The sequence below is a fragment of the Solanum dulcamara genome, chromosome 8 (assembly GCF_947179165.1).
Source record: "Solanum dulcamara chromosome 8, daSolDulc1.2, whole genome shotgun sequence".
In the NCBI taxonomy this organism is placed as follows: Eukaryota; Viridiplantae; Streptophyta; class Magnoliopsida; order Solanales; family Solanaceae; genus Solanum; species Solanum dulcamara.
In genome coordinates this window covers 27,730,002-27,802,090 of record NC_077244.1, presented here as the reverse complement: position 1 = coordinate 27,802,090, position 72,089 = coordinate 27,730,002, and the positions used below count along the sequence as shown (strand labels likewise).

General features: G+C 37.4%; 1 protein-coding gene across 2 annotated transcripts; it reads left to right on the top strand.

Moving 5' to 3' along the window:
- Positions 1-20,803: 20,803 nt before the first annotated feature.
- LOC129899206 (probable magnesium transporter NIPA9) lies at positions 20,804-49,164 on the top strand. 2 transcript variants are annotated; one of them, XM_055974075.1, is made up of 9 exons: positions 20,806-21,143; positions 27,063-27,161; positions 27,327-27,456; positions 35,784-35,872; positions 44,044-44,100; positions 44,181-44,239; positions 45,324-45,444; positions 45,710-45,858; positions 48,789-49,164. In XM_055974075.1, the coding sequence occupies exons 1-9, from the start codon at positions 21,033-21,035 to the stop codon at positions 49,006-49,008; spliced, it is 1,035 nt and encodes a 344-aa protein (XP_055830050.1). In that variant the 5' UTR covers positions 20,806-21,032; the 3' UTR covers positions 49,009-49,164. The 2 variants fall into 2 exon arrangements, with proteins under 2 accessions (XP_055830051.1, XP_055830050.1); XM_055974076.1 differs by lacking the exon at positions 44,181-44,239 and having other exon boundaries at positions 20,804-21,143; positions 27,327-27,461.
- Positions 49,165-72,089: the final 22,925 nt, after the last annotated feature.

Here is a 72,089-nt window from a genome sequence, read left to right as displayed (position 1 = left end):
ACCACATCCGAAATAATGGATAACAGCATACCATGCAACCTCACCAACTCCAAAATATACAACTTCTCATAGTCTTAAGCACTATAGGAAATCTTAATCGGTAGGAAGTAAGCCGACTTAGTCATTCTATCAATAATTAACCAAATTAAATCATGACGCTTTCGGATATGAGGCAAACCCACTACAAAATCCATATTCATATCTTTCCACTTTCAAGTAGGGATTTCAATGTCTTGGGCTAGGCTACTCGGCCTTTGATGTTCGGCCTTCACCTGTTGGCAATTTGGACATTCGGACACGAACCTTTCTATGTCCTTCTTTATGCCACCCCACCAATAGAACTCTTTTAAGTCTCGCTACATTTTTGTCGAACCGAGATAAATGGAGTATATAGAATTATGAGCCTCTATCAAGATCAAACTCCTTAGGCCATCAACATTCGGAATACATAGCCGACCTTGGTAGTATAGCACCCCATCTCCCCCTTGGGAAAAGACCTTTATATTCTTTTCTTTCACCAACTTCTTTACTTGATAAACGTCGGTTCAAGATCTTGCTTTGATTTAACATCCACCACCAAAGAGGATTCGGACCTATTTTGAACAACCATACCACCATCGTCAGTACCACACAGCTTCACCCCTAATCTAGCCAACCAGTGAACATGTTTCACCAACTCCCTCTTCCCTTCAACCATATGGTCCACACTCCTCATAGACACTCTACTAAGTACATCGGCAACCACATTGGCTTTACCCGGATGATAGTGCACGCTCATGTCATAGTCCTTAAGGAGTTCTAGTCACCTCATTTGCCTTAGATTAAGTTCCTTTTGAGTGAACACATATTGAAGACTTTTATGATCGATATACACATCCAAATACACCCCACAAAGGTAATGCCTCCAAATATTCAAAGCAAAAACAATGGCTGTCAATTCAAGGTCATGGGTAGTGTAGTTATGCTCATGCACCTTAATTGTCTAGAAGCATAGGCTATGACCTTGCCGTTTTGCATTAAGACACAACATAAACCAATCTTTGAAGCATCATAATAAACTACAAACCCTTTTAATCCTTATGATAGATTCAAAATAGGAGCGGAGGTAAGTCGATCTTTCAAGGTCTGGAAACTCTTCTCACACTTATCCGTCCATATGAATTTGCCTTTCTTTTGGTTCAATTTTATCATAGGAGATGAGATGGAAGAAAACCCTTCGACAAACCTTCTATAGTACCCATCTAGACCCAAGAAGCTCCTAATGTCTGAAGAAGACTATGATCTAGGCCAATTCTTGATTGCCCCCATTTTCATAGGATCAACCTTGATCCTATCACCGGACACTATGTGACCAAGAAATGCCACCTCCTTCAACCAAAATTTACACTTACTAAATTTTGCAAACAATTTTCTAACCCTCAACATTTAAAGCACAACTCTCAAGTGATTTTTATGTTCTTCCTCACCCCGAGAGTAAATCAAAACATCATCAATGAATACCACCACAAAAGTATCAAGGTAATGTTTGAAAACCCTATTCATCAAGTCCATGAACACCGCTGGAGCATTCATCAACCAAAAACTCATCACCACAAACTCAAAGTGACCATACCTTATTCGGAAAGCCATTTAGGGAATGTCACACTCCCTCACCCTTAGTTGGTGGTAGCCGGACCGAAGGTCGATCTTGGAGAAATGACTTTCCCCTTGCAATTGATCAAAAAGGTCATCTATTCTAGAGAGTGGGTACTTGTTCATAATGGTCTTCTTATTTAATTACAGGTAGTCTATGCATACTCAAAGCGACCTATCCTTCTTTCTCACAAATAACACGGGAGCACCCCATGGAGAAATACTTGGTCTTATGAACTTCTTTTCTAACAAATCCTTTAATTGTTCCTTCAACTCTTTCAATTCTGTCAGGGCCATCTAATAAGGAGGAATAGAGATAGGTTGGATATCAGAGAGGAGATAAATACCAAAATCAATATCTTTTTTGGGAAGGACACTGGGAAGGTCATTAGGAAAGACATGAGGGAACTCATTGACTATGGGAACCGACTCAAGAGGAGGACTTTCGGAGTCGACATCCCTAACCCTCACAATGTGGTAAATACAACCCTTAGAAATCATTTTTCAAGCCTTAAGATAAGAAATGAACTTACCCTTTACCACTGAATCACGACCCTCTCATTCAATAATGGACTCATTTGGAAATTGGTACTTGACTCGATGAGTCCTATAATCTATAGAAGCATAAGATGCATGTAACTAATTCATCCCAAGAATGACATTAAAATCTACTATGTCAAGCTCAATGATATTACAAGGAATAACTTTATGTAAGATACACACGGAACAACCCCTATAGACCTTTCTACCAATAACAGACTCACCAATGGGGGTAAACATCAAATAGGGCTCTAATAACATTTTAGGTGACACATCAAACTTATTAGAAAAGAATAGAGTAACAAACAATAAATTTACACCCGGATCTAATAGTGCATACACATCAAAAGAAAAGACCTTTTGAAATTGGGTGCATCCTTAACCTCTCATCTCCCATGCAAGGCATAAAAGTGGTTGGTGTGTTGGACACCTCCTTGGGATTGTTGACCATGAGTAATTTGTCCTTGAGGCCTACCATCACCATCTCTACAATCCCCAGCATGGTAGCCCACCTTGCCACGCTTAAAGCATGTATTGGAGCCGGCTAAGCATTTCCCTTTATGAGTCCTTCCACACTTCTTGCAAGCGAGGAAAGTTTGAGCAGCAACATTCTCTCTTGGAACCATTAGTTTAGCACCCTTATTCTTGTTGAACCTTGGAGAATGAGTATTGGTGGAACCTTGTCCCAAAAATCATTGCCCACCTTAGTCTTTGCCATTGTTACCATAACCGGACCTTTGAGGGTTAAACCCTCCAACATCCACTCTAGCCCTTTTGAACCCCCTTGATAGACTCTTAGCTTCTCTTCTTCAATTTGTTCTACATAAGTCATTAACCGAGAGATGTCCATCTCCAACATGGCCGTTTTGCACTCCTTGGACACCAAGCTTGAGACACTAGAAATAAACTTGCTCATCCTAGCTCTTGGGTCGAGACCATGAAGGGAGCATACTTTGACAACTTAGTAAATTTGAGAGCATACTCCCTCACGCTCATACTCTCTTAACGGAGGTTGATGAACTCTTAGATTTTGGCCTCCCTTAGCTCTAATGGGAAGAAGCGATCTAGGAAGGCACCTTTGAACTCTTACCATCCTATCGGCCCTATTTTTTCATCCCTCTCAACAACCCATTGTTCGTACCATACTCAAGCCATACCTTTGAGTTGATAGGTAACTAGCTCGACCTTCTCATTTGCACACCCATGATAGCCATAATTCGTTACACCTTATTAATGAACTCCATAAGGTCCTTATCTAGTTTAGAACCATCAAACTCGGGCAGATTCATCCTTTAGAAATCCCGAATCCTAGAGGCTGAATTTTTTATTTGGGGAGGAGGAACACCTAGATGCCCTTGGTTGTCTATGACTTGAGCTAATAAAGTAATAACACTGCGAAACTCGACATGGGTTACCCCATCCTCACGATGTGAGGCATTGGGAACCGGAAGAGTTTGGTCCTCATCGTCCATCCTTGCTCTTCGAGGTGCTCTTTCATGAGTCATTATCTAGAGAACATGAAATGGGTCGTTAGTTAAAGGAAAGCTTAGGATACTCTAAGGTACGATATGAATTTGAAAGAAGTGAAAATTTTCCTAAATGCCTCATAGTCTCCTATTCATAATTGTAGTACGCTTTACAACCATGAACAAGACCCTATTCGACATGGTATGTTGGACTCCAAGGACTATTCAAAACCTCAGATTCTGATACCAAGTTTGTCACGACCCAAGCCTAGGGTCTAGACGTGACATGACGAATGAGAAACCCAAAAGTACCTCAAACAAGCCTCTTAGCATTCTTTTAGCCTTTCATAGGTAATGATGATAAATAAACAAGCGGAAATCATAATTGTAAATCTTCAACTTACATATGTCTAACAATACCTTTAACTTTTAGATTTAACGGGGCTAAGACAAGTCCCTAGCTCACCCTTAATTATAATAGAAGAAATGTCATAGTAAAATATCTCAACATATCATAAGCTAGAAAGATAAAGGAGTATTGTTCCCAGAACATGGGAACTCACCAAAAGTAGTCTTCAATGGAATCTCAACTAGCCATGTGGAGAAGAACGAGGAGGAGCACTGGTCCCTACATGGTGATATCATGTAGGCAAAACAATATGCGTTAGTAATTTGAATGTACTAAGTATGTAAGCATGCATGGACATTGAGGAAACATTAAAACATTTATATAATATGAAACATAACGCAATTCATACATAATCAATCATATATATATCATTTAAAATATTCATTTTGTAGGAAAATGAAAATAACCGACATTTAAGACCATGCGAGCTATTACATGGAATCCAACATAACCTCCTAAGTTGGCCGTGGAGACTACTTGTCAGGTAGAACTCCATCAACTTCATTCATTTCTTTAACTTTAACTTTAAGGGCTATTTATGGATCCATTAGCCTAAGCCTACAAGGGCTCCTATGTTGGCACATAGTTAATGAGACAAGGGGTTTCTACTAGGATTCCTTTACCGAATCCCACCTCAATGGCCCATTCAGTGCTAAGTCAATCCCACGGAATAGTTTAATACTTCAAAATAGTCATAGCATATAGCTTGAGAATTCAAAACATCATATTCGGTAGAATAGCTCATTAAAACATTTGGTAATTCAAATATGCAAGAATTGTCCTTATTGCATAAAGAATACATTATTCATATCATTTCATCATTCTTTTTTTTCGTAAGACTCCCTTTTGATTATAGACATTGCTTTCATAAATATTTATTTGGAGCCAAAGCTTTTAAGTCAAACTTTATTGAAAATATCGTAAAACTAGGTGGGTTCAAATCACTTCAACTTGCAAACATGTATGTAAATAAATATGCATAAATAAATTGAAATCCATTAATTAAAAATTATGCTTTAACCAACCCACCATGAATTTCAAGAACCTTTAAACAGATAAATAGATAAATTACTTGCAATCCATCAATTCATACATATGATCCCATAAGAAAATATTACTTGAAATCAAGAGATTTAATTGAAAGATTTTTTAGACTACATGGGTGGAAGAACCCACGGATGAACACCCATATAACTTAGAGTAAAGCTTAAAAAATATAAACATAATTTATCATATAATCAAAATACTTTAGGTATGAGAGAGGTAGGAATACTCTCATTGAAGGCTTACATACCTGGAATCCAAAGTGTTAATCAAAATCGAAGAACTTAATAAACACTCTTGAATCCTAGCATTTTCTCCTTGCCAGAGCATTTTGTATACTACTCGAAGTATATGAATCACCAGAATAGTATTTCTACACTACTAAGAACTAAAACTATATTTTGAGAATGAGTAAAAGAGTATATAGAGAGAAGAGTTGCTTGAAAAAGCTTGATGAACAAAATGATGAAATAAGATGGGTATTTATAGGTGTGAAGGAGGGACCTAACAATTATTAAAATAATTATAAAGAAAAATATAAAAATTTAATAAAAGATTGTGATGTCATGAGTGATGTCAAATGGAGGACTATTGATGTCATGGGTGATATCAAATAGATCTAGTTCTTTCCATGGTTGGTGAGATGAATATTCTTTTAACAGAATACCCTTTTACGGAGTTGCGTTTGAAAAAAGATAACTTCCTCATTAGAATTTGGTATCTGAATATGAATTGTTTCTCTAGAAGTCTGCTTTCATATCATTTAAGAATCAACCGATTTGGAGCATCCTACAGTGAGATATAAGTTTTCTTCTACAAATATTTTATTTTATCACAACGCCATATCTTGCAATAATTAATTTATTTGACCTACTTAACCTCCAAAACTTAAAACATGGTCTTTATAAAAGTTGTAGGTAATGATGTTTGGGTTATTCATAAATTTGAATTACCTAATTTAGACCAACCTATTAAAATTTATGCTCAAAATACAGAAGAGATATCATTTTCATCGAGAATCGGAACATCATATACAATATTTTTAGGGGGTGTTACACTAGGACTCTTCTAACCTTGTGCTCTGATATCTAGAGCCTAGTCATAACACGGTGATCGGGATGTGAGGGACCCCAACCATAAGCCATCTTAGCCTTCATTTCACACATAAGGTAAGAATAACATAAAGATAAGCAAAAGAAAGCATTAAGTGGGAAAGAGGCTAATGGGAGTCAACTTTATAAACATCCAAATCGAACTACACCATAACATCGTCTAAACATACCTCTAGTTTAACTTTTGATGGGGGCTTAGGACAAGCTCCTAGCTCACCCTAGAAATAGAATAAATGTCTAATCAAAAGAAATATGAAATAAAGTTTTGTCCTCGGTAGAATGAGGACTCACCAACTCTTAGAACTCTAAAGCAAACTCTAGCCACAAGCGGGGTAATCACTAGTATCGTCTGTCCCAACATTATGAGACAATGTAGGCAAAATATACGTTAATACGTTTGAATGTACTAAGTATGTGAGAAATACATGAACAAATGAAATGGCATATCAATATGTCATAAGATGCATGACCAAATCATAATAAAACATGAGCATGGCTCCAAAGCAATTTTAAAACATTAGAAACTCTTAGTCAATGCATATCATAAAACTTCATCATGAACTCATAACTTGATATCTTGAAACTTAACTTCAACTTGTATGGGATAAGACCATTAACCGACAACTAAGACCATATGAGCTACTACATGGAATCCAATGACTCCTGCATTGAGATAGGCTGATGAATCTTACATCAAAACAGGGAAGGCTACCTTGCCAGAGCATACTCCAAATATAACTCAACTAAACTCAACTGGCTATGTGGATCCACTAGCTAGGCCATGAAGGCAATCCTACGTGGACAATGTAGTTTGGGACTTTAGGTTGCTACTAGGATTTTCTTGGAAAACCAACTGCATTATCTGACTGAACTTCACCTAGAAGTCCTCTCAGTGCTTAGTTAATATCCCAAAGGAAACTCATAAAACATAATCATAACATAGTAAGGAAAGATAGTAACAGCATATCAATCCATCTTTAAAATATTTAAAAATAGATCATCTAACTTGTTGATTCATGAGAATCCATATCTTTGGTGAGAATTGTCCTTTCACCATCTTTAAAAGTCTGATGATCTTAACTCTGATCATTATCTCAATTTTAACTTCAAAATCATAATCTCAGTTGTAACTCTTGAAAACCATCTTTATAAATCATTTAACTCATGATTAACTCACAAATTCATCTTTAACTTTGATCATCATTACAACTTTAATCCTAAGATTATAATTTCAACTTTAAACCATGAAAATTGTACTTGTAGATCATTGAACTCATAATCTATTTATGAAAATTATCTTTAACTTCATAATCTTAATTTGGAAATAGCTTCATGTATGGAAATTTATAATTCAACTTAAAATCATGCAATTCATATGAAAATATGCATATAATGATCATTGATAACATCTAAAAATAGAATTAAATTAGCCCAATGTAATTCATCAAAACTAGGGTTCATAATCAATTGAAAATAAAAGAAACTTTGAGAAAACCTTGACACTTCATGGGTGAAAGGAACCCATAAATCAATCCCCACTTACCTTTATTAAAATCACTTAGAATTTGAGAAAAAACCTTGGGGAAAATTTGGAAACCCTAGCTTGGCTTGAAGTCCTTTGGAGAGCTTGAGAAGAGAGAATTTGAGTGTCTTGAGTTTAGGTGTGAAGAATGAGGTCTTGAAAGAATTAAGGGTCTTTAGATAAGAGAATTTAGTCCTCAAAATGACACCATTTTGATTTAAAACATAGGAAAAGACTAAATTTCCCCTTTAAAAATCTAGCCAGAAGAGACTTCATGGGGACCCTTCACGGTCTATGGTACTCACCACGACCCGTAGTGGGATCCCGTGGTGTTTGACTTGGGAAAACATTTTGGAAAACTTGCAGGGTAGTCTCTAAAGTTTTTTCACGGATGCCTTGACGGTCTGTGAAACTCAGCACGGCTTGTGAAATGCGACCGAGGTGCAGGTCCTGCAAAAATCCTACAGAGGTAGCCACTGCGGACCACTACACGGTCCGTGAAAGTCTCCACAACCCATGGTGGTCGGACCCTGCCTTGGGAAAAATTCCTGAGGGTCTTGGGAAGGCTCAGCATAGAGAAATTCACGGCCCGTGGTGCTCACCACGGTTCCTGGTCCTCTATCATGGTTCATCCCCTGTAGTATGAGCCTGAATCTCTACAACGGTTGCTCACCACGGTCCATGATGATACCACAGCCCGTGAAGGCTTTCGTGGCCAACTCCTGGTGCAAGTTTTCAGCACTTTCTGAAAATTCAGCCTTTGGTTCTTGGTTTAGGACCTTTCACATTTTGGGGGTCTTACAGCTTCAGTCCATTTCCCTAAATAAAATCATATAAGATATTCACATTTATCATGGGGATTAACTTGTTTAAGTATTCCTCCATAACCGATATTAGAAGCATTAGCTTCAATAATGTTTTTCCACGCATGGTTAGCTAGCATTAAACACAGGAAATATTTAACACATTTTATAACAGACTTGACTAATTCAGCCTTACTATCAGTCCAAGGAGATTTGTGATTCCTTTGTAATCTTTCATATAATGGGGATAAATCTCTAGACAAATTTTTATGAAAAGGAGAAATATAATTTATAACTTTTCAAAAATATTTGAAGCATAGTCCTATCTGTTATAATATCAAGAAATTTTGAAGCAAAATCAATAGATCTTTGAACGGGAGTAATTTTCCCTTGCCAAATATTTTGCCCTAGAAAGCGGACATCAGTTTGAAAAAAACTCATTTTTGTTTTAGATATAATCAAACTATTTTTTATAAAAATCTTTTTTGAAAATATCAACATGATTGATATGGGTTTCAAAAGTTTTTGAGTATACTAAAATGCTATCGATATAAATAATGATAAAATCTAAATATGGATTAAAAATATCATTCATAATTTTCTGAAATTCAGAATGGGCATGTTTTAAACCAAAAGGCATAACATTACATTCATATTGCTCAAAAGGACCATTAAAAGCAGTTATATAAGTATGCTCTTTGAAAATCTAAATTTGCCTATAACCTGATTTAAATCAAATTTTGAAAATATAGTCCAAGAGAAAGAAAGATTCCATCCCGTCTTTAAAGCAATGGTCTGCGACTCCGCGGCTTTGGCATCATAAAGTCTTGATAATAAATCTCTTTTATTTGGAATAGGATACCTAATCCATTTTAAAATTTTATTTAAAGGTTTATAATTAATAACCAATCTAGGAATGCCACGCTCCTTCTCTGTTGCATTATTGACAAAAAAAATTGTGCATGACCAAGGAGACTTGGACGACTTTATTAAACCTTTTTTAGAAGAGATTATCAATCTCCTTTTTGCAAAATTCCACTAACTCTGCATTCATTGACAGGGACGTGACTTAGTGGAATGTCATCTTCACAAAAGTTATCTTTATAAGGAAGAGTCACAATATATTTTTTTCTATTCCAAAAAGCACTTGGATGATCAGAACAAACATCAATGGCCAGTTGTTCAGAAATCAATTTGATTTTTTCCGGTACCTTAGCAGGATGCAAAAGTATAAAAAATGCTCATACTGTAAATTTCAAGTTGTAGAGAATCAACATGCCTTTGTTTCATATTGATTAAAGCATTAATATCTCTAGTAACTTCTTCGATTATAAAAGTAAAAGATATATATTTATCTTTCTAACTAGTAGTAAATCCTTTTGAATTAATTTTTGAGAAAGGATAAATGGCATTAACGAAAGGAGTTTCAAGTAGAATTGGAGGATGCATCTGATCTTTTGCTAATAAAAAGAAATGAGAAATGCAGACTTTAATTTGACAAATAGGAGTTTTAGATAATTTTTACTTTATATCTAAAGTATGTCCAGATGTAGGTTTAACGACATGAGTAGTTTTTTCAAAAAATGTAGAGGGTATCAACCCCTCTTGTATACAACTAACATCCGCTTCGATATCAATCATCGCAGTGTTAGTGAAATCGAATTCATTATTGATTAAAATAGTACATTTAATCTACCATCTATGACCAGTTACAATTTCCAGCATTCCTAAAAAGGAATTTTGTTTAGAACTATCAATAAGTTCTTTAACTTTATCGTCAACCTTACCTTTCCCTTTATCAATAGGAGGTGTTGACGCAGAATCATCCTTCTCATCATTCTCTAATTGAGAAATTCTTTGATCATGAATCATTTGATTCTGTTTGAGAGTTTTTAATCTCATTTTTTAGTTTTTCAACTTCAATTTTTAAATCATTAAAAGAAGTGTTTCTTACTACAGTATCAGCCTTTTTGTCAAGATGAGCAAGATTTCTTTTATCAAATAAGGTTTTGAATCAAAATCATTTTTTGATTTAGAAGATTTAAAAGATTTAGAAGATTGGGAACTAAATGCCATATTAATGATCTTACTCCTTATATTTTCATCAAAAATTTCTTTCAGTAATTCAATCACATTTTCAAAAGTAATTGTATTAACATGTAAATCTTCAAATTGTGATTGGAGCTTATAAAATTAATCAGTTTTGCACGGACAATTATCACCTATACAATTAGTACCACAATTAGCAGGCATGATATTATCATTATCAGAAAAATCAAGAAGCTCAACTTTACTTTCAGATCTGGATTCTGACTCTGAGTAATAATTGGATTCTGAACTAAAGTGTATAACAAACTGAACTTGGGTACATTTATATGCCCAATAGCAAATAAAACCCATAAATCGTTAGTCAAAATGAGAGAAAATGCCTAGATTTTAGTTCATACTTTTTATATTTTTTATTGTAATAACCAATCAATATAATTAGACACTTTCAGGGTTAATTGAGTGAAGATGGAAATTCAAAGAATGATTAGACAGAAAAAGATGCTCAAAGGAGAGGTTGGGAGCAAAAGATGAAGAAAATAAACTACAACAAAGCATGTTCGCGTTGCGTACTTGGACCCTAAGATTTAATTCCAAGTTTTGGAGTTGATTCGTCGAGACAGTAAGGTTCGCGTTGTAGACCTGGTTCTGTATAGAGAAATTTTCAATCGACACACGAAATAAAAAAATTACACTGAACTGAAGCAATTCCACATCGTGAACTTCAGTGCATCTACTTTAATTTCATATTTTTTGGTGCTATAAATAACACCTTTACATAGTTTATTGAAAAATTAATCAGATTATCGGGAGAAAAATTGAAGAAGACGAAGAAAGAGCTATTTTTGGTGATATTGTTTTCTTTCCTTCTATTTTGAATTCAAGTTTGATGTTATTAATTATTTATGTAACATGTTATACACTATGAGTGGCTAAATTCCCTTGTTCTTGGGTTGTAGCCACAAGATAAAAGTTTAAATCTTGCTTGCTTTGGTTGAAAATGAGTTTTTGTATATGATTATTCTTATTTTCTTGTCTTGATTGTTTTAATGCTTGATCACCATTAGAAAAAATTTATTGTCCACCCGGAACTCGGAAGACGGAAAGGGGATAGAACACTAGAATATAAGGAGCATGTTTGTCCTAGAATTGCCTAGAATAATTCGTGTATAAAATGACCGTGACACATATCTATACACCATATTTAGTTACTAGACAGGATGATAAGGTTAATGCATTTTTGTTTGCTCATGTTTATCTCCGCTCAATGATGTAGTTAAGCTGTCAACAAAAGTAGGCAATTAGAGATCGGAAGATTATTGTAAAATCAACCCTGTAAATCAGTAATCGAAAAATCTATTGGATACAAAAGTAAAGAATTTTAGATTGGAAATCTATGAGTGCTACAACCCAGAGACTCTTCTTTAAATTTATAAAATTTCCCTAATATTGTTAAATCAGAGCAAGTTAGCTAAATTTGAAACAGTGGCGCTCACTGAAGAGTGTAGTTCAAGAATCTTGAACAAAGTTAAGCTTCCAATAAACAAAAAGATCTAGGTAGTTTCACGGTAAAGGTAACTATTGGTAAGTACAGTCATGCAAGAGGTCTATGTGATCTAGGTGCTAGTATAAACTTGATGCCTAGATCTATGCTTAAGAAATTAGGTTTGGGAGAACTTAAAGCAACCATTATATTGTTATAGTTAACTGATCGTTCTGTAGCTAAACTTGATAGTATCACTGAAGATGTGTAAGTACAAGTGGGATCCCTCATCTTTCCTATTGATTTTGTTATATTATATTTTGAGCCTGACCATGATGTTCCTTTTATCTTGGGGCACCCATTCTTAGCAACAGGCGAGGCACTTATTGATATGGCTGCAGGTAGATTGACTATGAAAGTACATGACAAAGTAGAGGTGTTCAATATATATCATGCACTGAAGTTGCCTATAGTCTATGAAGAGTTGTGTGTTATAACCATGATCGATGAGGAAGTCTCAGCTCAATGCACTTTAGCAAAAGATCTGTTGGAAAAAGTCATGATAGGTCAAGATATTGAAGAGGACATAGAAGCTAAACAGTTAGCTAGTGTGTTTTATATGCTAAATGTCAACATGTGGAAAAAGAATATGGAACCTTTACATAGAGAATTGGGTCATTCACCAAAGCCATCTCTAGAAGAAGCTCCTAACTTGGAGTTGAGACAATTGCCAACACATCTTAGGTATGTTTTTCTTGGAGTGAATAATACCCTACCTATAATTCTTTCGTCTGCTTTATCTGAGGTGCAGGTCACAACAGCACTTGAGGTGCTAAAAAGGCATAAGAAGGAAATTGGATGGCACATGGCTGATCTTTATGGTATCAGCCCCGCTTTGTGCATGTATAGAATTTTCATGGAAGAAGGATATAAGACTAGTGCACAACCACAATGTCGGTTAAACCCCATCATGAATGAGATAGTGAAGAAAGAGATAATTAAGTGGCTAGATACAGGCATAATATACCTAATCCCTAACAGTAAGTGGGTAAGCCCAGTTCAGTGTGTACCAAAGAAAGGGGGAATGACTGTGGTTACTAATGAGAAAAATGAGTTAATACCCACAAGAACAATAACTGGTTGGCGTACATGCATGGACTACAGAAAGTTAAATGATGCCACAAGGAAAGATCACTACTCTGTACCATTTATTGACCAAATGCTTGACAGGATAGCAGGCCAAGAGTACTACTGTTTCTTAGATGGGTATTCAGGTTACAAAAAGATTACCATTGCACTGGAGGACCAAGACAAGATAACATTCATATGCCCATATAGGACATATACATTTAAGTGTATGATATTTGGTCTTTGTAATGCTCTTGCCACTTTTCAGAGGTGCATGATGGCTATATTTCATGATGTGATGGAAGAGTTTGTAAAGATTTTTATGGATGACTTTTTAGTCTTTGGGAAGTCTTTTGATCTCTGTTTGCAAAATCTAGACAAAGTACTAGCAAGGTACGAAGAAATAAATCTCGTCTTAAACTAGGAAAATGTCATTTCCTGGTAAAAGAGGGTATTGTGTTTGGGCATAAAGTATCAAAAGATGGTTTGGCGGTAGACAAAGCTAAAATTGAAGTGATTGAGAAGCTTCCACCATCGGTTTTAGTGAAAGGAGTATAGTTTTCTAGGTTATGCCGAATTCTATCGGCGATTCATTAAAGATTTTTCAAAGATCGCCAGACCTATGTGCAGCTTGTTAGCAAAGGAGGTAAAATTTATTTTTGATGATAAATATTTGCAGGCTTTTGAACTCTTGAAGAAGAAGTTGATTGAAGCCCCCATCTTGATAGCTCTTAAATGGGAGATACTTTTTGTGGTGATGTGCGATGCAGCGACACAGCAGTGGGAGCAGTTCTGGGACAAAGAAAGGAGAAAATCTTTCACTCCATCTATTATGCCAACAAGACCCTTGATTTAGCTCAAGCCAACTATATAGTCACCAAGAAGGAGATGTTGGCGCTGGTGTATGTGTTCGACAAATTTAGATCCTATCTGGTAGGTACTAAAGTAATTATTTACACTGACCATGTAACTCTTAGGTACCTATTCAATAAAAAGGATGTCAAGCCAAGGCTCATAAGGTGGATTCTATCGCTACAAGAGTTTAATATTGAGGTCAAGGATCGCAAGGGCTATGAGAATCAAGTTGTCGATCACCTTTCTAGGTTAGAGAGTTCAACACATGTTAGAGAACAGCTGCAAATCAAAGAAGAATTCCCAAAGGAGCAGCTATTGGCCCTAAAGGTGACTGAATTACTGTAGTATGCAGATGTCGTCAATTACTTGGTTAGTGGAATGTTTCATCCTGATGCTACCTTACAGAAGAAGAAAAAACTTATACATAATGTCAAGTTCTACATATGGGACGAACCTTATTTATTTAAGCAAGGTGTAGACAGAATGATTAGGAGATGTGTACCAGAAACTAAAGTGCGCCAAGTGTTGGATAGTTTCCATTTATCACCATATGGCGGCCATCATGGAGGAGAGTGTACTACCCATAAGGTGCTGCAATTGGGATTCTTTTGGCCCACCTGTTCAAAAATACTGCAAGCTATGTAAAGAACTGTGATCAGTGTCAACGAGTAAGCACAATATCAAGAAGATACAAAATGCCTTTGAACCATATTCTGGAGGTTGAAATCTTTGATGTATGGGGAATGGACTTCATGGGTTTGTTTCCGTCATCATGTGGGAATCAATACATAATAGTGGTAGTGGATTATGTGTCCAAATAGGTTGAAGCCGTGGCCCTTCCCATGAATGACTCAAAAGTGGTAAGAAAGTTCCTGAAGAAGCACATCTTGATTCGATTTGGCACTCCCACAGAAATTATAAGTGATGGAGGGCCACACTTCATCAATCAAACAGTGAAGAATCTCTTGGCGAAATATGGGGTGAGACACAAGGTAGCTATAGCTTACAATCCACAAACAAGTGGATATGTTGAGGTCTCCAACAGGGAAGTGAAGTTGATACTGCAGAAGACTGTCAATGCACAAAGAAAGGATTGGGCAATAAAACTAGATGAGGTATTATGGGCATACAGAACTGCTTATAAAACCCCCATCGATATGTTCCCTTACCAGATGGTATTTGATAAAGTGTGTCACCTGCTAGTGGAGTTAGAACATCAAGCATACTGGGCAATCAAGAAGCTTAATCTTAATCCAAAGTTAGCAGGACTGAAGAGATTGAATCAATTGCACGAGTTGGAAGAGTTTAGGCTACATGCCTAGGCCACATTGTCACTCGAAACTTTGAACCAGGGCAAAAGGTACTCCTTTTCAACTCTAGGCTCAAGCTCTTTCCAGGAAAGTTGCGGTCCAAGTGGAGTGGATCTTTTGAAGTGGTGTGTACGATGTCATATGAAGCTATGGAATTATGGAATGCAATGAAGACGTCTACATTTTTGGTAAATGGACAAAGAGTTAATCATTACTTTGGTGAGGATGCTGACCGTGAGGAGGAAGCTATTGAACTGGAAAATGGGTAAAGCAACAGTTGGGTCGCATCGCGATAATAAATTGAGCGCTGCACGGGAGGCATCTCGTGAGGTATTATGTGTTTTTAATTAAAAATTATAATTGATTTTCTTGGTATTGCTAAAATTTCATTTTGTTTCAGTGTATAACTGAGTTTATAAAAATAAAAGAAAATAAAAGAGAACTAGGACGAAGCCTGAACAATAAGGTCTACAACAAGTCCGCATCGCGGACCAGGTACATCTCAATGCAAATTTTCTCAGGTATGTTTTCGATCATTTATTTTTGTGAAAATAAATTCCAAGTAAGGTGTGCGCCAGGTCCGTGTCACGGACCTGGTTAATTTCAGTACAAAAATGCAATTTGGAATTTTTGGTCACTAACCAGTAAGGTCCGCGATAAGTCCGCATCGCGGACCTGGGATAATTTTTGAGATATTTCAATTAAAAAGATGGGTTTAACCCATTTTTAATGGGTGTAACTGACCAATTCAGTTTTAAAACACTGAAAAGAACCTGTTCGACTCTATTTTTTCTCAAAATTGAACTGTTTCCTCTCTTCTCAACTCTCAAAACTCTTCTCTTCTAAGGCAAATCTGCGATGCACTCTTCAAATCCAAGTACATTTCTATTGAATTTATACATCATCACCAATAAGGTATGTGTTCTTGAACTAATTTTATGATATGAATGGTTGAAATCTACATAAGTAAGTTCTTAGGCCTCAAGTTTTGACTCAATATAATTGATTTTTATTACTCTTGGATTGAAATACTAATGGGTGTGTAAAATTGCTTAAAGAATTGCTTATTGTGGTTAACTGATTAAGGGTTATGTTTTTGAACTTTATCCCTACTTTTGATGATTAGAAGAAACTGGATTTTTTGTAATTGTTTGTTGAATTCTTGAGTAAACATGCATAAAGTAATGAGTTGAAGTTAAGTTTGATTTGTGAACAAATGTGGGGTGAAGTTTATATTGTTTCAAATCATGGTTTCAAAACATTCCTGCAGTAAGGATGTAACTGCATGCCCATTTATGCTTGACTTTGAATAATATGTTGGGTTGATTATAAGTTTATCTATGAGTTCATTTGGGGTGATGTAGTAGTTTTGAAGTGTGGGTTAAAATAGTTGTAGTATTGAAATATGTATGTGATTGTTTCTATTTTAAAGATATGCTAGGTAAGGGGACTGTTTTGAACTCATATAGAATGGAACTCACCATGTTGATTGTTTTGAAGTTTGGGTTGATTTGTTAGCATGTATGTGCACGGTGTTCGAATTAAGAGAAGTCTGAGTGCCTTTATATCAACTACATACTAGTGAAATGCTTATGTGTGGGGTATGGGCCTGAAGTTCTAATGATATATAGACTCTTATATGTTGTTTTTGGCTGGCTTATTTGCAGTAAAAATATCATCCAGCAGAAGGCTAGAAAAAGAACCAGCAGGCCCAAGAAGCAAAAAAAGAGATAGAGGAGCACAATCTATACCACCAGCCCCACCCATACCTCGGGGTCAGTCTTGTTGATTCGGTATAAAAGAGGTATATCTTACAGGAAAAAAAAGTGGTACAAACGACACCCTGAGTCTCGCTATCTTTTAGACATGCCAATCAAGGAAGAAAAATTGGCAAGAGACTACCCCCACATAATGAGGAGGATAGAGGAACTAAATATACATTTCTTGCTCACTGATCCAAAGCCATGCAATCTGCACATAATACGGGAATTCTATGTGAACTATCAACCCGATCAGTGCACGCATTACATCATAGTCAGAGGGGTTGATATCCCTCTATCTACAATGGGAATAAATGACATTTTGGGAAAGCCAAATCTACCAACCACCGCCTTAATAGATTTGAACATCTAACCGCCATACAGGGATGTCTGATATATTTTATGTGGGCCTAGGTCGACGGCAAAGTGGGTACATCACGGTCTGCATGGCTATCACAATACATTCCCATACGCGTATCTTAACAAAAAAGCACGTGCATAGGTGAAGATTGTCATGCACAGTCTGATTCCATGCCTCTACTATATAGAATTGACACGGGACAGAGTATGCTTGGTCTATGCCCTTATGAAAGGGATAGATGTGAATGTTGGTGCTGTGATCAAATCTACCATCTGGAAGTGTAGAGTTCACAGAGGCAGGGGGTTTGCATTCAGAGACCTCATTACAGAGATATGCCAAAGGGATGGGGTCACAGAAAAACAACATGATTATATGACCCTCTTCCCCTCCGATTATTATGATGTCACCAACATAAAGAGGCTAGATTACACTCACGGGCCAGTCTTCATTACTCAAGAGCGTGCAAGGCGCGATGATATGATCACAACCCGCATATTTGGGTTGGAAATGCTTCGACACCGTACAGGAGGAAGAGCTTCAATTAAAGAGGAACTTCGTAAGGTCGAGAGACAATACCCTCTAAACGAGCATGCTATGGCTGTTCTCGGACTGAGACCTAATTTTTATGAGTCGACTGAAGACGACATCCCCACATATGAGGATATGATGAGGACCGTCTTAGACGTGGAGTTAGATCTGGAGGCCACAGAATTTAATCTTTTGGCGGTGGAAGATACGGATGTTGGTGGACAAATGGATGAGTAGACAGGGAAGTCTACTACCTTGAGCTCTGAGGAAAATGCCCAACTATAAGTGTGGGGTGGAGTCTACTTAATTGAACTATATCTGTTTATTTTTATTTGTGATTGATTAAGTTTGATGTTTTTATGGTTGAATTGTTAATAGTTAATGTTTTGTGTAGTTGGATTGCTAATTGTGTTTGCTTGTGTTAGACTTATGTTGTGATTTATCTACATTGATATTTGTTTATTTTTGGTAGCACTAACATTTTAATTTAATAAAAAAAAATCTAAATTTGGATTTTATGGCATTTATTTTTTGTTCTTTAGCCATGAATAGTCTCTTTGAACCGTACAAAAAAAAATTAGATAGTTGAAATGTATATAAAGTGTTTTGCTAAACTATCAAATTGCATAAGGTAGCATATGAAAACATGAAGAAAAAAATTGACTAAATTGATACACCTAAGACTCTGTTGTAGATTTTGAATAATGTTGAATTCATATGACTGTGGTTGAAATTTCTGAAGAATTGTCGTTCTGAAATTAAACATGCGCAGTGTGAGTAAGGTAAATTATATAATTCTTGGTTGCTTTCGATTGCTAGAACTTCCCGATGTGTATGAGTAGTGAAATAAAGGAAGTTTAGAATTTAGGAAAAAGATCTAGGCATTTCTTTGATAACCTCACTTTAAAACCACTTGTGTACCCACCTTAATGTAAATCCATAGTTAGCCATTTTGAGCCTTTAACTTGATTCTTTGGTAGCCTAGTTTGAAGCCTATTCCGAAATTATTATTTTTTCTGAAATCATAAATTTTTATCCAAAAAGCCAAGTGCTTTGAAAAAGATAAAATGGAGAAATGGGAGGTTAAGAACCTTGGGTTACTAAGAATAGAATCATTGATCCTATTGCTTGAAATAAAATCTTGTATAGAAAAGACAAACTGGTGGAAAATGAAAAAGAACGTCAACTATCTCATGGTTGAAGTTAGTGAAGAAAAGAAGAATGCCTCTACACGGATAAACAAAGTGAAAGGTTGAGCTAACGGAATAACAAAGTGGTAGAATAAGGTTATGAAGTACTTGAATGGAATTAAAGAATTTAGTGTGTTGAAAGCGCTTGGGAATCAAGTAACTATACATGCCCAGATTTCTACCTACCCGTCCCCTAACCCACATTACAACCTGAAAAAGTTCTAAGTGATCTCTAAGTCTTAGCTACCTTAATAGAGTTGCTTAATACACTAAGGGCAAGCCTATGGTTTATCTTGAGCAACTTGTGATTTCATTTGAGATAGTGAGCGAAATTTTATCCAAATACCCATGAACATAATTGAAAGAGTATGGGTAATTCTTTCTTGGTAAGGGCACATGCTTAATGAAGAAATGGTAATTCTACATGAATTTTAATTTAACAAACCATGTTAATTGTTTCATTACAAAGCCAATACTCTGCCCCATATATCATAGTTGGTCTAACCACCACTTTGTAGAACTTACCCTTAAGTTGTGGTGACACCTTCTTATCACATAGCACACCGGAAGCGAGACTCCATTTCATCCACCCTGTCCTAATACGATGTGTGACATCATTGTCAATCTACCCGCTGCCTTGCATGATAGATCCAAAGTACTTGAAACTACTTTTCTTTTGGATGACATGGCCGCCAAGAAAGGAGAAGAAAAAAAAAAGAAACTTCTTGCAAAAAGAGTTTCCAATGAAAATGAGCAAAATAAGAAGAAGAAAATTTGAAAAAGGCAGAATGTAATGCAGTGGAGAACATTTGCTTTAGTATTTATAGTAAGCAAACGAATTAGTAACATAACATGAAAAGAAAGGAAACGTATATTTGAGTAATTATAATTGAATGAATATTAAGTGTTTTCCTTAATTGTACTTAATTGAGTTTTATTATAAAAAAAGACTTAATTTAGCATTAAGGAGATACTGCTACGTGGGCTGAATCAGTTTTAATAGAATTTTATTGTGTTTGATTTTTATATTTAATTGACCTTTTATTGATAATCCATTAGATTGTAGTAAAAACTAATCCAAAAAAATGCAAAAAGAAATGGGGAGAAAAATGCCAAAAAAGGAGAAAAAATATAATTGAAATTGGAGGCATAGAGAGGTGCAGTGCATTGCAATGTTATTTGTGAAATATTTCCATAATTTGATTAAAGAATAACAATTACAATGAAAATGAAAAGTAAAGCAGTTTTATTTAATGAAATCAGTTTTAATTAATGATATAATTAGTTAGTTTTTACTGTTACAAAATTTGGAGAAGAGACAGAAGAGGATATAAATTAGTCTTCTCAACTTCTTCTGCCAAAACTTCTTCATGCAGTTAAGTATTATATTTATTGACCTTTCAAATTTTTAAAAATGAGTTAGTATATATATATATATTGATATTATTAAGAAAGAGTATAATAATATATACGAAGGATATATTTAATTATTTTCACCTATTTTGATGTTCTAATTAGGTTAATTGATGGGTAAAAATAAGAATAAATTTGGATCAAGTATTTGAGCATAGAAGTATCTGTTCTATTTGGCATTGTTTAACCTTTTTCTATGCTAAAATATTCATCCTTAAAATAAATAAAAATGAGAAAGCGCAGGGGCTATGCTCTAATAACAAAATACCACTCCACAAATCTGACAGCCTGATTGTCTAAATCTGAAGCTACCAAATCAAAACGAACTGAGATCTTGGCTATCAAACATCTAGCAAAAAGAGCCTTACCAAGAAATATTCCTTTAATCCTTTCTCCTATTGATCTAAGAGCAAGCAGGCCCGGGGCTGAGATGTGGGAATCAATTTGCCTAACGGTCGCCGCCACGGCCGGTAACAATATCGGCAAAGTTCTGCAGAAGAAGGGCACCCTCATTCTGCCTCCATTATCTTTCAAGCTCAAGGTATATGCTAAAACTGGTATACTTGCCCCCTTTCAATTCTGGTTTCTGTTTATTTTAGTGATTGGATTCAATTCTTTTTTATGTTTCTTTGTTAACAAAGTTGATTTTCATGAATGTACATTTTCTTTTGGTGTAATGGTTTCTCTTATTGTGATTCTCTCAGCTGTTTCTTGGGTTAGTGCACTTATGGTTTTTGCAGGTAGTTTTTTTCTTTTTTCTTTTTTGGGCAAGGGGTTAGAGATTTGTCTATTAATGTAAAGCGGACCTCAACTAGTTTGGGGATTGAAGCATAGTTGTTGGTGTTGCGATGCTGGAATATCATTTGTGTGACCTCCATTTATCATGTAATTCTGATATGCGAGATTGCTTATTGCATACAGAAAGTGGAGTAGCCACATGGATTTTATGTTTTTATGTTTATATATATGTATATATAAAGTGCTTTGTATAGGATAAGTAGATTACATTAACAAGCAATGAAGTCAATTATCTAGCTTTTCAGTAGTCTTTTTAAGTTGAATTATTTTTAACCAAGAGGGATTTCATATTGATGGTATAAACATGTGTGTGTAAGAAGTTTTTCAGTAGTCTTTTTAAGTTGCTAAAGCTTTTGCCTAGTTTGTAGTCAAAAGTTAACATAGATTTTGGAAGAGCTCCCAACATTTCTTAGCCACTTGGCAATGAATAAAATGGCGACTGACTGATTCCAGATCCTCTTTGTTAGAATAGGAATACGTCTATACGATCCTACTTAAGGAATAGGAATAGGTATTGTATATAGTATCCTACTTAGTAAATGATTGTATTATAGTGTCTAGAGTCTCTGTGTGTAGATACACAATCAATAATAAGTTTCTCTCATATTTCTCACATAGTATCAGATCAATTGTGATAGAAATATCGTTGTGCATCATTCCAGCGAAATCAGTGTCACTGTGCAGTTTTTTGGTGGCTATCAAAGACTGGTTTACGTGCTCTTTTACAGCAAAATCAGCGTCACCGTGCAGTTTTTCGGTGGCTGTCAAAGACTGGTTTATGTGCTCTTTTGTTTTCTATGTGTTGTGTGAAAACCAACACCACCATGAGGTGCAAAACACTCAGGTGAGCAAACCCTAGTGAGCTACTCTGAGTTTTGGTGACTCACGCGCCGTCACATGCAACCAGAAGTCTCAGATCTGAGCCTCCATGCTCTTCAGAGAGGCCGGCTCTCCATTCCGAGGCTGACCATATAGCTATTTTTTTTGATTTCAACCCGTTTCTATCAACCATATCTAATTTCTGGCGACTGGACCTTTATTTTCCAGATTCTAACACCTTATTTCCATTTTTCTTTTGAGAAAATTATGATTTCATAAGATGACTTTAGGGGTTGACAATTTTGGCATGAAAAATACAGAAATTGGAGGTTCAAGCGCTATGATCACTTTCGAACCATTAATAGGAAGTTCAAATTATCTAGCTTGGGTTTCCTCGACTGAGCTATGGTGCAAAGGTCAAGGTGTCCAAGATCACTTAATGAACAAAGCTAGTGTGGTAGATGAAAAGGCAAAGTCTAGTAAGGCTCGCTTTGTTGCCACAGGGTATATTGATATATTTGGGCTAGATTATAGTGATGCTTTTGCTCTCGTGGCTAAAATAGTATATGTCCGTCTTTTTCTATCTATGGATGCCTTTTGTCATTGAACTCTTCATCAGTTGGACATTAAGAATGCTTTTCTGCATGGTAATTTTGAGGAAGAAGTCTATATGGAGCAACCATCTGGTTTGTGTTGCTCGGAAGGAATCTAGTATCCTTGTATGTCTTGCGTGGGTCACTCTATTGTCTGAAGAAGTTTCCTCGAGCCAGGTTTGGGAAGTTCAACACAATAATTTAGGAGTTTGGCATGACTCATAGTGGAGCTAATCACTCTGTGTTTAATCAACATTCTGCTCCAAACTGTGTGTTTATTTGATTGTTTACGTTGATGATATTGTTATCACTGACAATGATCAAGATGGTATCACTAATTTGAAGCAACATCTTTTTAAGCATTTTCAGACTACTAAAGACCTCGGGAGACTAAAGTATTATATATTGAGGTTGCTCAGTCTGGATCAGGTATTGTTATTTCTCAATGCAAATATGCCTTGGAAATTCTTGAGGAGACAAAAATGATGGGATGTAGACCTATTGACACTTCTATGGATCTGAATGTTAAACTCGTTCCAGCCTCTAGGACAAGGAGAGCCACTCAGCAATCCTGAAGGGTTTAGATGGTTGGTTGGAAAGTTGAATTATCTCACAATGACTAAACTTAACATCTCTTTTCCTGTGAGTGTTGTAAGTCAATTTATGACTTCCCCTTGTGATAGTCACCGGGATGCAGTTGTTCGTATTCTACAATATATAAAGTCAGCTCTTGATAAAAGACTACTCTTTGAGGATCAAGGCCATGAGCATATCACTGGATATGTATACGCTGATTGGGCTGGATCACCCCTTTATAGACATTCTACATTCGGATATTGTTTTTTAGTAAGGGAGGTAATTTAGTATCGTGGAAGAGTAAGAAACAAAGTGTGGTTGCTCGATTTAGTGCAAAAGCAGAATGTCAAGCAATGGCTGTAGCAACTTGTGAGCTAGTTTGGATCAAACAGTTGCTGAGAGAACTGTAATTTGGAAAAATCGGTCAGATGGAACTTGTGTGTGGTGATCAAGCGACCCTTCATATCACATCAAATCAGTGTTTCGTGAGAGGACTAAGCACATTGAGATTGATTGTCACTCAGTTAGAGAAAAGATACTCTCAAGAGACATTGTTACAAAATTTGTGAAGTCAAGTGATCAATTTGTAGATATCTTCACCAACTTTCTCGCCAATCCTTGTATTAATTACATCTGTAACAAGCTAGGTACATATGATCTGTATAAACTAGTTTGAGGGGGATTGTTAGAATATGTAGAGGTCTATATAATCCAACTTAGAATAGGAATTGTATATAATATCCTACTTGGTAAAGGATTGTATTGTAGTGTCTATAAATATGGTCTCTGTGTAATAATGTAGATACACAATCAATAAAGTTTTCTCTCATATTTCTCGCACTCTTCACAAAGATAACATTTATTGGTTAATGTGAAACCTCTCTTTTGCAAATTATCTTGGGTTAAACATGCTTATCTAATGACAACCCACCCAAAAAACTTTGACTGCTTTCCTTACACTGCTTTGAAAGATAAAAATAATAATTTTAGTTACTAGCCACTACTTGGTCATTTTAAAGGGAAATTAGCATGTTTTATCTTTTTGTATATCTTGTATAATATGTGGCGTACATTAGGGTGATCAAGGACATGTATGAGGATGCCAAAACTAGGCTAAGGACAGTAGGAGGGGACTCAGAGCACTTCTCAGTTGTGATGGGGTTGCATCAAGGATCAACCCTTAGTCCGTTTTTATTTGCCTTGGTAATGGATGGATTGACGCGACAAATTCAAGGTGAGGTGCCATGGTGTATACTTTTCGCGGACAACATAGTCTTGATCTATGAGATTCGTAGCGGAGTTAACGCTAAGCTGGAGGATTGACGACATACCTTGGAGTCTAAATAGTTTAAGCTGAGTAGGACCAAGACAAAGTACTTAGAGTGCAAGTTCAGTGAGACACCTCAGGAGGTTGGCGCGGAAGTTAGGCTTGGTGATCAGGCCATCCAAAAGAAAAGTTGTTTCAAGTACTTTGGGTCTATCATGCAAGGCAGCGGGGAGATTGACGAGGATGTCACACATCGTATTGGGGCAAGGTGGATGAAATGGAGGCTCGCTTCTGGTGTGCTATGTGACAAGAAGGTGTCACCATAACTTAAGGGCAAGTTCTACAAAGTGGTGGTTAGATCGGCTATGTTATATGAGGCGGAGTGTTGGCCAGTTAAGGTCTCTCACGTTCAAAAGATGAAAGTAGACGAGATGAGAATGTTGAGATGGATGTGTGGGCATACTAGGAGTGACAGGATTAGAAATAAGGCTATTCGAGACAAGATAGGAGTGGCCTCGGTGGAAGACAAGATGCGGGAAATGCGACTGAGATGGTTTGGGCATGTGAAGAGGAGAGACACAGATGCCTCAAAATGAAGGTGTGAAAGGTTGGCTATGGATGGTTTTAGAAGAGGTAGGGGTAGGCCGAAGAAATATTGGGGAGAGGTGATTAGACAGGACACGACACAGTTACAGCTTAGCGAGGACATGACCTTAGATATGAGGGTATGAAGGACCCATATTAGGGTAGAAGGCTAGTACATAGTCTCGTTATTCTTCTGTATTAGTAGGCACATTAGCGCACTATAATTTCTTGTGCTCTGACTTCTGTTATTATCTCTTTATTACTTTCTGTACTTTGATTACCCTATTTTATCTGTGTCGCTCTCGTTATTTGCGTTATTCGTTATTTGCTTTCTCTTATCGCTTTGAACTTATTAGCCTTATCTGACCTCTTTTTATGCTTCTTTTGAGCCGAAGGTCTCCCGAAAACAGCCGTCCTACCTTGGTAGGCGTAAGGTCTGCGTACACTTTACCCTCCCCAGACCCCACGTTGTGAGATTGCACTGGGTTGTTGTTGTTGTTGTAGTAACTAGCCACTACTTGGATATTTGATGGTGGAAAGGAAACTGAGGAACTTCGTAACATAAGTTGGTCAAGGAAAAATCTCGAAGTTTTAAAATCATAGAAAAGAATAGGATATGAATAAATTAGTTAGCCAAAAAAAATGATATAGTTAGCAAAGTATTGTTAAGGAAACTTTATTGATAAATTAATTAGTGATCATGAATAGGACATCAAAAATTTAGTGTAAGAAAACTAGTTACTGAACCTAACAAAATAGAAAAATAATAAAAAATAAATGTACAATAATAAATAAGAGAAAGAGATGGAAAGAGTACCAAATTCCCACAATAAGTTGAATATTTAAAAATGAAATGTTGAAATTGAATTTCAAAACTCGGACGGTAGCACAATTACACTTGCTCGCTTGTACTTTTGACTTATCAAATAAACCGTTAATAAAAATAAAATTAAAAATTAAGAGATCTTATATTTGATAACACTTTAAGAGAGAAATGAGAGAATTGAGATGGGAGATTGGAGAGTAAGAGAGTTATGCAGGAATAAAGAATTGTAGAAAGAGGGGGTGGGGGCTGTTTATAGATTTTCTAAAGGGTAAATGTGCAATTAGGGGAGGGGTTAGTTTTTAAATAAAAAAATGAAAAAGGGGCTAATTTTGCAATTCTGTCCATTTGGCACCGGTGCTATTCAATTTGGACCGTTTGCCACCGGTCAGATTTTTTTTTTTGTAAAGCTGAAAACATTACCATTGAACCAAGCCTGTCCGGGTAACTTGTTAAGGAGTGACATGACTTTAATGGTCCTGGGCCACCGGTTGGCCAATTGGAGTCGTTTGGGATCGGTTCGCTGAGGTGTCCCAGCCTTGCCCCCTTTACCGGTTGTTTCAGGTTAGCTCGGCTCATTAGACAAGTTTAATTTCTACCTATCTGTCCAAGCCTTGGTAGATAGAGTTATCCCGGTACTTGTGTTGGTGAAAGGTACCCCATGAAACTAGTTTAGGTGTGCGCAAGCTGGTATGGGCATGGTTATAAAAAAATGCCTTTAATTGAATGGTACTTACCAACAAAAAAACAAAAGGAGCATCTTTAATTGAATGGTTATCGAATGTGAATGCCGATTATTGTATTTGAAATAGCTGTGAATGTTCTTGTGGTTGGCTATGTCTAGTATTATGCAGACATCATCTCTTTCTTGCTCTTCATGTTCTTTGTTAAATCATGTTGGCCTCCCTGAAGCTATCCTGCTTACCTTTAATTTTATGAACTCGGCACTTCTTCTACGAAACACAACTACTTGGAAAGCTTTATGACCTCTGTCTACAGGTGATTAAAGCTTATGCTTTCAACAAGGCATGGATTTTTGGTTTACTTATGGATTTGTTTGGAGCAGTCTTGATGTTGCGAGCACTATCTCTAGCCCCAGTAAGTGATTTTCCAGCAAGCTTTCTCTTATGCACGTTTAGGGAATTGAACATGATAGTTTGAAAGTAAATCCATTATTAGAGAAAACCCTAAAAATAGTGTTTCTTTCTTATATGGATAGCTAGACGAATCCTTTACACTTACCATTTCAATGATGTACTCCAGGTATCGGTCATTCAACCAGTTTCTGGCTGTGGACTTGCTATACTTTCAGTCTTTTCCCATTTTTATCTAAAGGAGATCATGAATGCTATTGATTGGATTGGAATTACCTTGGCGGGCATTGGTACCATAGGTAATGTAAGTTCCTTAATGCTTAGCATTTCGTTAAAAGAACTAATAAGGCTATGGAAAACAAAGAAGCAGTTCATTTTCCTCTGTATTGCTAAGCATGGTGTTACTGGATAGATGGCCTTATGCATACAGGGGGGAAATTCATCTATTAACAGTGACTACTTGAACTAGTCATTGTTCCATGGGAGGAAGTAGTTAACTAGACGATCGTGCAGCCTCACACCAGGTTTAGAATATTTGTTCCATCAGGTTATCCTGGTTGGTGTTGGAATGATGTTTTGTTAGAGGATTACTATTACTCGGTCTTTGCTTCTCTTGATATTTGGCATCTAGTCTATCTGTTCTTTTAGTATCAATATTCAGAAAAATTGGTTACTTCTAATACTTCTGTTTTCTCCTTTTAAATCTGCTTTGATATGCGTTACTTGAGCCGAGAGTTTTTAGGAAATAGCCTCTCTACCTGCATGAGGTAGGGGTACAGTATTAAAACATTTCACTTGTCCAAAATTATTTTGTATTATTGTTCTGGAAGGTCTTCACGTCTAATTGCTTGTGAAAAGATCATCTGTTTGTTACTCTTTCAATTCCTTATGATGCTTTGATTAATGTGTTTATATCATCTTCTTAGCTGAACCGGTGGCTATATAGATTCAGGTTCACTCCAGTGTCCTGGAATTGAGTTATCAATATAATGCTGCTTTTGTAGGATGTGGAAAGAGCTCTGGCTCTCTATAAGAAGCTAGATGAAAGCAAGAAAAGTTAGAAGCAACAAGTAGAAAGTAATGAAGAAGTGGAAGGAGTTAGAAGCAGGGGGAAATCCACTGTCAACTTATCAATGAAGGTCAAATTAATATCATGGAATGTCAGGGAACTTAACATGATTTCTAAAAGGATTCTCGTTAAGAGTCTAATTGAGAAATGGAGAGCAAACTTGTGTTGTTCCCGGGAAACAAAGTTAGAAAAGGATGTGGATATTATGGCCAAGCTACTATGCACATGTAGATGATGAGATGTGGATATCTTGAAGCTGAAGGTAGCAGTAGTAGAATTCTAATGTTATGGGACAGTAGTGTGTGGAAGGGAACTGATTGCAAAAGGCCGTTATTCATTTTCCTATAGTTTTGAAACAGTGCAACAATCTTTTAAGTGGTATCTAACATAAGTCTATGCACAACACACCTGAAGGGAAATGAAATTAAGCTAGGAGGAGATTTCATCATTCAGGGGTTTATGTGAGGGTCCATGGGTATTCTGTGGTTACGTCACCACTAACAGGTTTTTGTATGAAAGGAGGAAATGCATCACTAATGCGATGACTGACTTCTCAGACTGGATAGAAGACATGGAGCTATCCAATCCACCTTGTATAGGGGCAGATTTACCTGGCTATGAGGAATCATTCATTACAGTGCAGCTAGGCTTGACAGATTCTTATTCTCATTTGAATGGGAGGAAACTCTAGGAGCATAAAACAAAGGACATTGCCTAGGGTGAATTTTAGATCACAACCCACTACTTTTTTAAGTGTGGAAACTGGGAACAATAGAGCTTCTTTTGAATTTGAAAATTGGTGGTTAGGGGTGGAGGGATTTAATGATCAGCTTTTGAGGTATCTGGATGGATAAGATAATCAAAGAATTGTAAGTTTGACGGAAGAAAAAATCGTGTTGCAAATCCATTATATTTTCTATAGAGGACTTTGTTAGCATGTTGGACAGATTCTAATAGTTGTACGTATCTATGTAATAGCTCTAAATATTTGTGTAATTATGGTGTCAATTGCTTTCCATATATAGGAGATAATCAGGGATTAATGTTAGCATATTTTTAGAGATATTATAATTAGGAATAGGAGATATCTAGGGGTGTAAATAGCAGTTTTTTAGGCATGTAAATCAGAATTCTTTCTATTCAATGGAAGAACTCTCCATTTGAGAGTACTCATTCAGCAAACTTGACATGGTATCAGAGCCTACTGCTTTGATTCTTCAAGTCATTCATCTGTGATTCCTTTCAGTCTTTTTTTTTTTGAAACTTTTGGTCTTCTTGTGTCCTTTATCTGTGATCCCTTTCAATTTTTGTTGGAAGTTTTGGTTTTCTTGACTATTCGTCAACAATTAGTCCTAAATGTTTAGGGCTCTTGGTCTTGGTTATTCTCTTGTATTTTTGTGTATTCGAGAACATGACTTCCCATCAATTTGAGTCCTTCAATGTTCGTGTCATCGGGAAGAATTATTCTGCAGCCAGATTGGATAGATTCCTAATCTCAGAAGAACTGGATAATTGCTTCAGCAATGTCAAACAAACAGTCTTGCAGCGGGTTACATCAGATCACTCCCCTATCATGCTACTGTGTGGTGTTCGGAAAACTTCCAATTCTTACTTCAAATTTGAGAATTGATGGCTTCAAATAGGATTCAAAGAGAAGATCAAGACCTGGTGGGAGTCTTTTCCTAGCACTGACAGCCCTAATTTTGTACTGGTTTCCAAGTTGAAGGCATCGAAGACTAAACTAAAAGAGTGGAGTAAATCCACTCTGGGAAACCTGGGGATTCAGAAACAGATTGTGATGGCACAGTTGGCCGACTTGGAGGAAATCCAGGAGCATAGAATATTGAAAGGAGGAACTAGTATCCAGAATAACACTCATTAATGAATTTGAAGGAATTGCAAAGAAAGAAGAGACAGGAGAGCAAAGGTCCAGGGTAACATGGCTTAGGGAAGGGGATAGAAACACCAAATTCTTCCACAAAACTGCAAATGCACACAGGAGAGCAATACAATAGACAGGCTAAAAGTGGGAGAGGTGGTGGAGGAGGATCCAGAGGAGACCAAAAAGGAAATATTGGACTTATATGAGAACTTGTATGCAGAAACAGAGAGGTGGAGACCCCAATTAGAAATGGTGAATTGCACCAGAATCAATGCAAAGAATAAGTCCATGTTGAAGGCTCCTTTTGAACCACAAGAAATCCTAAAAGCATCAAGGCATGTGCTGGGGATAAATCCCCTGGCTCAGATGGTTATTCAATGGAATTCTTCAAGCAATGTTGGGTGTCATCAGCTCAGACTTGGTTGGAGCAATTCAAAAATTTCATGAGAGATGTTTCTATGAAAAGAGCCTGAATGCAGCCTTTGTAGCCTTGATCCCAAAGTAGGGAGTTGCTGAGGGACTAAAAGACTTCAAACCCATTAATCTTATTGGGGGATGTACAAGATCATTGCAAAACTCCTAGCAGAAAGACTTAAGAAGGTGATACATAGTCTAGTAGATAGAGAGCAGATGGCCTTTTTCAAGGGCAGGCAAATTATGGATGCTGTTTTGATAGTCAATGAATGTATAGAGTCCAGGCAGAGGAGCAATAAGCCAGGGATTGTATGCAAGTTGGATATACAAAAAGCTTATGACTTTTTGAATTGGGACTTTCTCACTCAAATGCTGGAAAAAATGGGTTTTGGGACCAGGTGGATTAGATGGATAAAGCATTGTATTTGGCACTGTCAGGTTCTCTATACTTGTTAATAGAGTACCCACGCGACTTCTTCTCTTCTCAGAGAGGCCTGAGACAGGGGGACCCTCGTTCCCCATTTTTGTTCATCTTAGTTATGGAAGGAATGAGTAACCTTATTAATACAACAAAGGGGAAGGGGTGGATCAAGGGGTTCCAAGCAGGAGAACTATCTAATTTGGAGATAACTCATCTACAATATGCAGATAGCACTTTGGTGTTTTGTGAAGCAGAGGCAACACAAATTCTGATATTGAGGGTTATTTTTGTCATTTTTGAAGCTGTCTCTGTTCTAAGCATAAACTGGGGAAAAAGCTTCATCTATCCTATGAACAGTGTGCTTAATATAGATGTTTTGGCCAGCAAACTAGGAGGCAAGGTTGGGGAGCTTCCAACTACTTACCTAGACATGCCTTTGGGAGCTAAAAGCAAATCCAAAGGCATATGGAATGGGGTCCTGGAGAAATGTGAAAAGAGACTTACTAACTAGAAGAGCTAGTATTTGTCCTTGGGAGGAAGATTGACTTTAATCAACAGTGTGATGGATGCATTACCCTCTTATATGATGCCTGTCTCTCCTATGCCAGCCAATGAATCTTATAGCATTGTTCCCTTAGAAGGAATTTCCCATGGCAAGGCAGTGAAGATAAGAAGAAGTTCCATCTAGTTAGGAACTGATTGTGAGTAAGAGTGCATGAGGTCTAGACATTAGAAACCTGTGGAAACAAAATTAGGGCCTAATGATGAAATGGTTGTGGATGTTTGCAAATGAAGACAACATGCTCTGGAAAGAGGTCATCACAACAAAATATGGTATGGAGGATAAGTGGATGACTAAAATGGTAAGTACTCCATATAAATGCACTGTTTGGAGGGCAATCAGAAATTTATGGCCAGTACTGTATCACAGAACCAGGGTAGAAGTGGGAGTGGTTTAAAGACATCATTTTGGGAGGACAAATGGAATGGGGCAGTCCTTATGAAACAATTGCATCCTGAATTGTTTATTTTATGTCAACAGCAACATGCCACTGTGGCTACAATGTGGACTGGACTAGGATGGAATTTGTTCCTAAGGAGGAACCTTCATGACTGGGAGATAGACAAAGTGGCAGATTTTCAAGATTCAGTAGACTCATTCAGCAACCTCACTGTAAAGAAGGACTTGCTGATTTGGAAGAATGATACCAAAGGTCAATTCTCAGTAAATTCTTGTCACGACCCAAAAATCGAGGTCATGATGACACACATCTCAAAACCCAATTTGATGTGTAACCCTAAAAATAAAACTCATACAAGACTCCCAAAGGGGAAAGTGATGCCACAATTTAAATAAAAAGAAAAACAATAAAGAGAAAATTATCCCAAAACCTGGTGTCATAAGTATAAAGAGCATCTAATACAAGGTTCGAATCTGAAGATACAACATAAGTCTCTAAATGATACAAAAGACTGAAAAATAAGGATAGACTAGTGACGATCTGAATTCTGGGACCTCACCACTAATCTGAGAATACACAATCCGCTAGAATATCAACTGCCACGTGAGGTACCCCGACTAGTATCTGCATCAAAAAGGGATGCAGAAGTAGGGGTGAGTACAATTCACATGTACTTAGTAGGTTTTAGCTGACTGAGTATAAGGAATTAATCAAACCTATGAAATAAACTAAGAAACGCTTCCACCTGCATACAAAAAAGTCCCACTTCGGCATCGGTGCCACAAGTTTATATATATAGTGGCGCGAGTAAAGTAGACCCGTAATAACAGCTCATAATCACAATTAATCAGATAATTCAAGCAGCACAGATATCAATGCAATGCAATGCAATATGATGATGCAATGATGTGGTGGTACGGTGGAATCAAGACTGTCGCACAGCCTGTCGTATACACCTGCCGAGTTGTGCTACCAAGCAGGACCCATGAGGGTCTCGCAGACCATATACCTCAATCACAATATCCATTATCCTTGCCACCTCCTCGTGGTCAAGGGATCACAATGCATCCACTACCCTGCCGTAATACTACCTCGGACAGGGACTCAAGATACAAAGGTTTAAAGGTGTTTCATTTTTTTTCTCAAAAAGAATTTCCATATTTCTCAACTTCTATGATGAATGAGGATGAATGCATCAAAACACATATGACATGAAAGTAATATTCAACTCACATGTGGTAAAAGGTTCAAAGTTCTCAAAACTTAACCTACACATGATATTCACCCTCAATAAATAGTAATAGGAATATTCATCCCTTTCTCAACAATATTTCAATACTCAAGCATTCTCAAAACCCCCAACTCAAGCTCTTAGGCGAGCATCACAAGTCAAATAATATACTCAAGCCTCTCTCTTAGGCAAATCACGAATCACATGCTCTCAAAGCAAATAAGATTACAAATAAGGCCTCCACACGGGCTATGTAATACAAATAAACCCCCACATGACAATACATTAATAAATAAGCCCCCACATGGGCATCACAATATATATATAACATTCTCAACTCATACTACGACCTCATCCCAAAGTCTATAACATATGAATGACTAATTACCCCATCTCAATCTCAAAGAAGGATTGTCAAATCTACCTCAATTGCCGAAACCGCGCTCGAACACCTCCACCGAACAAGCAACTCTCGAATTCAATGCTCGGACTGACAACCCACTATCAACAATAAAACATACACATCACAAGTAGTCCAATGACACCCATATTAATAGGTTTCGGAACCGGGGGTAAAATGGTCCAAAAATTAATTATTTCCGAAAAAGGTCAAATCTGGAAATTTATTGGACAATCACATTCTACTTGTAATAAGGAACTCATGGTTGAAAAACCCATAAAAATAGAGCTCAAAACGAGTTAGAAATCACCATTTTCCTTAAATTCGAATTAGGGAAGAAACAAAGATTTTTGGGGTTTGAAACTAAACTTTAGGGGTTAAAATCATCAAAAACTTAATGAAAAGGAAAGGTTTTAGGTCAAAAATCACTTACCCAACACTTTGCCTTAAAAATCTCTTCTCAAATCACCTCAAGGAGTTCAAGAACTCAAACAATTGATGAAAATATTGAAATGGGAAGAAAGGGGCATTTTCTGCCCAAAAAATTACTGTTCACGCGTGTTACTGTTCACGCGTGTTTTGTACAAATTTTCGAAAATCACCCTCAAAGTCATTACAATTCTATTTATAAGGAACTCAACAAGAATGCAGGACAGGAGACAGATTGGCCATGGAAGATGATCTGGAAACCAAAGGCACGCTACAAAGTAAATTGCTTCATGTGGTTGTAAAGAAGCAGTTTTGATTCATGAAGATTTAAACAAAAGAGGCCTTCAGTTGGCCTCTAGATGTACCTTATGTGGAGAGCATGCAAAGACAATTAACCATCTATTTTTGCGTTGTACATGGACATAACAATTTTGGAGAATGTTCATCTGTCTAAAGTTGATAAGATGGGTGAAACCAGGGAGCATTAAAGGAGTTCTAAGCAGCTGGAATAGAGATGGCAATGCTTCAGATAAGGAGAAGAGATGGAATTGTCCCAACATGCATTTGGTGGACAATTTGGAAAGACAGAAACAACAGGAGTTTCGAGAATGTTCAGAACAGCTTGCCGAAGATCAAAATGAATTGCTTAGCTCTTTTTTATTTTTGGTATAAACAAGATATCTTAACTAGGACAGAAGACATCTTTGATGTACTAGATTGTTTATAGGCAACAGTTTAGATTATGGTTGTATTTCTCTGCAAGTTGTAACACTTTTGAAGGGGAACTACACTTCTGTTGTAGTACACTTGTGAATATATGGACTAAAGTTACCAGTTTCAATAATAATAATAACCATGTTCTACCACTGGGATGAGAGAGATCGCTCGACTTCCTACAATCTGTTCTTCACTTCGACATTGGAGGAATGGTTTTGGTGCCAAAAGCCAAGAGTGTGTTTGGTATGCAGGAAAATGTTTTCCATGGAAAATAAGTTGGTTTCTTATTTATTTTCTAGTGTTTAGTAAGAAAGCAAAAAATCGTTATCCCAGGAGCATTTATATTTAATCTAGCAAAATACTATGTGGGCGGGATGGGGTGGGAGTTGTGGCTGGGTGGGGGGGGGGGAGGGTTGGAATGGTCAAGGGAGGAGGTGGGGGTGGGGGTGGGGGTGTTGGGTGGGTTGGGAAGAGGTAATGAACTTGCAATTGCAATGTCACTTATGTAACTTGTTTTTCCTTCTTTGATTAAGGAAGTCATTTTCCTTATTTATGGAGAGTTTGTTTTCCTAGAGAAAATGTTGTCCAAAATATTTCGACCAACCAAACATGGAAAATTTGGAAAACATTTTCCTTCGTACCAAACACACTCTTAGAGCGTTTTTACTTTCACATCTGACTAGTGATTTATGAAAGTAAGTGTGTCCTTTTCCTTCTTTCTATTACTGTCTTTTCCGGCCATTAGATAAAACTCTTTCCCGTTAGTTTTTGAGGGTTTTGCTTAGCCAAGGATCATACCTGTCCACTATTATAAGTAAAAGGATGTTCTTTATTCAGATATATGTTAAGAGAGAGAGAGAGAGAGAGAACCAAAATAGTCCTACAGCAATACTTAAGGGTCTATTTTGTCTTTTTCCTCTATAGTGATTATACAAGTTTAGCTACCTGTCTGCCAAAAGAAATTAGAAGCTTATGGAATCAATTGTTCTGTAACTTACTACTCTTTTCTAATGGAACCTTATACCGATTTCCTGAAATGTTTCATTGGGATGTGAATATCTGACAAACTTTGAACTTACCACTTCTCTTTTCTCTGTTCAGCTGTTGGTGCTGGAGGGGAGGAGCAGCAGGCCTCTGCTATCTCAATTTTTCACCTACCATGGCTGGCATGTGCTGTTGCAATCTTGTTTGTAGGTATCTTATTCTATGCGCAATACAAGCACACTTCAAGTTAGTTTCTTGAGAAGGTTTCCCTGGTGCTATATCATATACGTTTGGAGTGATTAGGTGCTGAGTTCTTTTTGTATGTTGCTTCCTATATTATTAAATTAAGAAAAAACCTGTTCTACTTGTAGTATCAGTCCTTTCAACGCTTGTGTTTTCTCTTAGCCCTAGTACACTTGTAGTAAGTTGGCACCTAAAAAAAGGGTTTAGTAGATGGGACAGGGAGGATGAACCACTGATAGCATTTTGCAGCTGCTTCTTTCAGATTGATATACAAGAAGTTTGGCGGGACTCTTTTCCATGAAAAGCTTGTTTTTTCAAGCATCAAATTTTATCCACCTCGTGATTGCTAAAAAAATGCAAACAATAATTGATTTATTGGATGAAACATCTTCAAGCATTACGTGACACCAGCATCACCACTTCTTCTTCCCCCCCTCCCCCCCCCCTTTTTTTTCCCTACTTGTTTTGTTGTTTCTGTTACATATTAGAAGTACTTTCGTCTTAGACTTCAAAATGAAAAGTGGCATACTTTACCTTATCAAACAAAAATACTTAACTTGCAAATTACGTAAAAGTCACCAATTGTTTATCACGTCAGCACTTCGAGTCCTAGGTTTTTATATTAGCCCTATATATATGAAGAGAGTAACACCAATAACTTTGGTGGCTAGGTTAAGGTGTATTTTGACGTCTATAATCGGCATGGGCTTGCATTTTTCTTAATTTCTGTCTTCTCTTCTTCCTTCATATCTGTCTTTTTCATGTATGTTTTTTACCCTTCCGCCAAGAGTGGTTGCTTAGATCTCATAATAATTTACTTGAAACCAGAAAAATGTTAGAAAGTCATCCAAGTCCTTGTGCAAATCTCTTTAGAACTCAATCTCAATCATAACTTTAGTTTGTGCCTTAAATAGCGAACAACTGAAGATTGAGGTGTGTAATGTAATACAACAACATACCCAGCGAAATCCCACAAAGTGGGTTTGGGGAGACTTGAGTGTACGTAGACCTTACTACTATCTCGTGGAGGTAGAGAGAATGTTTCCTAAAGACCCTCGACTCTAAGTGCATCAAACTCAAGTAAAGGAAGAAGAAAACAATGAAGAAAGCATAGTCGTTAATAAGAAAAAGCAGTGTAAAGTCTACAAGAAAGAAATAATAACAACAAAATAGTATGATGATCGAAACACAATAAACAACATAAACAAGAACTATAACGGCACGACTAGTACTACGATGGGCACTAGCAAGCCTAAACCTTCACAAGGCAAGACAATACTCCACCCCTACTAACCTTCTACCCTAGTATGTGACCTCTACTCTTTCCTATCTTGAGTCACGTCCTCGGTAATTTGAACCTACTTTATGTCCTATTTAATCACCTCTCCTCAATTCTTTTTCGGTCTACCTCTACCCCTCCGTGTACCCCCTACAACTTACCTCTCGCACTTCCCCATTGGGGCGTCATCACACCTCCTCTATACATGCCCAAACCATCTCAGTCTCGTTTTCCTCATCTTGTCCGGCACAGAGGCCACTCCCTCCTCCTTGATAACGTCATTCTTAATCTTTGTCGCTTCTAATATGCCCACACATCCATTTCAACATCCCCATCATCACAACATGCATCTTTTGAACATGTAAGTTCTTGACTGGCCAACACTCTACCCCATACAACAAGGGCGGTCTAACCACCACTATGTAGAACTTACCTTTTAAGTTTAGGTGGTATTTTCTTATCACACAATACTCCACAAGCAAGTCTCCATTTCATTCATGTCCCCAATGCGATGTTGACATCATCATCGACGTCCCCACTATCATGGATTACAGGCCCAAGATACTTAAAACTTTCTTTCTTAGGTATAGTTTGTGTGGCAAATCTTTCTTCCACATCTGCTTCATCCAACGCAACATTGAATTTGCACTCCAAATATTCTGTTTTTTGATCCTGCTCAACCTGAACCCAGTGTTTTGGGCGGCGAAAGGCGGCAAAAGGCGACAAGAGTCTGCCTCGCCACAAGGCAAGGCGAGCAGCGAGGCGCTCACCTTTCTGAAGTGCGGCACCAATTAATACCAAAAAATTAAAATATTTAATTGCATATATAAATAATCAAAATCTTAATGGCAATAACATATTAGCAAATATTTCAATTCAAAAACTGAAAATAGATAGTACATACTAAAAGTCTAGAATTTGAATAAGAAAAAAACAAAACAAAAGTCAACAGTAAGAAAAATATAGAGGTAGAAGTAACTCTGAAGTCTGAAGAAGAAGAAGAAGAAAAGGAGGAAAAAGAAACAGAGGAAGAAGAAATTAGAAGAAGAAAAGAAGAAATACGTATTAGTGGGACTTTAGAGTCGCCAGAGAAGTCTTGTCGAGTCGAATGGTTGGAGTCGCAGTCTAAGAGTGTCATTGTGCAAATTTGAAAAGAAAACCCTAAATTTTCTTTTAACTTTAAAACCCTAAATTGGTCGCCTTTTTTTAAAGAAAATACAAAAGGCGACGCCTTTTTTGCCTTTGTTGCCTCTTGCAATTGTCGCCATGGCGTCACCTTTTGAAGATTGCCTCGCCACAAAGCTAATAGGCAATGAAGGGTCGCCTCACCTCGCCTCTCGTTATTGGTGATGAGGCGATCGCCTTCACAACATTGCCTGAACCCTTTGGACTCCAAAGTCTGTCTCCAAACCGCTAACCTAGCATTAACTTTGTCCCGAGTCTCATCAATCAGTACAATGTCGTCTGCAAATAACATACACCATGGAGCCTCCTCCTGAATAGATCGCATCAACTCATTGATCACCAAGGCAAACATGAAAGGGCTAAGAACTGATCCCTGATATAGCCCCATCTCAACTATAAAGTGCTCTGAGTCTTCTCCCATCGTTCTAACCGTGTCTTGGCTCTATCATACTAATATAAACCTTCGGACCTTTAGCCTCCAAACACCTCTAGAGGACATTCCTCGGGACTTTGTCATGGGCCTTTTCAAGGTCAATGAACACCATATGTAGGTCCCTCTTCCTTTCTCTATATTTCTCCACAAGTCTCCGCACAAGGTGGATGGATTTAGTAGTCGATTGCCACGACATGAATCCAAATTGATTCTCGGAAATGGACACCCCTCTCTTCACCCTCATCTCCACCCTCATCTCCACCATTATCCCAAACCTTCATAGTGTGGCTTAACAGTTTGATACCTATGTTATTGTTATAGTTTTGTATATCACCCTTGTTCTTGTACAATCAAACCATTGTACTCCACTTCCATTCGTCGAGCATTGTTGTCTTAAAAATGTCATTAAACAACCCAGTCAACCATTCCATACCTACCCTGTCTGTCCTCTTCCAGAATTCCATCGAAATCTCATCGGGACCGATTACTCTTCCATTGCTCATCCTAATAATAGCACTTTTAACCTCCTCAACCCTAAACCACCTATAGTGCCCAAAGTCCCAAAGTTTTCTATTGTGCGCCAATTCACCCAACATAGTGTGTCTGTCCCCTTCTTTGTTTAAGAGTTTGTAGAAGTATGCTTGCCATATTTGCTTAATTTCTCTCTTCCACCAACACCTTGCCTTCCTCATCCTTGATGCACTTCACTTGATCCAAGTCGCGAGCCTTTCTCTCTTTTGCTTTTGCTAGCCTATACAATTTCTTATCCCCACCTTTGTCCCCTAGCTGGACGTACAAGTGTAAGGAAGCTACTGTCTTAGTAGCCGTAACAACTAACTTAGCTTTTGTCTTCGTCTCCTTATAAACTTCCTTAAGCGTCCACTTCTCTTCCTCGTCCACTTCACCAACTCTGTATATGCTACCTTCTTTTCTTCCACTTTGCCTTGAACTTATCTATTCCACCACTAATCTCCTTGATGACCACCAAAGTTACCCCTTGACACCCCTAGCACCTCTATAGCTGCTTCCCTAATGCAACTAGCTGTCTTATCCGACATGTTGTCACATCCCTGCTATTACTCCTGGCCCCTATACCAATCAACTTCTTCCCCATCTCCCCAAAAAGGGTAGGGGTCAAGCCACCCCATTTAATCCTTGGTCGGTCATATAAGGTCTTCTTCCTCCGATCCCTCTTAATCTTCAAGTCCATCACCAAAAACTAGTATTGGGTAGTAAGATCCTCACTTGGAATAATCTTGCAATCCTTACAAAGGTCTCGATCACATTCCTAAGGAGTAAGTAATCTATGTGAATCTTAGCTATCGTGCTACGAAAGGTAACCAATTGGTTATCCCTCTTCCGAAAGCACGAGTTAGCAATTACCAACTCAAAAGCTTTAGCAAAATCCAGAAGCGGAGCTCCACCTCCATTCCTCTCCCCCAAACCTAAGCCTCCATGAATATCATCAAAGTCACTAGAAGTTTCCCCTATATGGCCATTAAAATCTCCACCAATGAAAATCTTCTTGGTGTTCAATATACCTCTAACTACCTCGTCCAAATCCTTCCAAAAGAGCTTCTTGACCTCCTCGTCCAGGCCCACATGGGGCGCATAAGCACTAATAACGTTCAAATTAAGCCAGCCAACGACTAGCTTAATTGTCATCATCCTGTCATTAATTCTCCTAGTCTCCACTACCCGCTCCCTAAGGTCCCTGTTTGCTAAAATACCTATTCCATTTCTATCCCTCGAGCCTCCTGAGTACCACAACTTAAACTCGTCCACATCCTCTGCCTTGCTTGAGAATCTTCACTAGCTCTATGGGCTTCCCTGTCAACAACCCTATGTTTCCACGCCCTACTTTCAGCTTAGGAGATCCTGTAACCTACTTACCACTACTTCCCCTCGCCCCTGGCCACAATTGAAGACATGAACCTAGTCCACCATCATTCCCCAAAGCCACTAGGGAGATTTAAACTAGAGAAGAAGTAAACGCAACAGGAATCTACTAAAACTACTGAATCAAGCGGAAAGTCTAGGACCAATTAACAATTCTACAAACCGGAGGTATACACAATTAATTAAGGGTGTACACTAAAATAAGCAAGAATCAATACTAAAACTGAAATTACAAGGAGCAGCCACCAGAGAAATAGCAAACAGAGAGGGCAGATTTCGAGCCAGAAATCATAAACAGCGGCAGAAATAAACAGTAAATGAAGTAAATAGACACTCAGATAATAGCAATAGAAAACAGTGTAATAGAAGGCATATTTTTTTTTTTTTTTTTTTTTTTTTAGAAAAACAGAATTCTAAGAATTTCAGTAAAGGCAGACTTTCAAGAAATAGAAAACAGAAGGCAGAATTTCAATAATGTAGTAGAAATACAAGGCAGAATTTCAACAATGCATTAGAAAATAGAATACAAGAATTAAATACGAAAATAGGAAACAAATGAATGAAATTGAACAAGGAGGAGCAAGAATCACAGACACAGGGATAAACACCAAAAGAAATAGAAACAGAGGCAAAAATGGAAGATATCACCTGGACAGAGTTCTAAACTGCTGCAAAATTGTCGCTGATACCCGCAAGAATTGCGTTTCACAAAACTAGTGTCTTCGTCTGCTCCTGTAGCCCTAGGAGAGAGAAAGAGGATGGAAGAGAGAGTGTTGAGGGGGCTGGTCGGAGAGAGAGCGAGAGAGAGAGAGCAGCAGAAGATTGAGGTTATGTGATGATACATATAAATTGGAAAGTTTAGTAATGGTCCTTTTTCTTTACAAACGTCCTAGATGTTGGTACAGTTGATCCAAGAAGTCATGCTCTCTAGACGACTGATATAAATGGTCATATAAATTTAGGACCAGTCATGTCCTCTCAAACATTCTGATAGTTTTTAACAGCATGTGCCTATTTTAGGGACACAGGTTACCAACATGTGTATGCAATACAAAATATATTTAGATGTCAGTTTCCTTGATAACTCGTCCTACGTGAGAATGTATTTGACGAAGAGAGGAGATATTATCTATTTAAATTTAGTCAAGGAGAAGGCTTGGCGCTCGCTGTCTGTTAATGCTCTTTTCGGGGACCACTGTTGCTGACCAACTGTTACAGGCTCGTTGTTCTAATACCTTTAGAAGAGAACATTTAACTAGATACGCCATGCCCACTGGCCACTGCACTGCATAAGAACTTTCTTCATTTAAGTAAATATTGATTGTACTGCAAGATTCTTACTTCTTGGATTGTGTACAACACTTTTTGATTGATTTGTACTTGTACTGTTCTTTTTATATAATATCCATTCGTAGGATGCGCTGGGGAAGAGCAACCGGACCTGACGAGATTCCTGGGGAATTTTGGAAGAGCACGAGCTCGGTAGGTTTGGAGTGGTTGACTAGGTTATTTAATGTCATCTTTAAAACGGCAACGATGCCCGAAGAATGGAGGTCGAGCATAATGATCCCTCTTTACAAAAACAAAGGGGATATCCAGAGTTGCAACAACTATAGAGGTATTAAGCTACTAAGCCATACTATGAAACTGTGGGAAGGAGTGGTAGAGATGAGGGTGAGGAGAGACGTGTCTATTTCAGAGAACCAGTTTGGATTTATGCCGGGACGCTCAACTACAGAAGCCATCCATCTTATGAGGAGACTGGTGGAGTAGCATAGGGAGAGGAAGATGGACTTGCATATGGTATTCATCGACCTAGAAAAGGCTTATGATAAAGTCCCAAGAGAAATACTATGGACATGTTTGGAGGCTAAAGGTGTACCTGTGGCATACATTAGGGTGATCAAGGACATGTACGAGGGAGCCAAAACCAGGGTAAGGACAGTAGGAGGGGACTCAGAGCACTTTCCAGTGGTGATGGGGTTGCATCAAGGATCAGCTCTTAGTCCTTTTTTATTTGCCTTAGTGATAGATGGATTGACGCGACAAATTCAAGATGCGGTGCCATGGTGTATGCTTTTCGCGGATGACATAGTCCTGATCGATGAGACTCGCCGCGGAGTTAACGCTAGGCTAGAGGATTGGAGACATACCTTGGAGTCTAAAGGGTTTAAGTTGAGTAGGACAAAGACAGAGTACTTAGAGTGCAAGTTCAGTGAGACACCTTAGGAGGTTGGCGTTGAAGTTAGGCTTGGTGCTCAGGCCATCCAAAAGAGAAGTAGTTGCAAGTATCTTGGGTCTATCATGCAAGGCAGCGGGGAGATTGACGATGATGTCACACATCGTATTGGGGTAGGGTGGATGAAATGGAGGCTCGCTTCCAGAGTGCTATGTGACAAGAATGTGCCACAAAAACTTAAGGGCAAGTTCTACAAAGTGGTGGTTAGACCGGCTATGCTGTATGGGGCGGAGTGTTGGCCAGTTAAGACTTCTCACATTCAAAAGATGAAAGTTGCTGAGATGAGAATGCTGAGATGGATGTGTGGGCACACCAGGAGCGACAAGATTAGAAATGAGGCTATTCGGGACAAGGTAGGAGTGGCCTCGGTGGAAGACAAGATGCGGGAAATGCGACTGAGATGGTATGGACATGTGAAGAGGAGAGACATAGATGCCCCAGTGCGGAGGTGTGAGAGGCTGGCCATGGATGGTTAAAGAAGAGGTAGGGGTAGGCCGAAGAAGTATTGGGGAGAGGTGATTAGACAGGACATGGCGCAGTTACAGCTTACGGAGGACATGACCTTAGATAGGAGGGTGTGGAGGACCCACATTAGGGTAGAATGCTAGTTCATAGTCTCGTTATTCTTCTCTATTCATAGGCGTAGTAGTGCATTACGATCTCTTGCGCTGTGACTTCTGATTTCTGTTATTTCTGTTATTATTTATTACTTTTTATGCTTTGATTACTCTATTTTACCTGTGACGCTATTATTATTTATTTAATCGTTATTTGTTATTTGTATTTATTTATTTGTATTTATTTGTTATCTATTCGTTATTTGTTTGTTGTTTTTCTCATAAAGCTTTTAATTTCTTATTCTTATCTAACATTTTTTATGCATTTATGCTTTTACTGAGCCGAGGGTCTCCAGGAAACAGCCGTCCTACCTTGGTAGGAGTAAGGTCTGCGTACATTCTACCCTCCCCAGACCCCATGTTGTGGGATTTCACTGGGTTGTTGTTGTTGTATGTAGTTTTGAGCCATTAGGACTGAAGGAGTATTTGAATGCTTTTGTACTTTTTGAATTCCAAGTTCTAATACTCTTCAATGGATATAGGTACTCCTTAATGGATGGCTTCGCATTTATAGACGCCAGCGAAGAGAACAAGAGCTGGTATGAGTTTTCCACTAAGCTCTTACATATGATGCTCTTGAACATGCCTGATGCCATATACAAATTCCCCCCCAATGCAGATGCAATATGAAGTTATTGAGGAAATTATTTATGGACTGGAATCTGGAATTTTGTTTGGGTACTACTTCTTCTCTTATCATTTGTTCGCTCCTCTTGATCATAGGAGCAGCTTATTTCTTGTACATTGACCTAAAATGCAGAAACCTCAGATACTGGATTTCTCTCTAACGACAGTCACATCTATAGATGGAATTTTGTATTGATGCATGCTAAACGAGAGTGGAATAGTACCAGACCCTTTTATCACTGTAAAGTCCATAAATCAGAACAAGTAGACTTGTATTAGATAATATAATATTTACAACAACCACGCCTCAATCCCAAATAAGTTGGGGTTGGCTATACGATTCCCCACTTCTTCATTTAAGCTCATTTCATATTATCATCATAGTAAATAAAATAAAAGTAAAAAAGATAAGTTAAAAAATATAATAATATTTATGTTAGAAGTTTCCTAATAAGTCTAAAACCAATCCTCAACTAGTAGATATTGCCTAGATGGATTTTTTTCTTCTATTGAGTTGTATGTTTAGCTAAGTCTGCATTGATACCAAGGATTTATAGGTCCTTCAAGACAACTTCGTTCCATGTTATTTTAGGTCTACTCCATCCCTTTTTAACACCTTCACTTACAATAGTTTCACACGTATGCATCGGTCATCTGTATGTCGACGCAGGACATATCCAAACTATCTCAAGCGACCTTCACACATCTTATCCTCAGTGTGTGCTGCTTATACTTTCTGGCAATGTGGTCATTTTTAATCCTATGAATACCATCTCCATCTATCATTCTATTCTTTACATTCTCTTGAAACGACGAGCCTAGATATTATTTATTATTTAAAATCCCATAAGGCAGAATTCACAACTGTCAACAGTTCTTTTTGTTTCTTGATTAGTGTATTTTTTAGCTGGGTTGGTGTTAACAGTTAGTGCAATCATATTAATGAACTTGTATGTGTGATTGCATTGAGCGAATTTCATTTAGTCTTGATAGAGTTATGCTTGCCAAGGTCATCTTTTTCCTATTTCAAGTGTTGGTTGTTTATTTTCATTCTCAAAGTGTTGATGGCTTATTCAGATGTGGATGCCCCTTCCGTCTTATTACAGATAACGACTCTATAATATGGTTATTACAGGATTTCATCCGTGATATCAAAGATGGGATTTTTATTCTTGGAGCAGGGATTTTCCAAGTTGTTGTTGCCCGTTTGTATTTCAATAAGCATTTGTTGTAGTGCTTCTGGTTTTGTATGTCAGGTACTCCTTGTGATCAACATTATTTGCATCTGCTATTACCACTTACCAGTAATACTGATATCGCGACTCCAAACATAGCATAATCATGATCAAATATTTTCTTCCCTTATCAGATTTTTGGTCGATAGCATGTTAACTAGCAAAGATAGATGAGGCCATGAAACCACTATAATCTAACTTATTTTCTTTTTCCCTTCAAGAGAGAACTATTATCCTGCCTGTCTTATGAACAGTTTACACTAAGTACTTCTATTCTTCCAAACAGACACGTGGCTTGAAGCATGGAAGGGCAATCGTAGTGTCCACATGTGCGGCTGTTGCATCTATTGTAACTGGTGTCTTTGCTGGTATGTTTGCTTTGGGTGAGCGGTTGCCTTCAGCACCAACATCTCGTCTCTGGCTCTTGCTTGGATGGTATGCATGACATGTTCCTTTTCTTTGCCTTTTTATCATTTACCTTGGACTTATAACCATCTATTTTGCTCGTCAAGCTTCTTTGTTACAATAGAGGCTAGGCCCTCTATGTCTTTTGTCTCCTGATCCTATAAAACATGGTTTTTTAAAACTGAATTACTTAATCGGGATAAATAGGAAGATTCATTGGTTCTTGCTGAACTTGCGTCTGCATCTTTATGAGAGCCTTTTATTCCCTCTCTACTTGGATGACAGTTGGGTTTCAGAACTTTTCTGATGTTATCTTTATGATGACACATATTAGTTAGTCCAAGTGAATGTCTTGTTGCACTTAAAGGATGTGCCCTAGAGGTTAATAAAGTAGGTTGAGAATCATGAGGTCTCGGGTTCAAATTTGAGTGCAAGCAAAAACACAAGGTAATTTTTTCCCCATTTGTTCAAAGCCTTGTTGGATGTGCCTAGTGGCATAGGTACATTGTCCCAAGGGTGGATAAAAGCGAACAGCCTTACTTGGAAAATTATACCGTGTATATATAGGTCAAATGTCACCTTATGCAAATATATAGGTCAAATATCACCTATGCAAGTATCTAGTACTTCTTCGTTTCAATTTGTTTGTCATAGATTTCATTAGTCTATTTAAAAAAGAATGTTAGTTTCTATATTTAGCAACTCTTTACACCCAACATCTTACATGACATATTTAAGACCACAAGATTCAAAGATATTTTGGTACATTACATAATCTTTAATATAAGATCACATAATTCAAAGTTTTCTTTATTTTCTTAAATTCCGTTTCGAGTCAAATTAAGACAAACAAATTGAAACGGTAGGGGTATTACATTTTGAACACTCTCGACATAACACATAGACGTGAAAATTTTTATGGTGTGTGGGGCATACGTATGACTTGGCATGTGAGGGAGACGTTTCTTTTTAAAAAATGTAGTGCATCGGTCCCACTTCTATTACCCTTTACCCACCAACCCTTCTCATGTCTACTTCCACTGTTTTGCCTTCTATCTGCAAAATTCTGCATGAAGGGATAATGTATATATAATATAAGCGCTAATTTATTTTTCAAACGCAAATACGCAGTGGAGAAATTATTGTAGACTCCAACCATGGTGGTTTTTTAGATTATTTTTTTGTCTTGAATTTTTGTTTTTCCCTCCCCATTCTTCTTATATTCATGCATGTATTTATCTTCCCCATTTAATGCTTGGAAGTTTGTTTAATGGTACTTAGTGTACTGTGCTGGGGGAATGAATGAAAAGTTATTTTAATGGATGTTTTGTAAAGGGTAAATTTCATAAATGTTTTTATGAGTATGAGTTTCTTTTCACCAAATCACATAAATCTGTTTTCAAATAGCAAAATCACAAAATTTTCAGTTTACTAACATAAAAGTTACAATTGCCGGAAAATTCAATCTTCCGATGGGTGATAATTTTTCACTGTACATTATAGATCCCTTCTTTTATTTTTAATCTAATCAATACAAATTAATTAAATAAAGACCATGTTGAAAATAACTGTGCAAATTCTTTTCCAATTTACATATCATTTTAAAGATTTTTGTCCAAACTGATAGTTATTATCATCTAACTTTTTCTTCTCATTATCTCATGCAAAATACTTCAAAAAAATCAGTTCTAATTAATCAATCAACTATAACAGTCAATGAATTCACAAGATTATTACTTCTGATGCACTAATAACTAGTAGTAATAACTATTACTTCATAAAATTTAAGTTTTACCATACAAAATATAAAGTTTTTAAATCTATACTAACTACATATTTTAATAATTCTGAATAATTACCTCTAAAAAGTTGTGTAGAAAGTAAACAACGAATCTTAAAAGTAATTTTTAATTGAAAATTGTTTATTAAACAATTCTTAAAATAAAAGTCTAAACTCTACAAAAGAAAATTAAATAGTAAACCAGCGAAATCAAATGGATGATGGAGTTTAAGATGGGGCAGTGTCTTGTGTAAAAAGAAAATTATTTCGTGTTATTTCTAGTGAGTATATTATGAAAATATTTCAAGAGATGAGACTTCGTCGAGCGAAACAAATATACTTTTACTAGTAGGAATTCTTTTGTTGACTTCTTTATGTTAGTCTTGATTTTATAAAATTGTGTTTCTGTTACAAGTCTTATCATGGTTTAGTTAAATATTGTACTGTTTGATTTAAAACTTTTGGTGCACCCGTGTCAAAATTTTTATTTGACATCTTCAAAAGTTTGAATGTCCTTGATGAAATTTCTGGCTACACCACTGCCTATGTCAATGAGAGTCAGTAGGTACTTTGTGGAATTATTTGGAGTGCTCACAAGTTGGCCCCAAGTCCAACACCACTGTTATCAAAAAATAAAAGTGGAATGACATGTTTTCACCTTACACGTTTATTAAGAAGATAGTTAAAGAGAAATGTTGAAAACATGTATCTTTTAGTGTCCTGGTGGGACATGTAAACCTAATATTACCTTTAAATCTTTTAAAATTTTAATGGGAAAAATGTTTGCATTTGAAAGAATAAATGCGGGTCATCTGTAACTTTTAATCTCAGAAAGTTAGTGTGTGAGTTGTTTCTTTAGAAACTGGATATTGTTCTATTGTTCAGAATGTCCATAAGTACAATCAGATTATTAGCCGTTCAAAGATGTGTTGAACACAAGTACACAGGTGATTCTTTTTTTTTTTGTTCTTTAAAAACAAGTGCACAACAGTTCACCATGTCAAATATAGAGTTTACGGCTTTTGTATTCGTGGTTTATATGTCTCTGATTTAAATGCCTTGGTCGTCTTCCTGGATTCCTACATTTATAAGGGAATTGGAGATCTTTTGTTGTTCATAAATGGAATTTCATTTCCTTATACAAAAGAAATACTGTTCATGTTGAGCTCTTTCTGTACAGGATGTGCATCATTCTTGGTGTGATTCTGCTGGTAGCTTCAACACGGCTGGTGCGGAGCCTTCCACGGTCTTGGCTACGTGTTCTAAGAAGTGGGGTTGACAAAAACATAGGTCTTAGGCAATCTGTGCCTACACGGAGTAGAGATACTAGTCCTAGCACTGTTATCCAGGCGTCAACTTTACATCATTTGATAGCAACTCCCTCTAAAGCTAAGGCTTGAACTGTGTCATTACAATTAATATAAAACGATATTCAAAAGGTTGGACTTGTAAATGCAAATTGAGGTCTGTTGTTAGTAATCACATTGTATCTGGTATGTACAGTACAGTGGTCAGCCTAGTGCAGGTTGTTTGAGTCTGAGGATTCATTCCATTTATACATGAGAGGTCTATCACTTAATACTGTTAAAACGATTCTTCTATATCTCTTAGCCCTGCCCGGACCCCATTAGAAAATATTGATTGAACCAAACCAACTGTTTATATATCTGTATAATATTAAAAGCATGACCCTTAAAATATTGATTGAGTTTTTTGCCCTTCGTTAAAAGCCTCCGTTTTAGATAAAATCGTCTTTTCACTAATTTTTTAATTATATTAAATATAGACTATAATAAATATAATTTTTTTAAAAATAAAGATGACTTTCTTATCATAATTAAATTCCTGCACGAAGAATTCTTTCCCAACTAAAATTATATACATATATATACACACGTTAAAAGGTTTTGCTTTAGACAAAATTGTCTTTTCACCATTTTTCTCAAAATAGTTATTTAATTATTATTTTAATATTTAAGATTTTAAAATTAATTATAATTATAACTATTAAAGTTTTACTTATTTGTAATAGGTAAGAACTCCTAATATACTCTTGAATTTATATAAGGAGACTATATTTAGAATAGATTTGTAAAATGTAAAAACTCCTAATATATTTTATTATAGAATTCAATAAAAGTTTGACTTTTATCTTGAAAGTCTTATTATTTAATACGTGTTCTTTGGATTTCTTCCAATTCTAGGAGTCCTTAACTATCCGTTCATAGTTTTATGAATAATTTAAGGTTAGCACTATTATTTCTTTTGTTATAAAAATTGGTGTAGGAGTCCTTTTATCTTTCTTTCTTCTTCCAGTTTTATGAGTCCTTTTTTTAGGTTTACATATAATTTTTACTGGTTATAGAATTTTGTGAGCCTAGCTTTGTTATCGAGTCTCCACGGTAATTTTGTGATTTTTTCACGTATTAGATTCTCTTTTATTATGTTTGTTTTATTGATTGTGAATAACATTTTTTTATATATTTGTAGGTAGCTTTCTTTATTGAGTCTCCAACGTGACTTTGTGATTTCCAGGTTTCAAATTTTCTTTTCTATTATGTTGATTTTATTGATCATGAATAACAAATCATCCTTTTATATTTGTATGTATAGATTTGAGGTTTATTTTGGAGGACTTCCGTCTAGATATGCTTTTGATACATGTGTTCTTGCTAATATTATCATCTTCTTGTCTTTTTTCATAGTGCATTTTCACTCTTTTGTCATAGATCTTAAATTACAATCTTGGTAACGGATAATTTGGAGTATCATTCAAAAATTTAAAAGTTCCTTTTTAATGTTAAAATGGAAATAAAATTTATAAATAAATTACCCTTAAATATTAGGCAAACTTGAATGATGAAGACGTCTATATTTTCCTGATAGTAAAGTTTGATTTGGTATCTGTTTTGAATTTTTTTTGCTTTGTTTGCAATTTTCAGATTTGATTTTGGGAGAATTAGTTTTGTTATTCGGTTAAAGAAAAACTTGCTTATTGTTTTTGATAGCTTTATTTTATCACTTCATGGTTTGAGAATATTAACTTGAAAAAATTGAGAATAAAAAAATATTTTTTAGGGCGAACATGTATGTATTTAACTTCTTTTTATGTAGGGGTAAGGTCTGCTTACGTACTTCCCTCCATAAGCTTCACTTGTAAAGTCACACTATGTTATTTTTAGATTATAAAATAAATATTGATATTGTGATACTGATTTACTAGAAAAATTATCGTGTTGTTAACCTTTTCGTAGATGACTTTCATTTTCTTCCATCGTTTACCATAATTTTTTATGTTATTGTTGATTTGTTGCAAATAGTTGTAGTTTATTTTTTCTTTACCTTATTATTTAAAGTGTGTTTTCGTGTATCAATACCAACATAAGTTTGACTTCTGATATTAATGAAATACTTTTGTTTATTATATTTAATCTTGCTCCTTAATTATTAGTGTGATGGTGTTTTATCATGTTTATAAGGTGCATATAAAATTAGTTATATATAAATACATACATGTTCACCCTACAAATAAGGTCTGCTTACGTAATCATAAGTTATATATATATAAAAAAATTAAAACTATGCATTATATAAAAATATTATTATTTTAAATATAAATTTAATAATAATCGCTAAGCTACACGTGCAAAGCACGCACACTAAACTAGTAACTTTAAAAGCATGAAGGTCCTTCAAAGTTAGAATTATTGATTGAACTTTTTTCCCTTTATTAAAATACTTTCTAATAGATAAATTGTCATATACTATTTTCATCAAATTATTATTTAATTATCTTCACAAGTTAAAATTAAGAAATTCTAAAATATATGGTAAAAGAAAAATATATTTTAAAAATTAAGGAGTCTTAAATATATGGTAAAAGAAAAATATATTTTATTGAATGACTAGGTTGTTGACTTTTTTTTTTTGGGAAAAGAACATTTATGCCCCCCAAAAATAAAATATTTACCCTTAAATGTCCCATTGCTTTCATATCTCCTTTTTATTTTAAATTTGCTAACGTCAGCACCCACACTTTTGTTTCTCTATGATACAATCACAATATATTATAATATATGAACATACTCTGATGGTATCAGAGTAATTGAGAAGTGTCTTCATTGAAGGACTACTTCTTCTTCCTTGATACTATCAAAGTATAATATACTGTGGTGGTATTTAAGAGTAACTAAACAATATTTCCATTGAAGTTTGCTTCAGTCCTTCGATGAGATTACTGAATCATCCATGAAACTATTATGTTATATCTACATACTGTCATGGTATCATTGATGTATGTTTCAATTCTTCAATATTTTAAATTAAAAGTAGTTAAAAAAAGTCATAATTTAGATACATTTTTTTTTAAATTTGCAAATATAAAAATATAATTTCTACTAATTTAGCGTTTAATAAATAAGATTGTGCTTTTCATAATTTTCTCTTAATTATTTCTTATTTATTTATTTAAAAAAGAGCTCAATCATATATGATACCGATAGAATATCAATATACCAACGGGTATCACAGAGGATTAAGCTCAATCCTATATAATACTGATATGGTATCAATATGCCTATGGAGTATCATAGAGGATTAATTCATAGTTGTGATTCTGACGTCATGCACCAAATATAAAAAGAGAAGGTGTGCTAGGCGCGTAAATAGTTTGGGTCATGGGTCCATTAAGGGTAAATAGTTTGGGTTGAGTTCAATTTGGGTAAATAGTTTTACTAATAGGTCCAATTCATGTAGTTTTCCTTTTTTTTGTCACGACCCAAATTCGGGCCATGATGGCGCCTACAGTAACCCCCGAGTAGGCAAGCCAAGCCCAACTAATGCGAAAGTCAAACCTCAATTTAAATAAATAATTAATAACATAAGAATGCATAAGTAAGACAAATATAACAAAAGATATCAGGCCTAGGTATAGATATGTAAATACTACACAAAATATACAAATAGGCCCTAAAGTGACCAAAAATGATGGACTAACACTAGACCAAACCCCGGACCTGATGTCACATATACAAGAGCTATTAAGTACAAAAGCTGACAATATATGAATATACAACACAGAACTGACTGTCCAAAATACAAAATACAAGTCAGAGCAAAAGAGGGAACGTAACAAGTCTCTGAACACTGGAGCTCACCACAATCCAAATTTGGCACAGCTAAGAATGATCAGGCACGCGCTAAGGGTTGTTCGAACTGGGAGCTGGATCAAAAAGATGTAAAAGTGCAGTATGAGTACCCAAACAGGAGGTACTCAGTAGGCAATATAGGCCGACCGAGCTAAGAAAGAATAAATATATAATAAGCAGCACAATGATACTAATAATAACAGGGGAGAAGCATAAAACTACGATCTCAGGAAAAGGGGTAAGGGAAGATCATCCAATAATCAAGTAAATCCAAGTAATGGCAGAGGAACCCCCTGCCCCGCCCCCACACTAAGGATATAGGTGGTCCGCGTAAGCTCAATGCTTATGGCTTTACCCAGTCATGTAATCACATCAATAATCTCAACTCGTAACATACTGGAAGAAAGCACAATGTAAACTCATAGTTATGGCTCAACATCCTCCAAAAGTATCGTGAAGCGCCCGAAATAACCCTTGATCTCATCAATAAAAGGGTTGCCTGGAATCATACCTCGAACTCATCAACATCAAAATAATAACTCAAAATATGTATCAACGGGTCGCTCAAAATTCACACCTCGAGCTTATCAAATAAAATAAAGTGTAGCCCCAAGTCTATTGGGTCGTCCGAAATCATACATTGAACTCATCAACCCTAAATTTTCATAAATAAGATATCACCGTATTTCCTTAAATCCCTCATATTTATTCATCAATCAAAAGTCCTATTCTCATCTCTTATTCTTTGTTTTTAAAAAAGTTTTTTAACACTAGCGAGGTAAATAAGACAAGCAGCATGTCAAAAATCATATATCACTCACCTGAGACTCTGGTATATCGAAAGCACGGCCTTGGGCTCAACATTTCCATATCATAAGCAAACTAAGCATAAGCCAAAAATCACAACGAGTGGCCAATTGAAATCAAACAAATCAAACATGCGGTATCCTAAGTTCAAATCACCTAGGAGCAAGTTCTCAGTATTCGAAGCAATGTAAACAAGCTAAGCTAACACCTAGACTAAGGCTTCAACGGCTAACATCCCAATCTAGCTAATAATGATGATCATCGACTCCAAAATGCTAAATAGGATATCCACGCCTAAATCACCAACCTAATCACTCGTTACTACCCAAAATATATCAATTCCAACCAAGAAAAAGTCTAACAAGAGGAAACCATAACCTACCACAAGGACGAAACAACACATGAACTGCTAAACCCGAGCCTTTACCTTCCGTCCCACCTCCGAATGATTCCACTCTATCAAATTATCGAAGAACACATCAAAATAAAGCCAATGATACCCATATTACTATAATTAAAAATAGAACCAAAATTGGGTCAAAATTTGACATTGGGATCCGCACACAAAATTGAAAAAAAACTCCGTCACAAGGTCCCAAATAGCTCAAGGAACTTGTGCTCCAAAAATGGGCACAGTCCGAGCATCGAAAGAGCTCAAAACAACCCTACCAATTTCAAGCCCTAGAATAGTCATAAATGCAAGGAAACAATGAATTTAAGCAAAACTTACAAGGTTTTTAAGACGGAAAAGGGTCTCGGAACATCCCCTCAAGAATTCACAACTCACCGAAACATCATCGAAAAAGACCAAGAAAAGCTTTCAAAATCAAAAATTTGTCAAGTTTTAAAATTGGACTTAGGTGTTAGAAACGGGCATTAAATTTCACTGAAGCTAGTGAAATTTTTGCGATCGCAAGGTGTAATGCAGTTAATCTATCTCGATTGCGATTGTCAATCACGCGATCACGATATCTAGGGTTCTCAGGACTTCGCGATTGCAGACCCCTGGGTCGAGAACGCGATGAACAAAAGTTCCTGCACCAGCAGTTCAGCTGGTGCTGAACTTTGGAGAAATGAGATTTTCTCTAATAGGGGTCTGGAATTCATTTGGAACTCCGCTAACACAAATAGAATTAACGGATTTTCCAACGGAGGTTGTTTCGTTGAAAGGTTGACCAAACTCAATACTTTCCAAATAAAGCATTCAAAACGCACAAACGGCCTAAAGCTCATTCAGATCACTTGGGAACCAAACCAAAAGTCGTTTTAGATCAAACTCGGCGTTTCAGAGCTAACCATACCGAGAAAATTTTCATCCAAGCATATTTATTCAAAATGTTGACCAAAGTCAAACTTGGCCAAAACATTAAAGTTAAAATGACAAATTGCACAAACTCAAAACGAAGGCTCCAAAACCCAAACCAACCTTCCTTCTACATCAAAATAAACTTTCCAGAGCTGATGGAATTGTTGGAATTCTCATACGATACCCGAATCTCTGGATGTTGACTAAACTCAACTCCTTCCAGCCTTAAGCATCAAAAGTGGCCAAACCACCTCAAAACTCAACCAAACACCTTGGGGAGTATGCCACCCATCCCAAAATCACATAAGAGCTATAAAGAAGTTACAGGAAGGGGTAAAATAGTAAAAATACATAAAAGTACAAAAATGACACTGGAGGTCATTACATATTTTGGTCTAGGCCCTAGAGTGGCAAATTGATAATATTTATTGAATGACCATTTACTTGGCATGATCGACCATGTGGTGGCTCACTAGGTTCACCTTTCTTGGATTTCTTCCTTTTTAGTGTCCATTGCTCATTGACATAAACTTTTTAGATAGAAGCCTCCGATAGAGTCATTATGTCCCTTAGAATTGTTGTGTACGACAGGAAACTCCTCTAGGGTCAATGAAGAGTGGGCAAACATAATAAAGAGTAAGGTGGAGAGATGAGAAAAACAAAATAGAGAGGGTGGTTGAATGGTTTTTGAAAATATTCTAACGAGCAAGATGCCAAAATTACATAGAGAAGTAAGACAAATAAAAGAAGATCTAAAAAGATTGAGGCAAAGAGAGAATTCTCTTGGAGTTTGAGCGGTTGAATTCAGTCAAAACTCTGTCAAAACAACCTCAAAATGAAATGCTAACGGTTCCATCAACTTCGGAATGGCCAAATTAGGATAGTAGCATGTTCGTCTTGAGTCCCGAGCCTTTCGGTGTGAGTTAGAGCCATTTGGCGTTTAGCTTTTAAGCTTTTGCCTAAGATTGACTTTGATCAACATTCTTGGAAAATATGCTCGGATTGTAATTTTATTAGTGCAGTTAGCTTCTAAGATTGACTTTGATCAATCTAAGCCTCTTTGTAGAATTGGCAAAAACAACGCTTGGGTGTGGGACCCACTTTTTGTCGAGAAGACCTCAGATGGGAATTTTGACTGCACCATTGAGTCCAAAACATCAGATTTGATGGGGTAGCATAATCCGTTTGTGCGCATGGAATTTCGAAAGAATTTTGGGCACCCCGTCAGAGATTTTGGATTTTGCCAAATTTCTGTTGTAGCACCTTGCTAGTGCAAGCCACCCTTGGCCTTCACGATTGTGATGCCTCCTCACTGCGATTATAACCCTCTTCTTGTCAGTCCTTCCCGATCGCGAGGTCACTGCCGCGATCGCGGAGTGTATTCTCCCTATGGCTCGCGATCGTGATAAGCAATCTTGGTGGGTCTTTAAATAAGACCAACTCATTTTTGTTCTTCTTATCCAACTTCAAACCTCCATAATTTGAGTTCTAGAGTCTATTTTGGGTGATTCAAATCCCAACATGTTTGGGAAGTTCGTGGCTACATATTGGAGTGCTTGGGGGATTGCTGGGCACTCTCTGTTTGAGGTAAATTTCATAAAATACCAGGTGTCCTAGTCTTTAGTGGGGTTTTAATTGCATAATTCTTGCATGTTCTAATCCGGCCTATTCTAAGCCCCGAATTGTGAAACAAGTTCGGAGATGTAAAATAAACCTTTTCACGGAGTTGATTTTGGGATTCCCATCACAGGTTCCACAATTTAGTTTTAGACCAAATTTTGAGTCCGTCTTTGAAAAATGCAATTTTGGTGTCAAAACTTTTGTATTGATGAGATGATAGATATTTTGATAGTGTGGAAGTAAATTAGAGGTGGTTCAAGAAGAAAAACTTTGGATTTGTGGACTTTGGAGCACGTGTGCTTGACTTCGAGGTAGGCTATGATCTACTTTTAGATTGTGCTTCATAAGATAACAACACTAGACTAACGCATAAGAAAGGGATTACAAATTGAAACTAAGGATTTCCGAATACTAACCAACCCAAAGCTCAAACAGAATTTAAGAAATAGGGATAGTTTTGGTGATTTTTGCTAGTATAGTTGCCTCCAGTGAGTATTTATTTGATTTAGTGCCCTTAGCTAGTACGGGGACCATGAGGTTGTGTTGGGACTTGTGAGGTTCGGCCCTGCTTTGGCCTATGATTGTGATGAGATCCTTATCTTATGATTAGATCTTGGATCCTTCTATTCATATTATTGTCATGGGATGGAGTTAGTAGTAGTTTGGTCCCTTGAATGTTATCTTTTGGTAGATGCTGATGTTCTTAAGTTACTCGTTCGTCTATTGTCTCTTTAAAATTCCTTCCATTGCTTGAGTAGAGATGTGTCTTTTTATGCTATTGTTGTGAGAGGGTTGGAATATTTTGGGCCCGAGGCCTTGATCGAGGATTTGCTGGATTCCAGGTTAGTTTCTGTACTTTGGGAGTGAGATACTTGTTGTATAGGATTTTACTATTTGCTATAGGTTTTTGGATGTTGGTGATGACATGCATTGTATTGGTTGCTCATTTACACGTGTTTTGTGGTACAATCTCGGGCATGCATTGGTTTTACCATCATTTTTCAAGAAAACAAGGTTGTTGCCCTTTATACTACTAAACTTATCTTTCAATGGGAGTGGTACCACCTGGATCTTTTTGATAAATTGTTTATGGATATTTACGAGGTGTCGAGGATGTGCTTCTTTTCTACTTGACACTATTAAAGGCATCTAGGATGTACTCTCCTTTTTACTCGGCTAGTCGAGGAGAAAGACGACCTTTTCCATGCTATTGGTTTATATTGATGATGGTTCATATTGATGATCTTTAGTCACACTGATGGAGCAGAAAGTCCTGGATCGGGACCAGATAGGTATATATGGACACTTTTGAGTCCCTCATGGATTCCTTTATCCATGTGACCCACTGAATAGGAAGAGGGAGGTGCAACATGGGTCCTACCTTACTGGCCGAGATTGAGGTTTAGGTATACATATCTTGGTACTATGACACTACTGATTTTATTGCATTTCTCTCATCCATATGCATTGCCTATCACTAGTATAATTGGATGTGGACTTGTTGGTCTTATGGAGGTCGTACATATTTTAGTTTGTAATTATGTACCCGCCGGACATATGGGGATCGGTAAGGATTGGTTGGCTATTTCATACTTGTTGCAGTACAAAAGGTGGTTCTTTTGTTTGAAGGTAGGTACTGCCCTTGTTCGCTCATATCTGACTCTTTTATGCAGGATTGTTCTAGAATATCCTTTTTAGCTTCTATGTGATATTTTTTGTTGTTTCTATTGGTATGTCTCCCTTAGTAGAGATTTGTTGTGTATAGGCTGATGGGCTAGCACATCAAGGTTCGTCCTTTACTTCTTTTACATGTTTCCTTTACTCTCTTTCAGTTCTTCCAGCTTGTTTCTTATTATGAGTTTCCTATGGTTTCTTTGTTACTTGTGATATATGCTCCTGTCTTACATGCCTATTATGCTTATTTTATCTTTGGAGCTCAGTCGGCCTATGCCTACTGAGTTCTACTTGTTGGTACTCATACTACACTTCTACACCCTGTAGATCATAATGGTTCTCATTGCTGATTTGGATCTCGTGCAGAGCTGCTAAGGTGAGCTCCTGGCATTTAGAGTTGCCCCGTTGCTTGACTACTGACTGATACCAGGTGTTGGGGGTTTATTTCGATATTGATTTGATTCTCTCTGTTTCTCGTATTTTTTATTATTATTGTTATCTTCCACATTCTTCGCTTCCTTATGATAGTCCGTTGTCTTTGGCTATGGGCTATGGGTTATGTTATACCCCATACTTTTATACCTTGGAACGTGTTCTTAAACTTCTTAAGTTTCTTAAGCTTCTTAAGCTTTTTAAGTTTCTTGAAAGGTTCTTAGGCTTCTTAGAAGGCACCATGTGAGACGGATAATCTATAACGCTATCAAGTAACTCTAAGGAAAGGAGAATGTGATGCCCTATAATAGAGAAGATGTGAAATAGGGTTATAAGAATTCGGAAGAAGTTGGAGGCCAAGTAATGAGTCATAGGACTCGACTTACTTACATAAGTTACCAACTTGAAAATCCTACATACTCAAGCTACTTGAGTTCATATCAAGCTTACATAGCAAGGATTACATAGGTTCGTAAAGTAAGACGAGATTATGAACCCACGAGAAGAAAAAAAAGTGATACGTGGCAGAAAGAGAGAGTGCCATGTGGCAGCAGTTGGAAGTGCCATATGGCAGAGCTGAAGTAAGAGGGGTGGACCCTACCTGCCACGTGGCAGTCCATGGTTGGAGGAGGGGTGCGTTGGCCCAATAAGGGCTTGACATGTGTCACCACCTAGGGGCTAACACGTGTCACCCCCTAAGGTAGACTATATATATATATGTTTTATGGTAATCTTTATCCAAACAAGTCATCCTTATCAAGAAAATTCTAGAAACAAACGAGAAGAGAAACCTTGAGCTAGAGAGAGAGAGCCACAAATTTGGGAGAAAATAAAAGGTAAGTTCTCCGATTCCATTTCGTGAATTAATTATCTAGGATATACCACGAGGGTATGAAGGTGTTAGTAATGTAAATTTACGGTTTGGAGCAGACCAAGAGGATAACAAATAGCCACGAAGTTTCTGTCGCGATAAAAGAGCTTACGAGGCGAGTCTTGGTGAGTTTCGGGCAAGGTAAGGATTTTCCTTTCAAATATGAGTTTATGAAGTTGTTATGAAGTATAATACATGTCTTAAATGAGGCTGGAAGTGGAAAAATTGTATAAGGATGCTTGACGTTAGAAACAAACTAAATTGAAGACGTTAGAGTTAAATGAAAGTCGAGTAGTGTGTTGTGATTGTGGTGCTGCAGTTGCAACTGGGTTGGTTGTGTGTTGCAGGGCTGGAAAGTTTTCGAAAAAGGGTGTGGGTGCATCTGGTTGCATCCACACGACCCTTCATTTCGTATGGTTAAAGATTTTACAAAACGAAGATTAAAAACTCTATTTTGGTATCGTAGTTTTGAGTGAGTGGGTTGGAGTTTATAGTATGTAATGTTGAAGTGATTTACTTATATATATACTTCTGGTTGTTGTTTTTGGTTGTCTCTAGTAATTAAGGATGTAATTGGAAGTTTGGATAGGGCAAGTTACAGGGGAGATGCTGCCCGATTTCCGATAACTTTGAAACTAGTAATGAACTAGTCGAGGGAAATGGATAGGGAAATGATTCCTATGGATACTTGGTTGTAGAGTTGGAAATTGGAAAGTGAAAGGGTATTAACCTTAGTATTGCTTTCATGTCAAATAGGTTCAAAAGACGACGAGGAGAACGTGGTTAAGGGTAATCCATAAGAGTTATGTAAAGCTACCTTCTTTCTCTTGGCATGTTTTTGGTATAAGTATGTGAGGCTACCCCTCTTTTCTCTTGATATGTCCTTGACATAAATATGATGTTATGATGAGATGTTTATGGCACCGAATCCCTTGATAGTCCAGGTATAATATATGTATATAAGGATCGGACCGAACGTTCCTCAGCACATGTTACTATATAAGGATCGGGCCGAGCGTTCCTTGGTATATGTTACTATATAAGGATCGGGCCGAACATTTCTCGGCATAGGTTACTATATAAGGATTAGGCCGAACGTTCCTCGACATATGTTACTATCTAAGGATCGGGCCATATGTTCCTCAGCACATATGTATATGATGACTACATGAGAGAAAGTAGAGAGTATGTAAAGCCGTTCCTTCTTTCTTTTGGCATGTCTTAGAATTAAGTAAGGATTAATATGAGCTTTAGGGGTAATTCTATTCATAAGTCTCGAGGGTGATTCATGATTTCTATTCTTAAAGATGCTCGATAGTTAATGTCCTTGACTTTTATGAGTTATTTTGTATCATCTTGATTCATGCCTATGATTTCTAAGGCCTTTTTGATATGATCAATAGTGATATTTAAGGGATGATTGATATGACTATCGTCCTGATTTTCAAATGACAATTCGTCTTTATTACTTCATTAAGTCTTTGACAACATTTTAAATTACTTATGGTTACTCACTACTCTACTCGTATATACTGTAACCCTTCTTTCATTGAGTCTTGGTCCGAGTACGTAATCATGCACAGTTCACTGCATTATCCATCGAGTCCCTCACTAAAGGGCCGGGTATGCTATACGAGGATATGATAATGCAATGACATGAACAACTCACCGAGTCCCTCACTAGAGGTTCGGGTACATATGTATATATATATATATATGATGATAATGATGTGATAAGGTGGTGATGGCACTGGGCCCTATGATGGCCCTACTGTTATGATTCACCGAGTCCTTGAAAGGGCTGGCTATATTGTATAATATGAGCATGCATGTTTTCATGATCCACACGGTATAGGCATAATGTTTTCCTAAGTAACATATTTATCCCCTTGACTCTCTCTATTTCAGATATGCTTCCAGTTATGCTTTACATACTCAGTACAATGTCGCACTGACCCCCTTTTCTTGGAGGGGTTGCATTTCATGCCCGCAGGTGCAGATACACACTTTAGGGATCCGCCAGTGTAGGAGTCCCACTCAGCAGTTCAGAAGCGCTCCATTGTGCCGAAGCCTAGATTTTGGTACCTATGTGGTTTTGGTTCCTCTTGGTTTAGTCTGTTGCATCAGTTGAAGTTGTTCTTATTAGATGGAAGTCAGTATCAAAAGGAATAAATGGGAAGTCAGTTTGAGTTATGGACCAGAGAAGGGAATTCAAGAGTTTCCCCTTAGTTTGAGTTCGGATTGGCGTTATCCGACCCGAGAGGGTACCTGTAGGTTTGATGGAGTGTGTTGACCTATTTTCCTCATATTTTTGTGCCCTTGGGTACTTTTTTATCCTTTGACTTTCAAGGATGAAATTCCTATTAGTAGTGGATGTTCTAATGATCCTCTAGGTCATTTTTGTCTTTTTCGATCTTTTCAGCGTTTAGAACTTTTCTATAGTGACCCCAACTCATTTATGATTTGCTGGGACTAACAGTTTAGTCGCCTGGTCATTTATTTGGGTTTTATGTCCATTTCCCTATTTTGGAGCTCTTTGAGTTTGAACGGTTGACTTCTAACAAAACTCCATCAAAATTACCTCAAAATGGAATTTTGACAATTCCACCAGCTCCGAAATGGACAAATTAAGATAGTAGCATGTTCAGCTTGAGTCCCAAGCCTTTCGGTGTGAGTTTTAGTCATTTGGCATTTTAGCCTTTAAGTTTTAGCTTAATTTTGACTTTGGTCAACATTCTTCGAAAACATGCTCGGATTGAAATTCCATCTGTGCGGTTTTCTTCAAAATGTCGAGTTTAGTCTAGAATGACTTTTTGTGAGGTTCTCGAGGCTTCCAGTCTCATTTCAATCTTTTTTGTAAAATTAGCAAAAATGGCGGTTGGGTGTGGACACACGTTTTATCGAGACAACCCCAGATAGAAATTTCAATTCTGCCATGGAGTCTGAAACATTGATTTTGGTAGGGTATCATAGTCCATTTGTGCACATGGGATTCTGAGCAAATTTTGAGCGCTCAGCCAGAGATTTTGGACTTTGCCAAATCTGTGTTGCAGCACCTTGATGGTGCAGGCCGCCCTTGGCCTTTGAAATTGCGATGCCACCTCACCGCAATCATGACTTTCTTCCTGTCAGTCCTTCAAGATTGCGAGGTCACTACCACGATTCTGAAGTGTATTCTCCTTATATATCGCAATCGCGATGAGCAGTCTGAGTGGGTCCTTCCTGTGGTTTCTTCATTACTTGTGGTATATGCCCCTGCCTAACATGCCTATTATGCTTATTTTATCTTTAGAGATCAGTCGGCCTATGTCTACTGAGTGCCACTTGTTGGTACTCATACTACATTTCTACACCCTGAAGATAAAAGTATGGGTTATTGTTACTGATTTGGATATTATACGGAGCTGCTTTTTGGATTTGGAGACTGGGTGAGCTCTTAGCTTTCGACGTTGCCTATCTTCCTCTATATTAGATAGGACTAGTCTTTACTTTGTTTTCAAAGATAGTTTGCACTTATACCATGCTATGTAAAGGCTTTTACTCTTATTTTGACTAGAAACTCGACTATCGACTGATACCAGGTCTGGGGGTTTTATTTCGGTATTGATTTGTTTCTATCTCTTTCTCATATTTGTTATTATTATTGTAATCTTTTGCATTCTTTACTTCTGTGTGGTAGCCCATTGTGTTTGGCTCTGGGATATATGTTAAGCTTACCTACTAGTGGGATATGGTATGTGCCATCATGACATACGAAATTGGGTCGTGATAAAAATGATGATCAAAAGAAGTTTCTCATAAAAGTGCAGCTGTTTGGGCACCAGATGACCTTCCTAGAGCCCTCCACGGGCCGTGAAGAGGACCACGGGCCGTGAAGAGGACCATGGACCGTGGTCAACTACCATGGTCCAGTCTGGTGCAATATAGATCAAGAGGTGAGGACCATGAGAGGGTACATGAGCCACAGGGTTCAGCACGAGCTGTGGTGGTTTCCCGTGGTAAGACCCCCTCCAGGGTTCCTGGAAAGTCCATACCGCGGGTGAAGTCAACGATCTATAGACCCCCACAGACCATGGTGGTTTTCGTGGATGGACCCCAAGCTAACCCAACTCGCAATTTGTTTAAGCCTCTCTCCACAACTACCATCACGAGTCGTGGTGAGCTTCACAGACCGTGGTGGGTCCTCCGTCCAAGTGCAGTTTCAATTAAAGTTCAGGGGTATTTTTGTCTTTCCCTATATTTTCATTAATGAATGTGGAAGGTTTTTGGTTGTATCCTAAGCCCTCCTAACCCTCTTATTCTCATCCCAACACCCCAAACACAAAATCCTCTCTCTAAAGTATTCTCTCAAGAGTCTTCTTCTTTCTCAAGAAACTCAAGGGATTTCTTCAAGGTCAGAGCTTCAATTCATTGCAAATTAGGGCTCTTAATATCAAAGGTATGTGGGCATTCATCCATGGTCCCTTTCACTCATGGAATCTCAAGTTTTCCTCTCAAAATCTCGTATGAATTCTTCTTTTAAAAGCCCTAATTTCATGATTTTACTTTGAGTCTTCTTACTCATGATATCTTATTATTATTGATTACATTATGCATAATTCATATTACATTGCATAATTTCAAGATGAATTTCAATGACTCATGCTATATGCTGGTTTCAAGTATGTTTTTAATGAATCATGATCATGAATTTTAAGAGATTTCAATGGAAGTTTTATGAATGATTACCAAGGTTTATGAATGACTTATGAAAGATTATGAACGATGTTTCAATGATTCTTTAAGCAAGAAGTTATATTGCGATAAGGCAAATTATCGTAAAATCATGTTAACGTGATGATAAAGTAGTTCTCACCAACTCATGGATTGTAATGAATCAATCATGTTAATGAGCTATTTTATGATTTTCTTATGATGAGGATTAATATCTATTATTGTCTTTCCTAATGATGGTAATGACTATGTTTTCATAAATTTCTGTTTGGATAATGATTAATTACCATGGGGACTTTTTTTTAATTAACGAACCTAGCCCAAGGATCTCATCCCTCGTGGCAGTTAGGGGATGACCCACACCTCCAAGCCGTAACATAAATAAAAGAATTAAAATAAAAGGGAGGGGGACATAAACCTTACCTCCGTTCTATGGTGGTTCATAAGTCGGTCGTCCTACTAAAGATAACTAACTCATCCCCAATACTATAAAGAAACAAACCTAGAAACTAATTACCTAACGAGAGGACTTCTGTCAATACAAAGAATCTAGGAAAGCAATAAACAAGGGAGACTCTCCCCTTACAACAGTAATAATAGAAAATTCTAAGTCTATTCAAAAGAGCTATAACATAAAAGAATAGCCAAATTGAAAAGGTTATAAATAATAAAACAAGGCAAAAAGGTGATCGAATGCAAAATAGTGACACTGCCCAAGAACTCAAGGTGGTTTCTTAACTCTTTTCAACTTACTCCTCCTAAGACTTGCCATTCCAATTTTCTCCAACTGGTAGCTCCCTTTAGCTCCAGCAGGTAGTTGGTGATGAGTGTAAAATTACTGCAATAGGTCAAACTTATGACTACATTTGGACAGGTAATCTGCTGTGTTGTTAGCTTCTCTATAAGTGTGATTACATTGGAAAAATTCAAACTGTGTAATAAGTGCTTGAAGCTCCCTGATGGATTCCTGAATTTGCTGAGGAGGTTTTGCATTAAGGTTATGTTACACCCCGCACTCTTGAGCTCGGAACGTCTTCTTAAGTTCCTTAGACACTATCATGTGAGCCGGATAAGCTACAACACTATCAAACAACTCTAAAGAAAGAAGATTGTGATACCTCGCGAGAAGGGAGGTTGGAGATAGAGTCATAAGAATCCGGAAAGAGTTGGAGGCTAAGAAATGAGTCGTAGGACTCGATTTACCTACGTAAGACACTAAGTTAAGAGTCTTATACACTTAAGTTTCTTAAGGATATATCAAGCTTACGTAGTACGGATTACATAGGCTCTTAAAGTGAGACGAAATTACGAACCCGCGAGGAAGGGAAAAAGACGACGTGTGGCAGCCAATGGAGGAGCGACATGTGGCAGCACCTCAAGCAAGCAGGTGATGCACCTACTTAGGGTCAAGTAGGTGATGCAGCTGCTTGGGGTAGGTGGACCCCGCTGCCACGTGGCAGCCCCTAATTGGCAGCATGACACGGTGGCCAATCATGGCTTGACACGTGTCATCCTTAGGGGCTGACACGTGTCACCCCTTGGGACCACATATATGTATGTATATTATGGATATACTTCAGTATTGGGTCTTCAAACTTCAGCTTATTCATCAAATTTCCAGCAAGAAACGTGAACAAAGAACCCTAAAGCTAAGGAGAGAAAATTGTGACGGCTTGGGAAATAAATAAGGTAAGTCACGTTTTTATTCCGTAAATTAATTAATTAGTGTATAATACAATGATATGGAAGTATTAGTAGTATAAAATTAGGATTTTTTGCAGCAAATATCAGACAGCAAGCTGCCACAACGATTCAGCACGTAAATAAAATTCCGAGGCGCGATTTCGGCAAGTTTTAGTCAATTTCGGGAAAGGTAAGTGCTTCCCCTCTAATTTGAAGTTTATGAAGTTAAATTAGGGTGTATTACATACCTTAGGGTCTTCTGGAAGTTGGGGAAAAGGTTTGAAAAGTTCAGCGTTCGGAATAAACGAATTTGGAATCGCTATAGTTAAGTTGTTGTCGAAATAAGGTGTTGTACGCGTAGGGGATGCTGCTGGTTGTGTTGTGGCATGTTGCAGGGTATAAAACTTATCTAAATGAGGTGTGGTAGCTGCTGGTTGCAGCCACATGACCCTCCGCTTTGCAATTAAAGAATTCACGAAAGAAAGATTAAAAACTCTAGTTTTGGTATCTTAGTTTCGAGTGAATTATTGGGGGTTCATATTGAGTAATTTTGTCATAATATGTATATGTATGGGATGCTGGTTGCATTGTTGGTTGGCTGCAGGTTCTAAGGACATGGTTGGGATTTCGGATAGGGCACATTATAGGGGAGGTGCTGTCCGATTTTCGTTAACATCCTAACTAGTTAAGGAACTAGTCGAGAAGGTGAGCGAAGGGATTAATGTTATGAATACTCGTGGGTAGTCTAAGTTGCTGAAAAGTCCAAGGTTGTTAATACTTACATTACTTCTATGTTAAATAGGTTTCGAGGACAACGATGTGGACGTGATTAAGTGAAGTCCATACAAGGTATGTGAAGCTTTCCTTTGGCGTGTTTTTGGAATAGATATGTAGAACTATTCTTCTTTTCTTTTGGCATGTCTTAGATATAAGTTATGAATGATATGTATACGATATTTGGGATTCAATCCATTCGTAAAGCCCTGAGTATGAGTCGAGGCTCTTGTTTACTTCTTGGTATTAGAACTTCTGTAATAGCTGAGTCATTGCCTTTTAGTCTTCTATGTGATGAAAATTAGTATATGTAAAGCCTATTTCTTCTTTCCTTTGGAATGGCTTAACTTTAAGTGAAATGGTATATGATATAGGTCTAGAGGTAATTCCATTTATGAGCTCTGATTGTAACTCGTGACTTGTAGTCACTCTTGAACATTAAGAGTCTGAAAGTAGTCAAACTACTATTCTCGAGCCTACTATATAATGAATAATAAGTGGAAGTACCAGCTCCTCTCCATTTAAAGGCTCTGAAATGGTAAATGCGTCTGATTGCATAAGTTGAGTCTTTGACTAGGTAACTGTGTCTCTGATTGCATAACTGTGTCTCTGATTGCATAATTGTGTCCTTGATTGCATAAACCATGTTTCTGATTGCATAAGCTATATGGCATTGTCTGGATGCATGTCTGTGATTCTTGAGGCCCCAACTGATATAAGCCCTAATGACATCTAGAGGGATACCTCAGATAATTACTCCCCCAGTCTTCAGGTGATGGTTCACTTGACTGTTTCATCGAGTCTTAGATAATGACTTAGTTGCATATGGTTTCTCACTACTCTACTCGTACATACTGTGACCCATCCTTCCTCGAGTCCTACGATGGGCTGGGATATGTTATCGTGCACAGTGTTACTACTTCTTTCACCGCATCCCGGGCCGGATGTATATAGTTCCACGCACGAGGAGACGATGCCGTACGTGAGGTGTGATATATGTTATATGTTATGACGATACGATTATTCACCGAGTCCCGGGCCGGCAGTAATATGAGAGTATATGTGGTGAAATAAGGAAGGAACACCGAGTCCCTCCTTAGAGGGCTGGGTACATATGTATATTATGATGGTACGCTATAGACGTACACCACTCCATTCACCGAGTCCCTCACTAAAGGGCCGAACACTTTATGTAGGCATGCATATGAGATTAAAGCAATACATTGTGACCCTGAGCCCCGCTGTGAACCGGGTATAATACGATGATATACATGATAAGATGATACCGTATACGATGGTATGATATCGTATACGATGATATGATGAAATGAAATGCATTATGATACGATGATATGTGATTATGAAGTAATGATGATGACATCGAGTTCACTAGAGGGTCGGGCACAGTATATGATGGTGTATAGGATCACGTGTCCTAAGGTGCAGGTACAGTAATTTGTTAATTGTTATACTTATCCCCTGCATCCCTATTTCAGTTATGATCTCAGTTATGATGTGTTATGCTTTACATACTTAGTACATATATCGTACTGACCCATTTTTTCTCGTGGGGGCTGCATTTCATGCCCGCAGGTACAAATGTTTATTCGTGAGATCCATCAGCATAGGAGTTCCTCTTAGCTGTGTCGGAAGTGCTTCACTGTTCTGGAGCCTAAATTTTGATGCTGGTCACTTAATGTATATATTTGTACATTCAGGGGTACGACGGAGGTCTTGTCCCGCCATATGTTATTGTTACTATTCTTAGAGGTCTGTAGACATGTGTATATGTGGGTTGTAGTTGAGTTAGTTTCGATGTTGCCTATTTGATATGTTGTGAATGTTTTTGATATAGCAGCCTTGTCGGCTCGCGTGCCCTTTCATGATATGAAACAAATGAAAGAGGCTACATGTACATGAAAAAGTTTTAAACTATTGGGGTTTTTGTATATAGTATCACATCAGTAGTTGATAAATATGCATGAGAGGGTCCAGGTCGGACCCCAGTCACGGCCTACGGGGTTGGGTCGTGACAGAAGTGGTATCAGAGCAGTTCGTCCTTGGAATGTCTACAGACCGTGTCTAGTAGAGTCTTGTTTATCGGTGTGTTGTGCACCACATCTATAGACAGGAGGCTACAGGATATTTAGGATGTTATTTTATTTCATATCTAAGATCGTGCGATAGAGCCGAGCTATAGGAAATGAAATTCCTCATACTAACCTGCGATTTTAGCAGGAAGACAACGCCGATAGAAGAAAGTAACTGATAATATTGGATGTTACGAAGCACACAGGTAAGCAAAGGAACGAAAGCCCTATGTCAGGTAAGGTATTGAAATGCGATTGACAGATACAATTGAAAAGTGAAAGGAAAGGTAAACAAGAAAGTATAACAGGTGCAGCTCGAGTGGACATAACAGGTAAGTTCATTTCCATACTGTTAATTATGGGCGCCCTGTGCGGCTGTGATATGAGATGATATGACTATATATGTGTGCCCTGTGTGGCTGAGATGTTATACAATATGAATGTATATATGTGTGCCCTGTGAGGCATTGTTGGTATTTTCTGCGTGCAGGTGTTGAGATAGTAAGAAATACAGAGGAAACTCTGCCCAAATTTTCCTAGAAATAAGAGGAGAATGAGATACAGGGCTATAGTATGTCTTGAAAGGTTTTCCTCGCAACAATGATGAGATTTGACTAAACAAGTATGGCTGACCTCGAGAAATAAGTTAATTGCTGAGTTAATGGCAATAGAAACTAGGAGGACGATACTGGAATAGTAGAATAAGTTAGAAAGGAACTATAAGCCAAAGAAAATGACTCAGAGAGGACTGATAGATCGAGATAAAATGAGATAGTAAGGCATTGCCTAAATTGATACATAGGGATAAACTATGACAAGTGATAGTTGAAGGAAGTAACATTATGGTTAAGACAAGAGTAAGACAAGAGTACAAAGGGAAAAGAATTGTGACGGATATGAATTGTTAATAATGTTACACCCCACATTCTTGAACTCGAAAGGTTCCTAAAGCTACTTAAAAGCTATCATGTGATCCGCCTAAGTTACGATACTATTAAACAATTCTAAGAAGGGAAAATGTGACACCCCATAGTAGGGAAGATTGGAGATAAGGTCAAGAGAAGTCGGAGGAAGTTGGAGGCCAAGCGATGAGTCGTAGGACCTGATTTGCTTACGTACGCCTCTAACTTAGAAGTTTACTTACCTAAAGCTATTTGAGTACACCCCAAGCTTCCATAGCATGAATGACATAGGCTCTTAAACTAAGACGAGATTACGAACCCACGTGGAAAAAAAATTAATTTCGTGGGGCAGCCAATAGGAGAGTGACACGTGGCAGCCCTAAGCAAGCAGGTGACCCACCTACTTGGGGTCAAGTAGGTGACCCACCTGCTTGGGGGAGGTGGACCCCGCTGCCATGTGGCAGCACCCCATTGGCCGCATGGTTGAGGTGGCCCAATGATGGCCTGACACGTGTCACCCTTAGGGGCTGACACGTGTCACCCTTAGGGGCTGACACGTGTCACCCTTAGGGGCTGACACGTGTCACCTTATATATATATTAATATGTGATGCTTCAGCTGATTAACATATCCTAAAACAGTAGCTGCACTTAGAAAATACGTAGAAGAGAGAAAAAGAGGCAGCTTTGGTTCTTGAAATTTTAAGGTAAGTTTCTCAACTTTCTTCCGTGAATTAATTATATACGGTGTATATTAAGTACGTGGATACGTATATATGTGTTTTAAGACGTTTATGGAACTGAAACTCCAGCGTTGCAACTGAAATTTGAAAGGAAAAAAAAAGAGAAAACGTGAAAAGGGGCAAGGGAGAGGGTTACGGATTTGACCCTTGTTAGGTAAGCTTCCGGGTTTCGTTCCGTGAATTAATTATTTGACGTGTCCCTAAGTTGTATATTAGTGTTTTATAACCTAAAAATTTAATTCGGGGCAGCGACGAAGTACCACAAGCAGCCCGCTCAATTTCAGCAAATTGAAGAAGTTCCGAGGCACAATTTCGGCTAGTTTTAACCAATTTCGGGAAAGGTAAGTCCTTCCCCTTTAATTTGAAGTTTATGATGTTAAATTGGAGTGTATTATACACCTTATTATCTGCTGTAAGTTGGGTAAGAGGCTTCAAAAGTTCGACGTTCGAAATAAGCGAAATTGGAATCGCTATAGTTAATTGTAATCGAATAATGCCTCGTACTTGTGGTATGTGACTGCTGGTCGTGTGATGAGTTGTTAGGGTGCTGGAATGTGTGTTGCTAAGGGCGTGGGTGGCTGCTGGTTTCAGCCACACGACCCTCCGCTTTGCAATTAAAAATTTCGCGAAAGAAAGATTAAAAACTCTAGTTTTGGTATTTTAGTGTGGAGTGAATTGTTGGGAATTTATATGGTGTAATGTTGTCGTAATATGTATATGTATGGGCTGATGGTTATATTGTTGGTTAGCTGCAGGTGTTAAGGACATGGTTTTGGATTTGGATAGGGCACGTTATAGGGGAGGTGCTGCCCGATTTTTTGTTAACTTCTTAAACTGGTTAAGGAACTAGTCGAGGGTGCGAGCGAGGGGACGAGCTCTATGAATACTCGTAGGTAGTCTAAGTTGCTGAAAAGTCTAAGGTTGTTAATACTTACCTTACTTCCATGTTAAATAGGTTTCGAAGACAACGACGTGGACACGATTACGGAAAATCCATAAGAGGTAGGTAAAGCCTATTCTTTCTCTTCTTTTGGCATGTCGTAGAGGTAAGTAAAGAATGATGTGATCTCTGAAGTAATTCCATTTCTAAGTGTCTTTTATTCACTTCTGGGTAATGAAATTTTATAACAGTTAAGCTACTTTCCTTGAGCCTTACCTATACTAAGGATTTAATGAATATACGGGCTCCTAGTTGTAAGGACTATATAACAACATGCATTCTGGAGTCCTTAAGCAGTTAGCATTATCTTAGTACGTGACTAAGGACCCCGAAACACTAAATAGTATAGCCCCTAATGGCATTTAAAGGGCATTTAAGGTGATTACATTACAATTCTGATTCTCAGACAATAGCTTAATTTTCTTCTACAATTGAGTCTTCGATAATGATTTAAATTGCATATAGTTGCTCATTAATCTACTCGTGTATACTGTGACCCATCTTTCCCTGAGTCCCGGGCCAGGATATGTTCTCGTGCGCAACTCACTGCATTATTCCTCGAGTCCCTCACTAGAGGGCCGGGATACGTGTATACATATATATATGATGATATGTGGTAATAAGGTGGTGATGGCATTGGGCTGTGATGATATTACAGAGGTATCCACCGGACCCCTGATAGGGCCGGCTATACGATATAATTTGAACATGCATATTTTGATACTTCACAGGTTACAGGTATAAGTTTTCATATGATATGTTATCCCCTGCTTCGCTGTT

Excerpts from the sequence above, each read along its gene's own strand:
- LOC129899206 (XM_055974075.1), top strand. The coding sequence starts at position 21,033 with ATGTGGGAATCAATTTGCCTAACGGTCGCCGCCACGGCCGGTAACAAT. Across the intron at positions 35,873-44,043 it reads GTGCTGTTGCAATCTTGTTT|GTACTCCTTAATGGATGGCT; the intron begins GTAGGTATCTTA and ends CAATGGATATAG. Across the intron at positions 44,240-45,323 it reads GAATCTGGAATTTTGTTTGG|GATTTCATCCGTGATATCAA; the intron begins GTACTACTTCTT and ends TGGTTATTACAG.